The sequence below is a fragment of the Ixodes scapularis genome, unplaced genomic scaffold (genome assembly GCF_016920785.2).
Source record: "Ixodes scapularis isolate PalLabHiFi unplaced genomic scaffold, ASM1692078v2 PGA_scaffold2__306_contigs__length_199485367, whole genome shotgun sequence".
NCBI classification, from domain to species: Eukaryota; Metazoa; Arthropoda; class Arachnida; order Ixodida; family Ixodidae; genus Ixodes; species Ixodes scapularis.
Window position 1 is genome coordinate 85,365,072 of NW_024609857.1, and position 72,089 is coordinate 85,437,160.

Consider the following 72,089-nt stretch of genomic DNA (forward strand, 5'->3'; position numbering starts at 1 on the left):
CAAGTTGGTACGCCGCTGATCGTGCCCTTGTTTCGTGGTTTTTTTCCGTAGCAAAACTGATTTTCACTTGTCCTCCATTTATTTTCTTTCCCCTCTATTCTTTCTATTCCCTCTTTCAACATATTTGTGCCAAACTTACATCGACGAGCGTTTTAAAAATGATGTCGCTATTTTAAAGAAGTACACCTGCCATCGCGTCGGTACTGTTTGTTCGTTCTTTCTTCGTAGCTTGCAACAAAACGAAACTTGAGCCCGGGTTGGGTGAAAAACTGCGACCCGTGAAGCGCGCGTTTAACAAAAAATCGTAAAAAAAAAAAGAGGTTTGCTCGCAAACGCCATCTGCGCAAGGCTAGAGAGCATGACGTGTCGCTGCTCGTTCGTTTCCTCTGCGCACGTCTGGATTCCTAGATAAACACCGCGTTGCTCCTCGTCAGTCGTTGGACGCACAGAATCCAGTGCCCGGCATTCAGCACCACTGAAACGTAAGTAAATATACACAATGTCCCGCAAAAAAAAAAAAAACAACTTCTTACACTTTTTTTTTTTGGCAAGAATATACTACGGATGCCCGAATGCACAACCTTCACCAGAAATGTAGCGCCAGCGGTCAGGACCAGATGCCAAAATTTCAAAAATGACCGTTATTAATATATATATATATATATATATATATATATATATAAGGCAAAGAAGCGTACTGTCGGAGTAACTAATACGAAGTCTATCACGACGTATCGGGCAGGGTCCTCTTTTCATCAAACGAGCTGATATATATATACATATATCAGTTATTTTCTGAAATCTGCGATGGAAAAATGGCGGCCGACGGAGCTTCCAAATATTTGGAGCTAAAGGGCGCCAATTATCGAAAGCGGACGACAACGGGCCTCATTTCTCCGTTGATATTTCCAGAAAATTACTTATACATTTTAAATGAGGTAACGGTTGGTTCTGAAATATATAAGTAAAAGTTAAGTTGCTTTCGGAGCATCTTTTGTTTGTTTTGTTTGCAAGATTTGAAAGGCGCTTTTTTTTTTTTGTTCTGGAATTTACCTTTTTTGTGTGTCGAAAATTAAAGGTTAATTGGTGTTTATTTGTATCATACTCTACAGTTTCAAATATTCGGAGTTGAATTATCTAGTTTGTCAAACTTTTAAAATTTTAAAGTAAAAACAAATATTATGCGGTCACAAACGCACGCGAAATTCCCAAAAAACTCACCTCTGTCAAATGATATTTCTTCAGCTCGATTTGGTTTTCGCGTCCTTCTCACTGACAATAATAACTGTCCCACGACAGAGCTTCCAAATAAGCGTTGCTTAAATGAACGCCGATAATTTTAAATCACCAAAATCTTGGGCGAATTCGTTAAAACGCTTGTTTTCCTCCCATGTCATACTACCGTTCCACCCCGCGGCTGCGCGAGGTAGGATGGTGAAGGGAGTAATATGTAATATAGAAGGTTCATCTGTCTTTCCCTTAAGAAATACGGGTTCATAGCTTCCACTGATATCGAAACACAACCCCTTCTACCTTCGGGAAGTACGCACAGTATGCTTCAATCTGAAGAGCCGAATAGGGGCTTTTGTTGTGAGCCAGAAGTACAGGGACCCGTTGTCCTGACTCTGGAACAAATCTTGACTAGAGAAACAGTAAATCCCCTTTTGTCTAGAGTTCTAGATTTGAAAGGAAACTAGAATGGACTGCCATTAGGACTGCTAAACCTGTGCTGTAATATACCGTTTTCTTTTCCTTGTTATCCTGATTTCGCAGTTCGGGGGTTTTTGAGATAAAATCAAATTGAGGAAATTTTATCCGCGGATGTTCTTCATATTTATCAGAAAACGCGTGACCATAGTTTAAGCGATTTTTGTAAATTGTTTCTGAGAAAATGGCGACCAACGAAGACCATGATTGCATGAAGATGAATTGCGTCGACTACTAAAAAGGGGCATTATTTTCTCATTATATATATATCGATGTATATATACATTGTGTAGGGATTGAGCGTCCTTTTTATTATGTTGACTCGTGATGTACAGAAAATAAGAGCACGACGCTGCAAACGTCGACGTAGTTGTATAGTTATCAAGTGACATCCTTCCAACGGCACATGCTAACCATGCAACAAAAAGGCGAGTAGGTTGGATTCAGTGCCTTTAAACCTCAGTGTTTTTCATGATGACTCCCCAGGTGCACTGGAGGCCACACACACACACACACACACACACACACACACACACACACACACACACACACACACACACACACACACACACACACACACACGCACACACACGCACACACACGCGCACACGCGCACGCACACACGCGCACGCACACACGCGCACGCACACACACGCACACACGCGCACACGCGCACACACACACACACACACACGCACACAAACACAAACACACACACACAAACACAAACACACACACACACACGCGCACACGCGCACGCACACACACACACACACACAAACACAAACACACACACACACGCACACACACACACACACACAATGTAAACCTGGTTTTTACGCCTAGGTGAAGAGGTGTACCGTTCGGCAATTCTTCTCTCATAAATAGTGTTTGATCAATGATTCGTGATAAGTCTCAGTATGGTGCATGGAAAGCATTTTGAACTTATGTATTTAGCGTCACATATCCCGCCCTTGTATCGAAAACAGGTCCTGAAGTGGCAACAAATTGCGTCACAGGAGCCGGTGTGTCACGCTGTCGGATGTCACTACTCGAAAAAGGCGAGCGGCCGCAAGGGTCGCTGTCGTCGCGGCGTCCAAAAAGAAAGCCTAGATTTGAGAGTGTTACCAACTGCTAGGTCGAGGTCACGTGGTTTATGGGCCGCGTTTGCAATACGAGTTGCGAGGAGGTCAACGTTACTAGATTAGCTATGTTGTGGAACTCCCGCGAAGGGGAGCACCCATCCTCGATCCCTCCAGTACCCCTCCCGTCGTCTAAAGCGCCACCTAGAGCTTCGTTTGAAAACTGTGTATTCCATAGAGCACGACGAAGCGCCATCTAGATGCTGTGCTTCAATCATATGCATTCCACAGAATACGCTGCAGTTACCAAAGCAGCCCTCGTCGAAACGGTCCCGCGTCGAACGACGAAAGGCAGGCCGTGGGGTGAGACAGAGGGGGGGGGGGGGGGGGGGGGGGGCGCTCGTGGAAGAATTAAGCGTCTATGGGCCGTTCCGTAAATGAGTTAAGAATGTTGAAGGATGTTACGAAAACGTTGATCGTCTGCAAGCGTGTCCGCCTTTTCGCTCACCGCCCTTCTCGCTAGGCGACAACGCAGCGCATGCGCACTTGCAACCAACCCTCGCAGAAAGTGTTCACAAAGAAATTTCAAACGCTCCCCACGGTTCGAGTTCATTCCTCTCGTAAATCTAGGCTCTCTAGTCCCGAGTCGTGTCTGCCTTATTTTCCTCGACTGTTTTGGCTGGAGAGCGTCGTGCGGCGGAACCAGCGTCTCGCGCATGCGCCTCTGCTGTTGTTCCACCGCCAGGATCGTGGCTGGCAACAAGATGACAACGAGAATCTAAATTTAAAAGAGGGAACAACTTAAACATTGGAGAGCGTTTGGAATTTAATGGCGGACGCCTCGTGCGCCGGTTGATTGCAGGCGAGTACGTGCTGCGATGTCGGCTGGCCAGGAGAAAAGCGGAAGGAAAGGGAAGGAAGGAAGGAAGCGTTGGCAGACAATAAACGCTTTCGTCACCTCCCCGCAACTCGTATTGCAAACGTCGCTCATAAGCCAGGAGACTCCGATCAAACAGTTGGAAACTCTCTGAAATATAGACTCTCTGGCATGACACTTTTGTGACGTAATCAGGCGGAAATAGAGAGACCAATTCTGAGGACACGTTATACACACCGGTCGTAGACGTGCTCCAGGCACCCTATGTCTTCCGTTTGCTTACTGCGTCTATCTGGAGATGGTGCCACAAGTTACATTAATTGCTGACTCGGCCGTCTGCGAACACGTACGTCCACGTTAACTTCGGAAAGTTTCTTGGCCTTTATGTTTACAGGTAAAACTGCGCTTCGAAATTTCACGAGGTAAACTCTACCGCTCAATGCACATGCGTTGAAAGTTCTAGCTTTCTTTTGTGCTGGCGCTGACTTTTCTGATTCGTTTTCCAGCGTAGGAAACACTGTGGCCACCCTGTATACTCGCGTCTCTTTCCTCCCTAGTCTATCTGGTCCTGTGTTTTCAGTGAGTGTTTGGCACCCGTTCGTCCTTTTTCCATGTGCCCTAGCCTGTTCCCGGAACCATGCCACTATTTCGATATTTCTGATTAATCTTCATCATTGGCTGCACTGCTGCTCTCCCGACAATTGGTCTGGTTTAACACAAATGCCTCTTTTTTCATCTTCTGAAAATTCCATAATTTTAATGCCACAACGCTGGCGTGGCCCCGACTCCCTTCGTTTGCTAATTTTAATTTCATAGATGACTTTTAGCCGATCGCTATGTCTACCATGGCTTTCTGAATTATGTGACCAGCTGTTTGTTTTGTGTTTCCTATTCCAAGCTCGATTCGGAATCTTTGCGACTCCCCCGTGTGAAACGCAGGGTGAACAACAGCTTTCATATCTTCAAGGAACCTTGTCTTGGCTGTACGCACCTCGCCCGGCTGCTGGGTACTATTCGGAACGTTCGTGTGCAAACTGTCCGCGCCGCAAACGAAGCCTGACGGATCAAAAACATGGGTACGTAGACAACATGGTCACACTCTTATATGCAATAGTAATAATAATAGTAATAAGCTTTATTACCATTCGTTACGATGGGGCGTCTGAGAAAAGAAGGCTGCAGTGTGCGGCTCGCCTGGTCCTCGAATTCCTACAATGGTAAGCTGGAAGAGTGCAGGAAATGCAGAAAACACATTCATATAGATAGAAAACGATCGAGAGGAGTCTCTTGTTTCGATCGCTCTTCAGTTCACTCCTCTACGCCATGTGAAACAAAATAAAAATGCTCAAAATCACTAAATCACTGGCCATTTTTGGTACAAAAAAGAGAAGCAACAATAGATAAATTAAGCACAATATTGTAATCGCAAATCTGCAGACGGTAGACTGTAAAATTTACCGTCATTAAGGAAAATGTGATTTAACAAACGTGAGGGAGCGCCATTGCACCTCCACCGTCCCCAGCCGCCGATATATCGAGAGATCGTTCGACTCAATTTTGAAATATTTTCTGGAGAGTTTGCCAGAAACGCCATTGCAGTAATAGGGCAGTAGCAACACCTTTTTATTGAATAGAAGAAAATAAATCACATAGCCGTTGAAGATGTCTTGAGTTCCGCAATAAAATCCTTTTTGGATCATGGAAGCGATAATTTGGTCACTGAGTGAGCATCTTTCACGTCTAGATGCGCGACTGACGCGTGCAGTCCGGTAAATGTCTCTTCAGCAACGCTACGTTTTCCAGAAAGCATTATTTCTTATTTCTTCCCCCTTAAAACCAGTGCTCAGTCGACATCAGTATAATCGTTATTCATTACCTACCTGCAATTTTTTTTGTTTTATTTTATGAACAACTTTGTGTTTTGCTTATTTCGTGTACACAACATGCGTTTTCTTTGGAACGCTTCTTGTACTTGCACTACTTATTTTTGTCTGGTTTTTGTGACGAGGGTGCTACTCAGTGAAGTGTGCACGAGCACACTGTTTACCAGGAAGCGGCGCCACTGTGGGGTCTGAGTATACGCGGTAGCATCGCCGGTTCAGATATCAATCACTGCGCGCGCACATACGCGACATTACGTGGTCTGCAAATGTTGTTTGTCTACCTGCACGGATTTAGGTCTAGTAATTTTACAAGCATTAACTGTTAATGTAAAGAAAGCAACGGGTTTGTAATAGCAATATAAAAAGACCTACGGCACATGCAGGCCACGTATTACTTGGGGTTCGATTCAGCCCTGAATTTGTTTGGGCCTTTTACGAGCATCGAAAATGTTTTAAATGCAGACTCGCCGATGAAAGAACAAACGAAGGACGCCCTTGTACATTCACCCTACCCAGTCGGCGATATATCGAAGAGATCGTTCGACTCAATATCGAAAGATTTTCTGGAGAATTTGCCAGAAACGTCATTGCAGGTAAGTAATAGTGCAGTAGCAACACCTTTTTTTAATAGAAGGATATAAAATACATGGTCGTTTAAGATGTCTTCAATGCCGCAATAAAATGCCCTGTCTGAATCAAAGGGTGACCGAATTGGGAAATAGAACATCCCTGTGATAACATTTACGTACGTTTTATACCGACCCCATCGACTGAATAAAGTGGGAACCGGTTCAAAGTGTTACATGGGCCGGAGGGCCACTTTTAAGATATCTTTTTTTAAATTTATTCATGACTGCGGTGCGGTAGCGCATGGAAGGGCTAAGTCAAAAGACGTAGGTGCCTGACGAGACCTTAGCTTCCTATTGGCTTAATACTGCCAACAAGCAGGCGAACATTAAAAAAATATAAAAACATTCTTATTATCTAATAATATTGAATTGAATTGAGGAACGATACGTTTATACACTTGGACTCCATATTTTCTAGTACCATAGACTTCAAGAGTCAACCTATCCATCACTCTGCACTAGACCCGGCCACCATTATAATACTCGTACTAAAAAAAGTATGCACTTCCAAAAATTAGGACTAACATGGGCTCACAAACGCCTGCATATCAAGTTCCAAACTTTCTTAACACATAAAGTCATCTACCTACACTCATTGTATCTCGTATCTCGCCGATGGCGAATCCAATTTGACGTGGGTTGATCGTTTTGTTTAGACACCCGGCACTGTTTCGGTTGAGAGGTTGTCTTCTGTAGTTCTTGTCCCGGTTATTCCAATTTTTAGTTGCTTCAGGTACCTTCACCCAGGCTCGGCTGTTTTGACGAAATAACAATTAATATAGAACGTTCTACAACAAATTACAAGTCACGGCATAGTTTAGTACATGCATGAATTGTTAATAAAGCGATGTATGCCGTCGTAAGATAGCCTTTCTGCCTACCAAGCTCGGTGGAACAAATATAAAACTTTGTGCTTGAACAAAGAGCTACCTTTAAATTAATATTATTGGACAATGAAAGATGAAAAGAAGTGTTCAGTCTACGACTGGCTTGTTTAGTTAGTTTGTAGGTAAAAGAGGGGGGGGCAGAGTTATTGTCATTATTGAATAAATCGAAGTGCGTGTAATTTAAGCGGTGCTTCACGGTAACAAAAATTTTTCCGCAAGGAAATGGAGATCGCATATCCACCTGCTGCATCTTTATTACAGTCGCTGAGAACTTGATAAACGCAGGGCATGACTTCCCAAGCTTCCTGCGTCGTGATTTGTTCTTGGGTGTTTTTTTTCCGCCAATCCCACAATCACATACGCGTGGAGCGATGAGAAGATGTTCGTCGGGTCTCGCCCCGCCCTGCACCTTCTCAAGCTATCAGTGACTCTATGGTGACGACGTGTACACTTTTGTCTTGTTCCCGTGCAGTATCTCACCGGATTCGGGAATGAGTTTGCCTCCGAAGATCCGCGCTGCCCAGGATCTCTTCCCGAAGGACAGGTACGCTCTTTCTTCTTCAGCGCGGAAAAATGAAAGCAACCGAGAAGATCTGCTCGTGTTTCGAGCGACTTCCTCTCTTAACTGCACTTGGAACCACTAAATCGGCTGCGCTTAGAGTATCGACACTGCATCCTCCGATTTTCATAAGGGCAGCGCCATTTTGGTCATTAGTGTAGTGCGGGCGCTCAATCATTGGTGATCCTTGCAATTCGAAAGTGCGACTTCCTCAGCTTTAGATATGGCGTCACGATCGCTCAGGCGATATCGTTGTGCTCTCTCCCGAACTGTTTGAAATTTTCTGGAAGACGGGAAAAGCATTTCCTGCGATTTCTGATAAAGGTTCGGGTAACTGACAAGCACGATTGCCGGCACCTAGATGGCTGGAGGGTCATAACTTTCTGGAGCTTGGCTTCTTTAGTGGCTCTATAGTTACACTATACTTCCCAATATGCGTCACTGGGACCAGCCGTTGGCCCGCACTATGATCTCGTGTTTGTGCGCGCTCGAGAAAGGAAGGAAAGAAGAAAACTTTGTTTTTAGTCCAACGGCAACCGTAGTGCAGGTTGCTTGAAAAGGCTGCTAGGGCAGCCTCTGCGTGGTCGGCTAGGTTGAGTTGGTCTTCGGCTTTGGGGCTAGACAGGCAGTTGCTTCATGATATGGGAGGAGGTGTGGGGAAGGTGGGGAGTGCGGGCAGGGCCAGACTATGCGCTGTATGTTGGGATAATCTCTGCAGTGTGTGCATCGGGTTGAGCCTGGTGCATTGCGAAATTTGTGTGTGAGGTATGGGTTTGGAAGTGGTTTTGTTTGGATTTCTATTATGATTGAGCTCTGGTGTCCGTTGAGGTTGTTATGGGGTTTACGGTGCGTGTACCTACCCTCTTACTAGCTCGTGCAAGGAGTGTTTCCGGTAGTGGAGGGTGTGTGTGTTTCGGTGTCGTTTCCAGGGTTGCGCACGGGTTGCTAGGTGCTCGAAAGTTGTTAGCTCGGGCGAGCGGATTTGCGAACTTATTGCCTGACAGACCCTCGTGTTCAGGGGCGTAAATTATATAAAATATTAGTGTGTGTGTTGTTGTTAAGAGATTCGGTTATGCTATGGACTGCTATATCAGGTAGCCTGTTAAGACGGAGTGCTCTGCAGGCTGCTCGCTAGTCCGTTAGGATGATAGTTGATTGTATTGAATTATCTGGAATTGGGGCATTTGTTGAAATAGCCCGAGCGATTCCAGTTATTTGTGTCTGTGTCGGGATGTGTGAGTCAGGTATTGGGGTGTATAGCTCTTTGTCTACAACTGCCAGTTGCGCTGAAAGGGAATCTGGAGTGAGACTGGCGTCGGCGAAAAGTACCCGTTGGTCCTCGGCTGTCTTATCGATGATCTTATGAATCACTTTGACATGTATCTGGCTTTTTTTGCGGTGCCTGTCAGGGTCCATACTAATTAGTACTAGTAATACATTGATTCTTTCCCTCTGTTGGGGGCTGAGAGTGGCCTTGTAGGTTTATTGAGTTTCGTCATCCTCTCGAAAGCCCAGAGTGCGCAAGATGGTGCGTCCCTGGATTTCGTAGGCGTCTTAGTTGTCCAATCCTGTGGGCCACCAAACGTGTTTCTTCTGTATTTGTTGTGCCCGTGTTTTTTGGAGCTTGTCGTTTGGCGTAGGGACGCCCAACGCAAATAGGCGGACTTTCCTTGAGCTGCGCTTTTACTTTGTTCAATTCTGTTTTTGTAAGGTTTAAGTATGTAATACGATACATTAAGCGGGAGATGACAAGGGCCTCATTCAACATTTTAGTAAAAAACCCGAGACTGATGTATTGACAAACGACGACAAGGAAGAGAATGTCTGCTTCTCCTTTTTCTTTGGGCCTATCAGAGAAGCGTTTGACTATCTGGATTGTTTGGTTGCTCTGAGCTCGAGAACGTCACTCGATGAGAGTCAGTTTGCGCTTCGGGCAGGCGTCTTCCAACCCCAGCAGTGGAAGTAGGTGCAAGCGTCATAAAAAATAACTTTCAAATTGATCGGTCTTAGATGGTCAAACAAATTAAGTAGGAGTGCAATAATCACATTTTTCGCTTTAAAGGAAAGCTGCAATATAAAACAACGCAACGTTAATGTCGGGTTCAACGAAACGTTACGTTCCTTTTAATGCTATGAGGATAAAAAAAAAAACTACAAAAGCGGCATGCCTTTTAGTAACCTTTTGTTTCGACTTCTATTAACAGTCCTAATGTGGAGTCCGCATCAGTTAAAGTATTCAAACTTATTTTGGGTTATTCTGCACGATTCACGTATGTATCGAGGCCAAATTTATGAGTGGTCATTGACTACATCGGACAAGGAAAGAATGGTATTTTATTGACACATGCGTTCGTGAAATTGTATGTTCAAGAATATGTCGAATGTTTTCACAAAAAGCGTTTGATCCTTAAGTTTTTTTTATCTATCTGCATATGATTCATATCACGTTTCTTTTCCCTGAAGCTATTCCATTAAATGCTGCCACCATGAAAATTCATCGTTGCCAAATTATTAGCGCTATAAAAAAATCTTATCACGTTCATTATTTTGCTTACTTTAGATTTCATTGTTCAAATAAATTGGTGCAATGGGGTGCATTTCCTACAAATATTTTAGCCAGAATGAAGAGAAAAATGGACATGCTTTAAATATGTTAAATTGTAAAATAATAAACAAATTAGTTATTAAAATGTGTGTGCAACGGGTGTATATAAGCAACGATAACTGTGTTATTCTAACCGCAATGTAAACCAACACACACACACACACAAACACAAAAAAACACCTGTACATTGCCGAATGGTTAGTTTTAGTTCAAACGTAGCGTTAGCGATCGGCACCAGATGCCAATGTTTCAGAACAAATCATTATAAAATTTAAATGTTGCAAACAAATTTCCAAAATATTAATTAAGCTTAAGTTATGGTACGGTGTTCCCGGTAGCAGGCGCCGTTTAGCTCCAGGTATTCGGGGCTTCCTGAATCAATTTTGTTCTATTAAACAATTGTTTTTAACGTTTCGAACAAATAACGGTTAGTTTTGAATCTTTGGCATCTAGACCCGGTTGCCAGCGCTACATTTGAACGAAGACTGAGTATTCAGCAAGACGTAGTTTGTGTTTACGGTAAAAAGAAAAGAGGGCTCGCTTTTCTTCCCTACGCGCGAAATCTATAAACTAGCAAGCATTCATGCACACGCGGGTGACTACTGAACCATGTGACTATGTGACAACTTTCTAATTTCAATCACTAATTTACTGCCCGGGTCTTTGAATACTTGGACAGCGAAATGTTCGTGTTTGCGACAAGTATTAAAAATTCGCTTCCTCTGAGCCCCTAAAACATTGAAAAGTATACACTGATAACGGTAAAACTGTTGTATTTACGCCGATGAAGTATATTTCACAACATTTTACTTGAAAGCCAGCCTAGAATACATTTAGAGGCTTCCAAGTATCACGTGAAAAATTTCTCCGCTAAATGTAGCGGAAAAATAATGCACGGTGCGTCCTTGACGTTTCATTCACCATTATCGTGAAATCTACCAGTGTAGTTACATCTTATTCGTAACGTTACATCTCTCAATATCAACATAAAAAATCAGTCTAAGAATTTCTTTAATGAGCGAGACAAACATTCATGCCATTATCGGGAAGTGTCTGAGGCAATAACTCACGATCTCGAACACGGGTCTTACTATACGCCGGACATTCTGGCAGGAGAAAGCAGTTAATATGAATACTCGATTTAACCTAAACGTACTCGGTAGTTGTTAAATACAAGGTGTGAGTCGTCATCCGTGCCCCATTAGCTAGATACAAAGTGCTTGATCTTGAACTCTACTAGAGAGGCAGTGTCCGTATTTATCTTGCAGAATAACCCCCAAGACTGCCCCTACGGTCTGTACGCCGAGCAACTCTCGGGGACTGCGTTCATGACGCCAAGACAAACAAACAGGAGGAGGTACGTGATGCTTCGCTTAACACCATGACAGTTTCTAGCTGTTACTGAAACAACGGTGGTAAATCTAGAGTGAGTTTTGTTCTCCCCTGACGTTCCTGGAGGTTACAGCGATCGATCGTACCGTTCATGGTGATTTTAATAGCGTCACACTGAGTAATAATATGGTTTAATACGAAGCACACATGAAAAAGAAAGCCAAGCGCAAGCCTCGAATAATAAGCATACACTTTCGTGTGGACGACCTTCGAGTCCGCCATCACGCGAGGGTGCGGATAATATAGCGAATATGAGCAAACAGAAGCACCGTGCACTTCGGGTAGCGTTGCGTGTTACATGCTGCGCAAGTGGGTCGTTGACAAGCGCCAATCCAAGAGGCAGTTTGGTTTCCCGAGAGCACGCTGTGCGGAACACGCAACGCTAACGCAAACGCAGTTGTTTGCGTTGGCTCGTTTACAGAAGACAAAAGGTCACTGGTAAGAGAGCAGAAAATTTAAGACCGAGAGCGTAATAACAACTAAATACTGATATAAGCGTTTTGATAGAACACGAACGTGACGAATTGGAATCTAAGCGTTTTATGAAGGCGCTTTATTTCTTGATCTATTTTGCTTTCTTGTTTCTTGGTTGACCAGTTCCTCTCCCTAGAATTTTGCAACGTGCTCGAAACAAAAATTAAACTCCCGCCGACTGAAAAAGGGCTGGCCGACAGGAGCAGCCCCTTCGGTTGTGGCAGTACGGCAGAGAAGATTTTTAAATAAATTATTTTAAGGAGTATTCAACAATTAACCACGGTATGCTTTATTTATAACAAAATCATTATGCAGTTCACAACATATAAAAAGTACAGCAAACAAACGGATTTCTTAAAACGACAATATCTTTAGTCATTTCCTGCGTATATCACAATGTTATCTCCTGGCCTACCCGCCAACGTTCTTGAAACACCAATGTAATAAAGTGCTAGTGTCTTTTGTTTACGTTTTATTTTTTTATTTTTTTCCTACGTGAGTGAACCTCGACCATTTCAAAGAGCCCACTGAGGGCCCCCTTCTCGGATCGACTTCCTGTGTTATTAAGTAGTTTTTAGTATATCGTGTTTACAATACAGACAACAATACTCGATAATTTTTCGCCGGATTTGCGTGTTTACATCGCATATAGTTACCGGGTAGTCTTATCAGAGCCTAAAAATGATCCACGACATTTTTGGGTATTGTCCCGTGCTTTCCGTACTTGATCTAATCGGAGAAAAGTGTCAAAGAAGTTTATGCAACCTTCGCACATTCTAAAAACTTCATCGCTTTGCCCACTCCAAGAAATAAAATACACAACTAATTCACAAATATATTTTGCTATACTACGATTCACCTTAATTCGGAGTGCAGCCAACGCAACGAGCTGATGGAAGAAACCAGACAGCGTCATAAGCGCCCCATCCTGGCGTTCGTTATCCTTCTCTGGATTTTCAATCATGTTCTAACAAAATCGAGCGCAGTGAATGCCCGCTGACTTGCGATGCTCTAGTATGTTTGTCGGTGTTCGCGTGTGTACACATGCGAACACCGACAAACATACTAGAATATCGCAACAGCGAGCCTTCGACCACGCTCAGACTTGTAATGAAACATAACATTTGTGATTTTCATCGCGTGTTTTCGAAGCCACTTTCAAGGTCTCGCCTTTTGACTGCCAGGCTCTGTCAACTTCTAATTCGCTCGAGGAGGCCGGTGATCGAACCTGCCTGCGCAACTTTTTGCTCTAGCCGCAAGGTGCCGTCGATATCGCTAGAGTCACCGATAGTGACTGCCGGCGATTCACGTAGATGTGTGCCTTTCTTTTGCAGCTGGCTTTACAGAATTTGCCCGTCCGTGCAGCATCCTCCGTATTCGCAGTACCCGACTAAAACCACCATTGACTGGAGCGCCAATAAGCCGAATCCCAGCCAGGTATGTTGGCCACAGCCCGATAGTCGATGCCATTGCTTCCGCTGGACCGCCTGCTAAATGCCGATGTTGAAAAGCAAATTCCCGTCCCAAAGTGGAACTACATCTGGACCTTTATCGTGGAAGACGGAAAGGAATTCGTTCTTAGGCACTGTAAGCTACTCGATATAACAAGTGTACATTGCCGCTTTTTGCTAAGATATGCTGGAGGGATTATATCTGCAGATGTCACAGCATGTTTTACGCCTTTTTATTTCTAAATTAAGAACAGTACATTAAAGATACGGTAATCACACCTCCAATATGTCACGGATGCATCTCCTCGCGCTTATGCCATTATTGGGTATTAAGTTTTGTTTATTATAATACGAGTAACTCTACGCATGCATTTTTTTTATATAAGATGGATCTAATAAACTAGTGAAAGTTACACATACTGTTACGCATTCAAATATTGAGGAGCGTAGTATTACAAAGAAAAACAATTGATAATAATGATACCGATTTATTCTATCGCAGATGCTGTTTAAGCCTTTCGACATTCCGGATCCAACGAAGAGTGCCGTCGACTTCGTGGACGTGAGTATTTCAGACGCTCTTAATCACGTTTTACATAAATTTATGGCAATAAAAACACAAATATGATAATACTTTTATACAACACTTAGTACGAATATCGATGCTTGCAATGTGAACCCTATATTTCAAGAAGGTATTGGCGTTTTAGAGCGAAGCAATAATCAGAAAAAAACAACAACAACACACAAATGATTGTTCTCAATAATATGTTTATTTGCCCCCAGGGATTGAACACATTCTCCGGCGCCGGAGACCCCAAAACGCGCCACGGAATGGCCATTCACATCTACTGCTGCAACACGTCCATGAAAGACAAGTGGGTTCTTCCACCGCAGCCTTGCACATCTCATATTTCGTGCCTCGCAAATACTAAAAGTATAATTATACATATGTTCTTTCTTATTACAGGGCAATGTCTAATGCGGACGGAGATTTTATGATCAGTAAGTTGAAAATATTCCGTAGACCATTCCCATATTCGTCTTCTGCGCGCTGCCATTTTTGTTTTCTACTGGGCTCTGGAACGCGTTCTGAACATGCGCAGTAGCTCTTTTTGATGTAAAAGAACGTCTTTCTCCGTGTTTGAAAGGAAGGTGCGAAGTTCGGAGATCGATGCCACAAAAACTTGGTCACGGAACTGACGTCACACAGATAACACCGGAGTGCCGACCGATTTGCATCGCCGCGCTCAGACGGCGCGCAGTGTATGCTATCGAGAACCGTGCAGTGCGCACGCGCGTCCTTTTATTACGATAGCATTTTATGCGGGGAGCAACTCGTCTGGTTCTTGCGCAGGAGTTGCGGTGACGTCAGAAAGACGCGGAGCTCTGATTGGCACCGATGGAAGGATAGAGGGTAGACCTCCAAACGTCTACCTCCTATTTTTCATTCAGTCAGGGCTCGGCGTCTTTCTGACATCACCGTAACTCCTCCGCAAGAACCAGACGAATTTGCACTCCGCATAGCAATCTCGTTAGTTGCGGAGTAATCAGTAGATGCTATAGACTGAGAACGCCCAGCGTTTCTGTCACTGACTAGAGCTGACCAAATTATACATCTTGCGGGATAGGCAGTACTGAATATGATTATCGTTTTTCCAGTGCCACAGCAAGGCGCTTTGTTCATCTTGACTGAATTTGGGAAGCTCCGCGTGGAGCCTAACGAGATCTGCGTCATTCAGGTAGGTCGTAAAGGGAGTCACGAATGAACGCTGCTCGCTTCTGCAACTGGAGTCACCGCACTCCCAATGGCTGGTGTAAGCGATCATGTGACCCTCGAAGCAACCGAATGGCCTTCTCGTTTTCGGTTACGGTATAAGTCTGAGTATATAAAGTAGTAAACCGAGATTTGCCGAAAACGTGTTCTACGCATGAGAAGTCTATCAGTGGTAATCCAAGTGAATTAAAATTAACTGTTGGGCTAGTTGGTTAAACATCTTAATTACAAAAGCGCAAAGGACAAGGACAGGACTAAGAATGAACAGGACAAGCGCTTACTAACAACTGATTGTTTAATGCATAATAAGAGAAAGACGAAAATGAGAGGAGATTTGATAAATTAAGACTCCAATTGTTTTCCAACTTAAAATGATTAAAAATTATTTGAGAAAAACTAGAACTGATAGAAAAATAAATATAAAGAAAAGCATCCAGATTAAGAAAAAAGGTTGAGGTACCCTATCTCTTTCTCAGACAGTGAAATTGATGGTGTGCTAATGCACGTGTCTCCTTTTTCAATTATAGTTTTTGCCTCGAAAATCTCTCTGGCTCTCTTGCTCCGAAAGCGTTTGAGTATTTGCGTTTGATTGAAAAGGGGAGTGCACTTATGGTCTCTGGCATGTATGGCCAAGTGTCCAGACGGTGACGCATGCAGGGAAAGCTCATGCTCTCGTAGTCGCACATTTACGCAGAGCCCAGATTGACCGACGTACACTCTCCCACATGTGCACGGAATTTCGTAAACGATGTTGACGTTGCAGTTGATATATTTATGTGTGTGCTGGACTGAGCAGTGTTCTTGTCTTTCGTTCTGGGAGTTGATTTTTGGACACAGTTTTTTAAGTTTGTCAGGAGCTGATGTTACAACCTGTACGTCATATTTTGACGCTATTCGTTTCAAGTTGTGTGATACTTTGTGTTGGTAGGGTATCACTGCCGGGCGCCGTGTCTTATCTCTTCTTCTTCTTTCATTGTGAGTGGTCAGGCTCTCTGCTACATCGAACATTAAAAAACTGGTATACCCAGATTCCTGTAGTTTTTGAACTTGTGCCTCAAAACTCTGCTTGGCTGTGTGCTCGCATGATTTTTGCAAGGCTGCTATGAAGCAGCTTTTTACAATTCCTCTCTTGATTATTTTAGAATGGGCCGAATCAAATGGTAGAAGTGATTTTTTGGACCGTGGTTTGTAAGTCCAGCAAGTATGGTTGTCTTCAAAGGACAGTTGAAGATCTAGGAATTGAAGCTTGCTTTCATCTGGTAGCTCGTGGGTAAAGCTTAGTCCCTGAGATTGAGTAAGGAACGTGGTGCAGATATTGTTTACAGTTGAGTCATTTTGTTCAGGTCGTTCATGCAGTAGGACCAGATAATCATCAACATATCTGAACACCCGTGATACCAGGTTTGCTGGGAGCTTCTGGGCTATGTTCTTGTCACATTGGGCTAAGAAGATGTTACACAGAACTGGTGCCACGCATGAGCCAATGCATATTCCTTTTTTCTGGATATATGTGTTGTTGTTGAACGTCACTACAGTGGAGGTGAGGTAGAACTTCAGAAGCTCCATGAATGACTCCACGGAGATACCGCACTGATTTTGGAAGGACACAGTTCTATGGTTCTCGATGCACGCACTAGTTGCCGCAAACATTTCCTTGTGTGGGACAGAGCAAAATAAGTCTTCCACGTCTAGCGAAAACCCATACCTCACTGTCGTGCCATCTTGTTTAAGGTGTTCTATCAATGTCTGCGAGTTCGGAATCAAAAAAGGATCGTTGATTTTAAGATTTTTAAGGTGGTCTAGAAGGAATCTAGACATAGCTCCCTGCCATGATCCTTTTTCTGTTACCACTACTCGAAATGGGCAACTTTCCTTATGAGTTTTTGCCGTAAAAAACTTTTCCAATTGGACACCTTTTGCCGCGGTAATCTGTTTTTTGAGTTGAGTTAAGTCCAATCTATTGCAAAGTTGGAGAGCTTTTGCTTTTATCACTTTGGGTTTAAGCCCTTCCAAGTAGTTAAAATTCTTGTCAATCGCCAACCGAGCTTTATTAAGGTAGACTTCTCTAGGTGCCACAACGAAGCCTCCTTCCTTGTCGGAGACCAGCAGGTTTAAGTTGTTCTCTCGGAAATGGTCAACAACCCGAGATACGTTCATTTTTCTTTCACATGGTGGGCCTGCTCTCAATACTACGTCCACGCAGTCTGCTACGCATCTCGTTCTATCATTTTCTTGGGCTTTTGAAGCGATGTCGTGGATGTTAGACACCATACACACTCCTTGCTGTTTCGGCTCTGTGCAAAATTTAGGGCCTTTTTCAAGCACCTTGCGTATATTTTCTGGAAGAGGTTCTCCGCCCAACAAGGTGACAGACTCACCCTTTGGCTGCGTCTTAGGTGAACGTAGGCTTTTCAGATGAGGGACGTAAGATCCCCACAGGAATTCAGTCATCTGTCTGGCCGTGTTCAAGAAGGTCCTGTATCTGAATCCGCCACCTTTGTCATTGGGGTTTCCACACCCAGCAAGAACGCTGAGGCAATACCTGTAAAACCGCACTTGTCGCCACATTTCAGACCTTAGGATCTTGCACATCCTTTTGTTATGTTGCATGGATGGTCTTGCATATCCGAAAAGGGCACTTACTTCATGCGGTAGCACATTATGTCTGATGGCAAAAGAGTAGAACCTCGCTTTGCATGTAGAGATGGCGATGAATCCAAGTGCCGCCACAAGTGTTTTATTAGTAAAAGTAGTCTCATACGGCTTAATGCGCCTAGCATACAAAATTAAAAAAATTAAATATTTGATTATTTAATTGCAAAAATTAACTACGCATTGCAGAACGTTCATTTTCTGTCCAAGTGTATGCGGAGCGCAAGTTCGTCTGCTTCTTCTGCAGGGGTCGTGGTGACGTCAGAACGCCGAGCTCTGATTGGTTCTGAATGAAGGATAGTGGTTAGATCTCAAGGCAGCTTGCTTTGAGGTCTACCCACTATCCTTCAATCAGAGCCAACCAAAGCTCGGCGTCGTTCTGACGTGACCACAACCCCTGCAGAAGAAGCAGACGACTTTCTGCATAGCAAGTGGTCAGGAACGGACGTCAAATGTTCGGAACAAACCGTATTCATATTTAAGTTATTTTAGAAAAACTTCTCAACGAGAAGCTGGTACCCGACAAAGCCCATGCATACATGTGGTTGATTGATAGAGGCTACCAGGAACGGGCCCCATTTTTTTAACTCAAAGTTGCAGAAAATCATAACTTTTTAATAACATAACGCTGAGTTCTGAAACTGGCATCTGGTTCGGATCACTAGCGCTTCATTTTGGCGGAGTCTAAGCGTTTGGTGACGCTAGGTTTACTTTTGCGGCTAAAGAAACAACAAAAAACAACCTAAATATTTTTCTGGGACACGACGTATTTCGAAAAACGGGGCGTAATCGTACGTGAATCATTTGAAAATGTATGTTTTTCTTGATTTTTGGGCTTTGTGTTCATGCAAACATCCAGACAGGCATAAATGCCAAGTCTGAAGCTTGTCAAGGCCATGCCATTCGTTCGAGGCAGTTGACGCGGAGGAGTTTGCTGATGCCGTGCATCTAGCGTGATCATACTCGAGACTGCATGGCTAAACAACAAAAGTGATTTTTCGTTGCTTTTGCCGCGCTTTAGATTTCTGCGGTGCTTTTTGAAATTTGTGAACATTCGTTTTGTGTGCGTATTTTAGCAAGGCATGCACTTTCAAGTGCACGTGAGTGGACCGAGTCGTGGATACGTGTTGGAAGTGTACGACAACCATTTCATCCTGCCAGACTTGGGACCTATAGGTGAGTTTGAAAGCAGCACACCTTCACGTATTTAATCACCACGGGTGAATAAGAAAGTGCTTAGCACTTGCGTGAGTTCACCTATTTGCAGGCCACGCGCCACAACTAGAAACGATAATATACGCTCTAAAATTGCCTGCGTTTTTACTTACCCGCAAAACACTCAGAGAGCCAATCTTTGCGATCTAGAAAATCAGCCCAGCGTATGATGAGGCGGAACTTCCGTTTAGACCTAAAAATGAAGTCTGCGCTGTGGCACTGAGCAATGAAAAAAGTCATGCTTGCATTGCGTAATGCCACAGCGCAGACTCAATTTTGAGGTTTAAACAGATGTTCCGCCTCATCTTTTGCTGAGCTGATTCCGTAGATCGTAGAAATTGGCTCTTCGAGTGTTTTGCGTTAAGCAGATGCGCAGTCATTTTTAAGAGAGTGGCTCACGAATCGTGGATTTCCAATCTGGCTCCCAAAAATATAACCGCCCCCTAAAATTAGCGTGGCAAACAGCACCTCCATAAAAACGTCGCTCTGTGACAGCCAGATAAAACACCTAAAGAATTAGGAATGTAAACAACGTGAGCCCGGCGTATGTTTCGTAGGTCGTATGGGAGTGATGGAGTATTTTAATCGAATATTGATCTCGGGAAAAAGTCCTTAAAAATTCGTAAGTGAGAAATGAATAATGATGGTGATGGTGGTGAATATATCTGAAGACATGCGGGTATATTTTAATTTGTCGTCATGGCTTTTTGAATCGCGAGATGTTGATTTTTGTTGTATTTTTCGGGGATATAGAAAATTGAAGAACTGGAGCCAATACAGGTGTATTGAAAGCACAAGAAATGCAATTAACTGCTCTTTCAAATAACATGATGACCGATGTAGTTCTGCTGAACATTTTAAACCAGCCCACGATCGCAAACAGGCATTGATGATTGTTGTTTTGAAGAAAGCCAAGCCTACTATTTGTTGACATTAAAGGCGGACATACACACTAATCTCGAAACTGTTTTCTAGACGCACACACCACTTTTCTTTTGTCAACCTTACTTAGACTCGACGAGGACTTCTTTAAGTCTTGGTAAAAATCACGGTTGGAGAAGATACGAGCCCCACCCCTGCCCGTTTCGATCTGGATGAGCATCGTACCGGCGTGCGGTCATGTATCGCTACTGCGTGAGCACATTAAAGACCCCAGGTTAGCAGTCATACTGCACTGGCTAAATTGCTCATCTACAGTGTAAACCAGTGTCGCCCCTACTGGCAGACCGACCTTACGCTGTATAAATCACTAAAACGTCCAATTTGACTTTTGACTTTGAGAAGATACAGCATAGCAGTGCTCGGCACAATACTTTATAAAATGTCTTCGATAACGATACCCGATACCCTCAAAAGTTGTATTTCCGATGCCGATAGAAGGATTGCCAGAAGGAAAAGAGTGCAGGCGAGCTAATTAAATGACATATTTGAAAACCCTGAGAAAATGAAAAAAAACAAAAACAAAAACGGACAAGACAACAAAAGTTCTTAACCGCAGCTAGAGTTTATTGACACGGGAGCATCAATAAATACACTTTGAGACGAAAAAAAAGGTAACTAGATACCTTAATGGACAGACCAAAACTTAAAGGGGTAACGCAACGATTTTAGTGTTGAAATAATTGGTAGTTTTTATTTCTTATATCGTTTATCCAAGCACAAGTGACCAAAAACGCGTCACCTTGCCCCGAAAAACTGCTAGCCCGGCGCGTAATCGCGAAGAAGACAACGAAATATTTGCCGATCTGCAGCCCCGTATGGTGGCTAACGCAACCGACAGTCGGACCACCGGCTAAGCCTCTTCTAAATCCCCCATGCACTTGGTGCGGAAACACACGTACCCAACGAACTGAAAAACAAGCCCGAGGTCACCTTTCAAGCGACCCACAAAAGCCTCGGGTGACCTCGGGCTTGTTTTTCAGTTCGTTGGGTATGTGTGTTTCCGTACCAGGTGCATGGAGTTTTTTGGAGAGGCTTAGCCGGTCCGACTGTCGGTCGTTTTAAGTCGTGGTCTGTCCATTAAGGTACCTATTTCCCTTTTTTTTTCGTCTCAAAGGGTATTTATTAGTGCTTCCATGTCAAAAAAACTCAGCTGCGTTTGAGAACTTGTGTTGTCTCGTTCGTTTTCTTAATTGCCTTTTTCTGGTGGTTTTCAACTATACCGATATAAGACACACAACTGAAATTGATCTCGGATATAGATACTCAATACTTTATCGTCAACACTTCGACACATCACTGAAATCGCCAATATTAATAAAACTCGTGATATGATTAGCTAAGTTACGAAATTTATCCGTGGTTTCTGTAATATTTAGAGTAACCGATGTAGCAGACTTTTTTTTAAAGAGCTGAAAGGTGTATTGAGGAGGTTTTTGAGATGGCCTAAATCTGTCGATAACACACTCTGCTGGCTCTAAGCATCCTTGAAACCCTTACATCATGACGGCACGCGGATGATTCCCCAATTAGGAAAGCAATCAAAGATCGCAACCCACCGAGGTCACCTCCGGCGATGGGAAGAGCATGTTTACGCAATTAAAAAGAGCACAGTGATAGACTAGGACAAAGTAGAAGGTAACCGAAACGACAGAGCGAGCTTGTTCCGAAACCAGGACCCCTGTCAGTCAATAGAAAGCGAAGGATCCTCGCGCCTTCAACCGGGGGAACCGCGGAGTCATATCTGGAATACGCGCGGCTCGTTGCACAGCCTAAACTACGATTCATTCCAGCGAGCGCGCGCTCGAGACGTGACGACCGAACAGATCACTCCCGCGGAGAAAAACGAAACAAAAACATAGTGCGCAGCTTTTAAAATGATTATTGCAGTATTATGTTCCCTCTCCGCGACAAATAATGTTTTTCGACTATACTCCGTTTCACCTTCCGTCCGAGCACAGTGGACGCTAGGAGCCATCCCAGCCAATGTGGCGTTGAGGGAGTGTCATGCGACCTTGAGCTCCCTGTGTCGCCCCGCCCCACGGGCAGGTCACGCGACTTTCTCCCGGCGCTGGATCGGCTGGGATGGCTCGTGGCGTCCACTGCGCTCGGACTGACGGTGAAACGGAGTATAGTCTTATATGCTTTTATCATCAACAAAGGCTTACACATTTTGTAATAACAGTTTGAAGTCTCAACGACATGTCACATTTTCATTGGTCACATGTCGTCTTGGCTGTCGGAACAATACTTCACCCATCGTCAGAGAATACCTCTGTGTGTTTAATCTTTGATTACTTTTTTAATAGGGAATTCGGCCACGCATCGTTTTAATTTATAGATTTTTAGGATGCTTAGAACCAGCAGAGTGAGGGATTGCCATGTTTAGGCGATCTCAGAAATCTCATCAGGGCACCTTAGAGGGAACACTGACACTCCTCAAGAAATTGTTTTTATTTTTTGCCAGGCGATTTATTTTGGTGTCAGAGGACTACCCAATAAATATCTTGCTACTGCGTCACGTATATTTCTAATAATGCAAAAAGACGGAATTGCTCGAAACCGAAACCGAAACTGGACTAGTTGTAGGAAGAAATGTAGTGGAGAAGAAAGAGTTGCCGAAAATCACGTAACTACACCCAACTGCGTTTGTTTTGGTTATGCGGAGCGGACGCAAAACGCGCACCGTCATACTTTGCACGAAAAACTCAAACACGGTTTCTTGTTTTTCAAGAATTTACCAATTTTTGTTCATAATGCGAGCGATGTCTAGAGCCAGGAGAAAGGGCAACGACTCGGCGACGTCTTCGTGCGAATCAGCTTGGTGGTCAAGCGTGCCGTACAGAATAAATCCTAATTGTTTTGATCGGTAAAATAATTTTTTTTTGAAGCTAGGCAGATTCGCCGGTACCTTGAACAACAGTTCTCAAGTAGGGGTTTTACGCCTGTCGTCCGCGGCCATTGCCTAGTCCGCTTCGTTCAGCCGTCCAGTCCGCGACTCCCGCGATCCGACACCATGTTGAGATTTAGGCGGAGAATGCTCAGAATTCTTACAGTTCCCTCTGCAACCTTTTTCTTCTGCAATCACCGTATTTTTAACTTTCTAGAAGCTCCAAACTATGGGTATCATATTTTTGTTATTTTTAATATTGAGTGTGTGCCTTCCACGACCCACGACTTTTATTATATTTGGTGTGTGTGTCTAAAGCGTAGACAACGGCACGTGACCACGGAGAAGACAGTGAGTGCGACTCAAACCGGCCAGTTCTCGATGGGCGCTTTTCGGACAGAAAGAAAACGAATTTTGAGCCGCAATTTGTGTTCTGGTAGTTGGGCTCTCGTATGTCACGTACAAATGAAAACCTTGGCGAGCATAAATACCCTGTCAGTGTCCCTTTAAACAAATACGGCCACACAGATTTCTTTAGGCTCGAGTGTCGGCGCAGCTGGTTTCGTTAGAACTTTAGCATTGGTCTGAACCCAGGGTGACATTTAAACAATCACTTCCATAAGCAGCGCAGCGAATTTTTTAAACTAGTGTTCTTCGTGTAATCCGGTCTCTGAACACTTAACCATTGAGAAAAAAAATGTCGAGACAACCATCAGACTCGTCAAGTAAATGACCATTGTGAATTACGAGCTGGGGCACGGGTCACAACACTCGGGGTAAAGGGGCCACTCTTCTTTCGGCATGACGGACGTGGACTCCACGCACGACTCTCCCTGGCAACGTTCTGGGACGCTCAATTACTGTGAATACTGGCAAAAAATCAGGGCTGTCGACATCACGCCACCAAGTGTTAATATTCGATTACTTTCTCAATGGAAAAAGACAATAAAAATGAAAGCCGTTTACAAATCCCTGTAACGCCGAATCGGAGCGCAGCTCTTGAGGAGGAGTACGGAAGGGTACTGAGGGGGGTCACGTCACCTGCGGGTAGCCACGTGACGCCGGGGGGGTCACGTGATCTCGGGGGGGGGGGGGGGGGGGGTCACGTGACCCCCCCCCCCCCCCGGTTACGCCGACGCCGACGCCGACGCCACTCAGGCTGGAAACGGGCCCCTAAGAGCTGCGCTCTAAAAACAAATATCATGTCACTTAGTTTTGCAAGCCCCAAGCGACGGCGAGATTCCTATGCCACACCAGCCAGTCTTTTGCTTTCCCCTCTTTCTACGCGAAAAAAGATGAGCCATAGATACAGCCGCGAAAATAATAATAATAATAAAAAAATGACGCGTTAGCTTTCGCAAGCATGCGCGGCGGCAGATGTTACAACAGGGAGAGAGTGTTGCCCCGTTCCCCCCTTTCTCCGTTCCTTTATCTCCCCCCAATCTGCGATTTGCATGCTACTGTGTTTTTTTTTGTGTGTATGTGTGTGTGTTTTACAACAGAGCAACAGAGGGAGAGCTAGTCGGTGCATGCGGCATAACCAGGACCCGCCTGAAAATACCCCCCCCCCCCCCCCCTTTCCTTTGAAGTGCTATAACCCCTTCCAATCCGGTTTTTCAGTATGCGTCCGCCTTAGCCTGCGCCTCTAGCCTAACGTTTGACTCACAGCAACTTCAAAATCTGCAACACATATCTTTTTTTTTAGTATTGAGTATTGTGAAAGTACACGATGCACTAAAAATGTATTTTCGATACCGATACACCGACACTTTCATTCCTGGCAAGCGACACTTAATACCGATGCACAAAATGTATCAAAAGATAGTATCGAAGATACTTGTATCTTCGACATTGCACCTGCCTGTAGCATAGATAATATAGAGTTTGACCAGTTTCACCAGCCGTAGGTTTTATTCGTGTTTTGACCGAAATTGAAAGACAAAGAGAAAGCAGTTCGGTTAGAAAACGGCTGTACTCTAAGTCAAGCGGATATTCATCTTCATGTCTTTATCTGGATCGCCACACGGGGCTTCAAATTTCCGCTGGAATACCCACAAACCGAGAGACAAGCTTAGCTCATGGCGCGGAAAAAGGCCGGTCGGACGATTGCTGGTGTCAATGTTCCCTTTGATCATTGCGAGGTCTGTTTCTGCGGCATTGCCAGACCCGTTCGCTCAGCTGTATAGGCAGAACGACTGGACAAATCTTACTTAGAACGGTCTTTGCTTGTGCTAGGACTCAGCGTGCGTGTGGATTAACTTTTTACAGCGGAGCTCTTAAGGGTTTCCCCAGGATTGTGTCCGTCCTCAAATGATCAGATGACGAAGAACTCTGGACAGCTACCGCCATCTATGAGCGACGGCGAAAAACAGACAACCGGCTTGCCGGTTGTCTGGTTGCCACTGTCGCTCATAGGTAGCGGCGACCTTTTGAGCCTTTCCACTCTGGCTTGCCGACTTGCGGCAGGCCATTAGTTCATTCCCACCATAGTACAGCTTCGCTGGTCTTCGTTCTTTGCCAGAGTGGAAAGGATGAAAGTTTTTTTTTGTTTTTTTTTGTGTACGTGAGGGTGAGAACCGTTCCAGTTTACGCACCGACCCGTTCGCAGATGTGTGTGTGTGTGTGTGTGCAAGTGTGTGTAGATATCACCTGTTGGTGTGCGCACTGCGTGGGTTTGTGCCAACGTTAGAGTGTACTGGTACGAGTGTGACGAGCTATAGGAGGTATTCACTGGACGCCATATTTGAGGGCGATATTTAGAGCGCATGCTCAGAACGAGCTCACATCAATAGGCTGCTAAGACCGGCACTCTCGATGGTGCGGCATGCACGTCGCAAAAGAACTGTGGAAGCTCGCCATCAGCACGCACCCAGAATTCGCGCCCACAAATATGGCCGCCAGTGAATACTCCCTATAGGCTCCGCTCATGCTTTTAGTTGCACCTTAAAATGTAGAAAGCGATCAGGTGGAACCAAGCCACTTTGATCGCAGCGCCACCTTCACTGCGATAGAAGCGAGCGACGACACAGGTCAAGGTTATATGGGCAATATAGCCCTTTAGGTGTTACATTGTGCTTTTTTATAATTTTGATGTCAGAGGTAAAGTCAAAGCACCACGACACGACGACGCCACGACGTCATTGTCGACGATGTTACGCGACGCCAAGATGTTGTCGTAAGGCCGTCGTGACATCGCGTCACGTCGAGGACGACGTCGTTTGGCGACATCAAGTCGCCGTTGTGACGCGGTCGTGACGTCGCGTTGAGGACGACGCCGTTACGCGACATCAAGTTGCCATTGTGACGCGGTCCTGACATCGCGTCACGTTGAGGACGACGCCAGCACGCGACATCAAGTCGCCGTTGTAACGTGGTCATGACGTCGCGCACCACATTGAGGACGACGTGGACGTGGTCGTCGATGCCGACGTTGACGTCGACTCCCCGCGCAACGCCAAACATTGGTATGACGCCACGTTAACGTCATCCTGACGTCATCGTGAACGTCGATGCCACGACGAAGCCTTGACGGCGTGTAACATCGTCGCCTTCGCCAGCATCAATGTCGACGAGCAGTCACGACGAAGTCTTGACGTCGTGTAACGTCTTCGACGATGACGTCGACGTCGTGAAGCTGTCGGACGTCTTCGTGACGTCGAGTTGCGTCATGTCGACAATGACGTCAACAAACTGACACCAAGCGTCCTTATGACGTTGCATTGACAAGGATGCCGTCATCTTGACGTCCCGTGACGTTGTCGTCGTCGTCATCAACGTCAACGTTGACATCGTCGTAGTTGTCAACGCGATATGATATCAGAACGCAGTCATGATGTTGCGTAACGCACGCTGTCAACGTCGATAACGACGTTAACGTCAAGGCGACGTCCTGATGTCGCATGGCGTCGTGACGACAAGTCGAGTGGCGGTGACTTTATGTACTTGACGCCTGACGTCTAGGTTTTATAAAAAAAAAATGAAAGCCATTTACAACTCCCTGTAACGCCGAATTAGAGCGCAGCTCTTGAGGAGAGGAGGGAAGGGTACTGAAGGTCACGTGTTCTGGGGGGGGTCACGTGACCGGGGGGTGTGGTGGTCAGGTTACCTTGGGGGTCCCGTGACCCCCCCCTCCTCCCGAAGTCACTTGACCCCCAAGGTCACGTGACCCTCTCCCCAAGGTCACGTGGGGGGTCACGCGGCCTCGGCTGGGGGTCACGTGACCCCCCACGTCACGACTCCCAGAGCTAGATTTAGCGGGAAAATTTTTCCGCTAGATTTAGCGGGGAAATTTTTCCGCTAGGTTTAGCGTGAACAGTTTTCCGCTCAATTTAGCGGGGAAATTTTCCCGCTAGATTTAGGGAAAAATTTTTCCGCTAAATTTAGCGAGGAAATTTTTCCGCTAGATTTAGCGGGGGATTTAGCGGAGAAATTTTTCCGCTAATTTTAGCGGAGAAATTTTTCCGCTAAATTTAGCGGGGAAATTTTTCCGCTAGATGTAGTGGGAAAATTTACCGATAGTGCACCGCGCGGTTACGCCGACGCCGACGGCGACTGCGACGCCGCTCAAGCCGGAAACGGGCGCCTAAGAGCTGCACTCTAAAAATATAGTCCGGCGTTCTATCGTTTCCATGACATTGACCAGTGTGCCGGTCGAGCTTGGCGTTGGAGTGAAACGCGTTTTTCATAAAAAGCGGCTAATCCGAACCACTACGCTCATAGCGCCCTCTCGGGCGCTACGAGCGAAGTGGATTGGATTAGCCGTTTTCTTCCACACGCGGAGGGACCAAAAGAGCACTCCGGTGGCCCCACTCGCAATTTCTAGTACATTCTACGAACGTCCCGCTTATGCGTGTTGCGCGTGTCTTAGGGCAGGCTAGTGTGTTCGCGTCTGCGTGCGGTTAGGTCCACTTATTTCTGGTGTATGTTTTTGTTCTTTTGAGGTTGTAAAGGAAATATAGCTACCATTCAGAGTTCGGGTCTACCTTCTTCCCATTACTCGCGAAAGCAACCGCATTTCGATTAGATTTTAAGAAACCACAAAAGAAAATTTCAAACGTTTCTAAAAGTGGCCTGACGAGCTTCGTCAGAAGAATCTCAAAAAGCTAATTTATTGTTCAAATATTTACTGGCTGGGGTTCGCAAACCGGAGGGGAAAACGGGGCATTAAAAGTGGACTTTCCTTGCAAAGGACGTAGCTTCAGGAGCTTTTCTCTAGTGCCGACGGTGCTTTTGTCCTTGACGCGTGTAGTCTCGGCGATTACCTAGCGAAACTGGTAATTTTGTTGCAGCTAAATTTTTATAAAACGGGCTTTTTGTGTTCGACCAAGTGTACGTTGTTGTTTCTTTTTCTTTGCATTTTTTTTTGCCTTTTTGGCACGTGTCGTTTCACGGACAATATACCGGTGTTGCAGGAGCCAACGGACTGGCCAACCCGAGAGATTTCAAGACACCGACAGCCTGGTTCGAAGATCGGGAAGTGAGCAATTTCACCCTCGTCAACAAATACCAGGGCCTGTTCTTCCAGACCATCCTGGTAAGCTGCTAGTGATGCGATAGACGAGTGCACCTTGAACGAGTTTTTCTTGAAGGGTGCTCGCGCGTATGGGGAATTTGACTTATGAAGGCATTGCATACACAGCGAATTCGTGCAGTCATAGAGGAATGGCTACCGCAGTAACAGTTACTCTTGATGTCTCTCATCAATAACTATCGCAGTGTTATTCTTCGAATGCACTTTTTATATAAAAAATACTTAGTAAGTAATACAGTTTGATTTGACACATGCTGTACAGCCGATTTTCGTAGTCTTCCTATGGTGAGGGTGCCCATGGACAACGCTCACTTTATCTTTATCACGATTGTTGTTTATAATACCAGCAACCTGCCACCGCTTTGTGGAACTCCTACGGTGCCACGCGGGCGGTCACGTAATGCCGCCGTCCCACCGCCGCGGCATCCGGAGATCGGATGACTCGAGCCGCCCGTGACGTGAGAAGGCTTGACCGTACGCAGATATCGCGAAAAGAAGAAAAAACCGTTCGTACTTTGCTACCGACTGGAGTAGTCTCTCTCTAAATACGAGTTGAGACGCCCAATATAAAAATGATGATCATCAACATCGTCCTTAATTATTTTATATTCATTTCTACTTCTTACCCGCTGGAGCGTTCGCGTCTGTCCTTGGATTTTCCCAAGAGCAATCGCTGAATAAGTCCGACCCGGGCCTGCACGTTTTGTCCTCAAAATAAATTAATTTATTTTAATTTATCGTTCCCTTTAGCGCCCGATGGATTTACAGAGGGTAGCAATAGTCCCGGAAAGGTGGTTTCAGTTTTGGGATGTACGGTACTACGGGGGACCAAAGATGAATGAAAGGTTGTCGTTATCGGACTTGGGACGCCGACCTTGTCCTAATGATCGAGGCGTGAGGAAACATAAACAGGGGGGAGAGCGGATCAATTGGTCGCGCGGAATGAAGTTATACAAATAAATTTTATAAAGTAAAGAACGGCGAGCAACCTTCCGGCGGAAGGACGAAAGTGAAGATAAAACGAGCAGACCTCTTTTCGATGGCCTCCGATGCAAAATTGAGATTCCGGGATCCCAGACAGAGCATGCATATTCTAAGATTGGACGAAATTAAGGTTTTATAAATGATTAACTTGAGTGAAACAGGTCTCAAGTAAATAATTTGTTTGATGTAACCCAACAAACAATTAGCATTAGCGGTTATGCACTGTATATAGGTGTTTCATTCAAGGTTAGACGTTTTGTGCATTTCGAGATATTTGTACGAAGCCACCAACTCTAGATCGGCTTCGCAGAGGAATAATGGCTGTCGTGAGACTGGCGAAACACTCGTATGTCCTAGCATTTGTTAATAGTGAGATTCATAGACCGCAGGTCGCACCACCGGGATACATCCTTGAGCCTTGATGTCGGACTGGAGCATATCTATATTATGATGATCTTGCGTCTCACGATGAATAACACAATCGTCAGCGAACAGACATATAGATGAGAATATATTTGTTAACAGGTCTTTAATATAGATAAAAAAATGGCCCCCGGCATAATATTTTGGGAAGCAAGAGAGAGAAAAGTTACAAAATTGACAGAACAAATTGGGACCGATGGGATAAAAAATATGAACATGATGCAAGAGCGTAAGCGTCTATGTTAAGCCGTGAACGTTTGTGAAGGAGAAGTTTGTGAAATAATTTATCAAATCAAATGCTTTAACAAAAAAAAAGAAAAGAAAAGGAAAAGACAGTTTTTATGGGATCGATGGTATAGAATGCGGTGAAGATCATGGATGAATGATACGAGCTGTGTTTCACGTAAAAAATGTTTTTAAAAACCATTTTGAACTGGATAAAATGTTTAAAAGAACTGTCATGGTGAGAGGCAATAACATGCTCGAGAAGCTTGCAGGAGACGCTGGGCATTAAGATCAGGCGATGATTATAAGGAGAAAATTTATCACCTGCCTTGGAAATAGGTATTAACTTTCCTACCTTCCAGTTTGAAAGCAGATCAATATTTTGGAAAGACTATTCGAACGATTTATTTAAATCAAGAAAAAAGTCAACTTTAATATTTAAGAAACATAGAATTAACACCTTCCAATTCCTCTGAAGATGACAATCTTCGCTTTCCTATGATTTGAGCGACACCGACATAATAAAAAAATGGGATTCATGGGAAAATAATCAACACTGTTCATCGACGTAGGTGTTATCCTTGAACACCCTCACAATATGGGGAATTTGTACCATATGTATGGAGGTTTTGTACGTCCTGAAATGTCTGGTCTACTTGTATTCGGAGCGCACGAAGAAATTGAAACGAGCAAAATAAGGAGAACCAGGATTAAGCAATATTTTGTTTTCGAAATGTCAGTTCTGTGCTCAAATAGCTGAGAATGCGGAATATCGCGCTTGGTGTCTAAAAGCCGGTCAGCTTTTTTTTTTTCTTTTTTTTTTTTTACAAAGTGCGTCATTTTGGTAATAATAATTATGGGAATGCCAATAGGTCTCGGTAGACGTACATGTACTGAATGATGTTTCACTGAAATCAAATTGTCAAGAGAAATGCATCGGTACGGTTGGGTTTGTCGAAAATAACTCCGTAGCAAGGTTGATTGAAATACACGCTGTACCTTGCTTGCACGCTAAACAAATTTTCGATTGCCACAGGACCATTCTCCTTTTGATGTGGTGGCCTGGCACGGAAACTACGTGCCTTACAAATACGACCTGGCCAACTTTGTGGCCGTCAGCTCGGTGTCCTTTGATCACAGTGTAAGTAGACGTCGAGCTTTTCATAGTTGTCTACTTGGAAATAATAATTATCATTTTATAATGACTATAATTACATTCCTTTAACTACCGTTGCCCTCATATATAGTGACGAGCGCGAGGGCGACTTGTATCATAACTACTCTAATACTAGGCTGACAACGATGAAGGTTTTTCTAAAGACGCGGCACATCGATCATCAGCAAGTTCGCAAATAACTAGGCTCATACGGTTATATTTTTTAGATTGTTGTCTTGGTTATTAAAAACATGTGGCTTCAAGCCTGATTTATCGTACGTTAGAAGCACCGTGTTCGCGATGTAAAAGTTTGTTGAGAAGTGTCGGATATATTTACTAATCGTCCATCTAACCCGGAATTTCCTATACATTTTTTTTAAAGAGTGCAATTACCTTTGAAAGATCGAGCATGCAGATTTGTGCGAAATATAGTAAGCGCTTGAGCATTGAGCGAGCTCTAGTTGAACAATTGGACACGGAAACAGAACGAGCACTGGGCCATGATTGAGCAGGACGACACATGCTGTCACTGTTCTAGATAACTACGGCTCTTGTGGTTCAGATCATAAATGCCAAGCAGTTTTGTCTGCTAATCGTATTTGCCTGAGCAAAACGTCTCTGGATATGCGATCACACTCATCTTTTCACGCTTCTTCTCTTTGTGTGCGGAGATAGTGCACGTGCTCACGGTTTCGAGGCTCTACCCTCGTGGACGAGAGTCGCGTGTTGTTTGTCTTGATCGCCGTAGATAAGCTTAGAAAAAATGGTCCAGCTGTGTGAAAGGGAACAGATTTATGCATATTTTTGTTCCGCACCAACGAATGTTAAGTCGAGAAAAATGTTCATGTGGGCAAAAAACGGCGCATTTTTACAGTTTGAAAAGGGCTAAATTTAGATTTGTGTAGTCTAAATAGAAAGCGTTACTTCGAGACAAATTAAGACTCTGCTGTAGCAAAATTCGTTGAGTGCATTGTTGCCCGGTCTTGTCGACGGTGGGATAGTTTCACTTGTGCTAACTTTGCTCTTATGAGTTATCTTGAGCCATTCCACCAGCGTTTTTTGAAGGACGACCCGTGCAGGTCTTATAAATTCACAGATTGATCGAGAACCCCAAGAAGGCGAATGATAGACACGCGTGTCCCTAAGTATAGCTCTGCGAAAGTGGTTATCATGTGAAGCTTACCATATACTTAAAAAAAAAGATGTATGAGACTGGTTGTGCTTTGAATGTATGACGGGATACGTATACGTTCGAAGTCTGACTCTGCATGTACTTTCGTGCAAAATTATGAAGGAAAACCGTCATTGTAACCTACGACAGAAGAGTAAGTCACGAGGAAGATATATTTTTGGAAGAATAGTATATGAATTGAAAAATGTGGGCCAGTGAAATGCCCTCGAACGTTAATTCGAAAAATAAATGACCTTAAGTCAATATTGTATTAAACTGCGTTTAGATAAATCATAGTAATAGTGTCACCACTTCATGTGCTACCCGAATAAGTGTACGCAATGACGCCTAAGGCAAAACAGCGTCATGGTTTGCATAATACGTTGTCGTTAATCTATATTTAGAAATAATGGAAACAGCGCGCAAACGACAAGGACGGGAGGAAAAGGAGTACACAGGACGAGCGCTCGTCCTGTGTACTCCTTTTCCTCCCGTCCTTGTCGTTTGCGCGCTGTTTCCATTATTTCTAAGCATGAACCAACTCGCCCACATCGCTACTTTGATTCAGTTAATCTATACTTTAAATCGTTTTCAGGATTCTTCCATCTTCACCCTTCTGACCTGTTCGTCCGCAAACCTCGGAAAGGCGCTCGTCAATGTAACCATCTTTCGACCACGTTGGTCTGTGGCAGATCACACCTTCAGGCCTCCTTTTTACCACAGTAAGAAAGACAGCGTGTCCTCTACTAGGTGGAATATGGGGACGGTGCACAGGACAGGGCATACTCGTACAGAAAGGACATACATGGTCATATCAATAATTGGGAAATAGGACCATATATATATATATATATATATATATATATATATATCATTGCTATATATCGGGGGGGGGGGGGGACCTTACTTGACCAAGTCTTGATATGGCCCTCTATGACACATCTGTACAAGTGGTTAAGAAGACAATGATAACTAAGCAAAAAACGGAGACGGATACGTAATCCGATCCAAGCAAATTTTTTTTAACGAATATAATTACACAACAGTTGCTTCTATGGTGACCGACAGCTGAAGGAACGCAGGAAATGGACTATTATGTTCAAGCTTCACGCTTCCCGATTGGTTCTTTGGCGTTCTCATCAGCTAACGCCTATATTTCATTGGCTGCGAAGCGATGATTAAATGCTCGGGGATCACCAGGTCCTGCGTTGTCAACTTAGGAATGTGCACTCGCCTGGAAACGAAACGTAATTCCTTTCAAACGTTTCTTTTTAAAATGGTAATCTCAATTTTATTTGTGGCATTTCGCGATGTGCCCCGAGGGCACGAGAATCGATTTATAGAAAAGCAATTATATCAATAATTCATCACAGATGTAGTACAAGTGACGTAATTATTGTAGGTATATGTATATTTAATCACGAATAAAGCTGTACTTTCTTTAAGAAAAAAATTTCATTTTCACATTTTCGGCCAGTTAGCAACTTGCATCAAAAATCTATAATTGGTCACCTTTTAAAATGCTTTGGTCAGCAGCACCTACGAGCAAGAGGCCCTAAATGTTTGTTGTTCGCGCAGCTCTATTCCATTCAATTTTAACAGTAATTTCTGTTAAGAAATATCGAGTAACAAAGTGCTGTGTGGCATGCATCCTGAGTGAAACCGTACACGTGTCCGATAATTCTCTTTAGATAAATAATAGACTGCTGTTGATACCTTTTCTACGAAAAAACGACATATAACGAGCGGAATTTGTGACGTCTGAAACCCCAATATTTATTTTAGCTCTGCGCGAAGCATTAGAATGTGGCTTAAATGCACATATCAATTTGTGCTTTAGTAGAGCCGAGTATTTGCCAAGAAAAGCAAGGTCCAATTAAAACCAGAAATCTAGCGGAGCAGAACGAGATGTTTGAGAGTCACTAAATCACGTGGGTTGCTTCACTCCACGCAATTACTCGTTAATGCTAGATTTTTCTTAGTCTAAATTAAACGTACGTTTAATGCTTAGGTGCTCATTAAAACTTTTTTATGCATTATCGCATTTTTGAGTAATTGGAAGGCCCTGCCTCTGATGAATTGTCAAATATTTTTAATTATCTCTCGTCATCGAATGTGATTAAAGAAATAAATAGGTAAGCCCTGACCAGTCGTCTCGACCGGCTGGTTTTGTCCCTGAGTGGCGGTATTTTAAAGCATATATATTAGTTTCTTCTCACATGGTTCTGTACAAGTTGTGCTTTTGTGAAACTGTAGGCTTGGCGTAAAAAAGGTTATAAAACGCTCTTAGGAACCTTTTTTTTCTTTTAAAGCTTGTCGTACTTCTGATGGCGAGATGAGCCAAACTGGACTATTGTAAGTGACTCCTGACTTTGCATATTTATCTCTTCCACAGGAAACAGCATGAGTGAGTTCATGGGACTGATCTCCACTGAATACAAACTCGGTGTAAGTAAGCTAATAAAACAATTAAACGAAGACACTTAATGCTGCTTACCCGTAGGAATGCTGTCGCATTCCTACACGCAGCGCGTTCCTACAAGCAGCGCTAAACATCTTCCTTTTTCACACGGCGGTCCGGGGGTGTCATCACGCTCCTCCACTGCGCGGGTGCGGCACCCCCGCCGGCTCCACGGCTTCCTTGACGATGCATCCGCGTTGCTGTGCTTTTCTTTGCGTTTTATTTCTGAAGCGCGTCCGCTTTGACCTTGAGCGCCCTGCCGGCTTCCTTGACGAGGCATCTGCGTTGCTGGACTTTTCTTTGTGCTTTATTTCTGAGGCGCGTCCGCTTTGACCTTGAGCGCCCTGCCGGCTTCCTTGACGATGCATCCGCGTTGCTGTGCTTTTCTTTGTGTTTTATTTCTGAGGCGCGTCCGCTTTGACCCTGAGCGCCCTGCCGGCTTCCTTGACGAGGCATCTGCGTTGCTGGGCTTTTCTTTGTGCTTTATTTCTGAGGCGCGTCCGCTTTGACCTTGAGCGCCCTGCCGGCTTCCTTGACGATGCATCCGCGTTGCTGTGCTTTTCTTTGTGTTTTATTTCTGAGGCGCGTCCGCTTTGACCCTGAGCGCCCTGCCGGCTTCCTTGACGAGGCATCTGCGTTGCTGGGCTTTTCTTTGTGCTTTATTTCTGAGGCGCGTCCGCTTTGACCTTGAGCGCCCTGCCGGCTTCCTTGACGATGCATCCGCGTTGCTGGGCTTTTCTTTGTGCTTTATTTCTGAGGCGCGTCCGCTTTGACCTTGAGCGCCCTGCCGGCTTCCTTGACGAGGCATCTGCGTTGCTGGGCTTTTCTTTGTGCTTTATTTCTGAGGCGCGTCCGCTTTGACCTTGAGCGCCCTGCCGGCTTCCTTGACGAGGCATCTGCGTTGCTGGGCTTTTCTTTGTGCTTTATTTCTGAGGCGCGTCCGCTTTGACCTTGAGCGCCCTGCCGGCTTCCTTGACGATGCATCCGCGTTGCTGTGCTTTTCTTTGTGTTTTATTTCTGAGGCGCGTCCGCTTTGACCCTGAGCGCCCTGCCGGCTTCCTTGACGAGGCATCTGCGTTGCTGGGCTTTTCTTTGTGCTTTATTTCTGAGGCGCGTCCGCTTTGACCTTGAGCGCCCTGCCGGCTTCCTTGACGATGCATCCGCGTTGCTGTGCTTTTCTTTGTGTTTTATTTCTGAGGCGCGTCCGCTTTGACCCTGAGCGCCCTGCCGGCTTCTTTGACGAGGCATCTGCGTTGCTGGGCTTTTCTTTGTGCTTTATTTCTGAGGCGCGTCCGCTTTGACCTTGAGCGCCCTGCCGGCTTCCTTGACGAGGCATCTGCGTTGCTGGGCTTTTCTTTGTGCTTTATTTCTGAGGCGCGTCCGCTTTGACCTTGAGCGCCCTGCCGGCTTCCTTGACGAGGCATCTGCGTTGCTGGACTTTTCTTTGTGCTTTATTTCTGAGGCGCGTCCGCTTTGACCTTGAGCGCCCTGCCGGCTTCCTTGACGATGCATCCGCGTTGCTGTGCTTTTCTTTGTGTTTTATTTCTGAGGCGCGTCCGCTTTGACCCTGAGCGCCCTGCCGGCTTCCTTGACGAGGCATCTGCGTTGCTGGGCTTTTCTTTGTGCTTTATTTCTGAGGCGCGTCCGCTTTGACCTTGAGCGCCCTGCCGGCTTCCTTGACGATGCATCCGCGTTGCTGTGCTTTTCTTTGTGTTTTATTTCTGAGGCGCGTCCGCTTTGACCCTGAGCGCCCTGCCGGCTTCCTTGACGAGGCATCTGCGTTGCTGGGCTTTTCTTTGTGCTTTATTTCTGAGGCGCGTCCGCTTTGACCTTGAGCGCCCTGCCGGCTTCCTTGACGAGGCATCTGCGTTGCTGGGCTTTTCTTTGTGCTTTATTTCTGAGGCGCGTCCGCTTTGACCTTGAGCGCCCTGCCGGCTTCCTTGACGAGGCATCTGCGTTGCTGGACTTTTCTTTGTGCTTTATTTCTGAGGCGCGTCCGCTTTGACCTTGAGCGCCCTGCCGGCTTCCTTGACGATGCATCCGCGTTGCTGTGCTTTTCTTTGTGTTTTATTTCTGAGGCGCGTCCGCTTTGACCCTGAGCGCCCTGCCGGCTTCCTTGACGAGGCATCTGCGTTGCTGGGCTTTTCTTTGTGCTTTATTTCTGAGGCGCGTCCGCTTTGACCTTGAGCGCCCTGCCGGCTTCCTTGACGATGCATCCGCGTTGCTGTGCTTTTCTTTGTGTTTTATTTCTGAGGCGCGTCCGCTTTGACCCTGAGCGCCCTGCCGGCTTCCTTGACGAGGCATCTGCGTTGCTGGGCTTTTCTTTGTGCTTTATTTCTGAGGCGCGTCCGCTTTGACCTTGAGCGCCCTGCCGGCTTCCTTGACGAGGCATCTGCGTTGCTGGGCTTTTCTTTGTGCTTTATTTCTGAGGCACGTCCGCTTTGACCTTGAGCGCCCTGCCGGCTTCCTTGACGAGGTATCCGCGTTGCTGGGCTTTTCTTTGTGCTTTATTTCTGAGGCGCGTCCGCTTTGACCTTGAGCGCCCTGCCGGCTTCCTTGACGAGGCATCTGCGTTGCTGGGCTTTTCTTTGTGCTTTATTTCTGAGGCGCGTCCGCTTTGACCTTGAGCGCCCTGCCGGCTTCCTTGACGATGCATCCGCGTTGCTGTGCTATTCTTTGTGTTTTATTTCTGAGGCGCGTCCGCTTTGACCCTGAGCGCCCTGCCGGCTTCCTTGACGAGGCATCCGCGTTGCTGGGCTTTTCTTTGTGCTTTATTTCTGAGGCGCGTCCGCTTTGACCTTGAGCGCCCTGCCGGCTTCCTTGACGAGGCATCTCGTTGCTGGGCTTTTCTTTGTGCTTTATTTCTGAGGCGCGTCCGCTTTGACCTTGAGCGCCCTGCCGGCTTCCTTGACGAGGCATCTGCGTTGCTGGGCTTTTCTTTGTGCTTTATTTCTGAGGCGCGTCCGCTTTGACCTTGAGCGCCCTGCCGGCTTCCTTGACGAGGCATCCGCGTTGCTGTGCTTTTCTTTGTGTTTTATTTCTGAGGCACGTCCGCTTTGACCTTGAGCGCCCTGCCGGCTTCCTTGACGAGGCATCTGCGTTGCTGGGCTTTTCTTTGTGCTTTATTTCTGAGGCGCGTCCGCTTTGACCTTGAGCGCCCTGCCGGCTTCCTTGACGAGGCATCCGCGTTGCTGTGCTTTTCTTTGTGTTTTATTTCTGAGGCACGTCCGCTTTGACCTTGAGCGCCCTGCCGGCTTCCTTGACGATGCATCCGCGTTGCTGGGCTTTTCTTTGTGCTTTATTTCTGAGGCGCGTCCGCTTTGACCTTGAGCGCCCTGCCGGCTTCCTTGACGAGGCATCTGCGTTGCTGGGCTTTTCTTTGTGCTTTATTTCTGAGGCGCGTCCGCTTTGACCTTGAGCGCCCTGCCGGCTTCCTTGACGATGCATCCGCGTTGCTGTGCTATTCTTTGTGTTTTATTTCTGAGGCGCGTCCGCTTTGACCCTGAGCGCCCTGCCGGCTTCCTTGACGAGGCATCCGCGTTGCTGGGCTTTTCTTTGTGCTTTATTTCTGAGGCGCGTCCGCTTTGACCTTGAGCGCCCTGCCGGCTTCCTTGACGAGGCATCTGCGTTGCTGGGCTTTTCTTTGTGCTTTATTTCTGAGGCGCGTCCGCTTTGACCTTGAGCGCCCTGCCGGCTTCCTTGACGAGGCATCTGCGTTGCTGGGCTTTTCTTTGTGCTTTATTTCTGAGGCGCGTCCGCTTTGACCTTGAGCGCCCTGCCGGCTTCCTTGACGAGGCATCCGCGTTGCTGTGCTTTTCTTTGTGTTTTATTTCTGAGGCGCGTCCGCTTTGACCTTGAGCGCCCTGCCGGCTTCCTTGACGAGGCATCTGCGTTGCTGTGCGTTTATTTGTGTTTAATATTTTTTCTGAGGCGCATTGGCTTTGGAGCCAATGGGAATTCATGTGTCGTCTTGCTAAGCCAATGTGATTTTACGTGCAGTTTTTCTCAGCCAAAACGGGAATTTAGATGCCGTTTCACTCAGCCAATGGGTATTTAGGTGCCGTTTTTCGCTCCATGGGACAGTTAATGCTTTCGCATTAATAAAAACAACAATTGCGGATGCTTTTTATTTGTCGATTAGATGGTTATGGGCAGCGTTTAATTTTACGAGAAACACAACCAACGCTGAGGCTCACTATTCACTATCGTGGCAAGGGCAGTCGTGTCCTTTTAAAACGTCGCCTGGTCGCTCTTTCTTTTCTTTTCCTTGCGAGGACACGCGACGAGTGCGAGCGAGTGCAGTTGGTTCGCGGAGCAGGTGTTTAATGGCTGGCCAACTCCATAGAGTTACTACAATAAACGCTAAATGCTCAGCTGGCGCTAGTGTCTACGGGACTTCCGGTTGCAAATTAAAGCAGACAGCAAACAGTCTACTTTTCCAGTTTTCCTCTGTATTCTTATGGGAAAACGTACGTGATATTCTTTCTCTTTGCCAGGGAATAATAGAAATCAGCGTAGTTTCTTTATTTGTGACGGGTACTATGTAGCTTTGTTTACATTATAAAAGTGTAATTTGTTTAGTTAATGTTTTTTTTTATTACTGAGCGATGTTTGAGTTAGCGAAAATTGAGGCCCAGGTCTATATTGTACAGCGTGATGTCAGTACAAGCTATCAATTCTAGCAAAAAAATGAAAGCCGTTTACAACTCCCTGTAACGCCGATTTAGAGCGCAGCCCTTGAGGAGGAGGAGGGGAAGGTACGGAGAGGAGGCTGTGCCCCTCCTCCTCTCCTGCTCGCCTCCCATTTAGGGGAAAATTTCCCTGCTAAATTTAGCGGGAAAAATTTCCCGCTAGACGTAGCGGGGAAAATTTTCTTCGCTAGATATAGACCGTTTCATTAGGGTCATAGCAGAGAGGGTAAAAAGAGAAAAAAAAATGCCTTCCCCCTCTCACCCGCATGTCGTCTGCTCCGCCGAGTGGGCAGTACCTAGCCACCGGCTGGCATACAAACTCTGTTTAAAATCACGTCATTATAGAAATTTCAAGCGCATATGCGCAGATTTTGGTATGCCAGTTATCGTGTATTACTATGCTAGATAAAAATACTAACAGAATCCAATTGCGCTGTTATCTGCGTGCAAATAAAAAACAATAGGGAAAACTGTGTTAGACTGGCCGGTCTCTCCAGCGAAAAGTGAATCCGGTGGCTGTACCTTTTTTACTATACAGAGTTCGTACTGGTGTAGGCCTTAAGCGACCATGAGTGGGTGTCTAAAATAATAAATAAAAACGTGCTCTCCTGCCGCAATACACGCAGTAGTTGAGGGTAGTACTGTCGGCTGACTCAACTGCTATTTAAGTAACGGAAAAAAAATATGTCAGTTGATCATTTACCGAAGCAGAACAACAGAGAGCTCTAGGCTGATTTTGGAGTAGCCATAACTATTCTAAGAACGCGAACCACTCCACAACGGCAGCCACGAGCGAGAGTTCGATGTTCAGTACAGCCCGCCGATACAGCCCAAAGATGGAGAATGGCAAACTCCCGTTTTGTCGTCTGCTAGCGGAGTCAGGCGCGTGCCCTCTCTCCCGTTTTACCCCGCCGAACCCGCTGAATTTCCCTGATGTATAGAGAGGGCGCTGCTGTCGAACAAAATGGTGCCGCCCAGAGAGAGCTAAATGGAATGGTCTATAGCGGAGAAATATTCCCCGCTAAATTTAGCGAGGAAAAGTTTCCGCTAAGTATAGCGAGAAAAATTTTTCGATAAATTTAGTGGGGGAAAATTTTCCGCTAGATTTAGCGGGAAAAATTTTCTGCTAAATTTAGCGGGGAAACTTTTCCGCTAGATTTAGCGGGGAGAACTTCCCGCTGGATTTAGTGGGAAAAATTTTCCTCTAGATTTAGCGGCGAAAATTTTCCGCTAGATTTAGCGGGGAAAATTTCCCGCTAGAATTAGCGGGGAAAACTTTCCGCTAAATTTAGCGGGAAAAATTTTCCGCTCAATTTAGAGGAGAAATTTACCCATCATTCACCGCGCGGTTACGCCGACGGCGACGGCGACGCCACTCAAGCCGGAAACGGGCGCCTAAGAGCTGCGCTCTAAAACATGAAAGACGTTTACAATTCTCCGCAACGCCAAATTGGAGCGCAGCTCTTGAGGAGGAGGAGGGGAAGGTATGCGTCTCCTCCTTCCCTGCTAAATTTAGCGGGAATATTGACAATGTTAAATGCGGGGACGTCACGTGACGTCAAGTGTGACGTCACACGTTACGTGTTTCTCATATTGACGTCACACACGGCGTCACGAGGGTAACGTTTTGCCGCTACCCTCGTGAACACTCCCGGGAATAACGAGGGCAACCCTCACGGGGATTATCCTTACGAGGGTAGCCCCCGTGGAGGTGACCTTCATGAGGGTTACCCTCACGGGGGTGAGGGTAACCTTCATGTGGGTTACCCTCATAAAGGCAACCCCCTTGAGGGTTACTCTCATGGGGTCACCCTCATCCCCATGAGCGTTATGTAACCCCGTGAGTGTAACGTAACCTCCGTGAGGGTAGCCCTCGTGAGGGTAATGATCACGGGGATCACGTCACCCTCACGGGAGTTACCCTCACGAGAGTAAACCTCGTGAGGATAACCCTGGTTAGGGTTACCCTCACGAGGGTAATCCTCGTAACGTCACGTGTGACGTCACACGTCCCATAAAGTAGCGCGCGGTTACGCCGACGCCGCTCAGCCCGCAAACGGGCGCCTCAAGGCTCGTTCACACTCTTGCAACCGAGTAAGACCGAGAGAGACAGAACCGGTTTTTAAGCCTTTTGCGACGTCTTAGGACCGGGTGCGCTGCTGCGGAGCTGGTCCTAAGACGTCGTAAGAGGATTAAAAACCGCTCTTGTCTCTCTCGGTCGTACTCGGTTGCAAGAGTGTGAACGAGCCTTTAGAGCTGCGCTCTTAAAGGAGCTGTGCAACGATATTCAATTGGAATGTATCTCTCTATACACGAGCTTACTGGCACACCTGGGACTCAAGGATACTCACACGCAACGCCATTGGCCAAGAAACTCCTTTGTTGCGGTGTAATTTCAAGGACAAAAGCGATCCTTTTCATTCAATCTCTCCTTTGCAAAATTTGATGACGTAACTCGGGGGTCCCAGTACACCCAAGTGACGATATTTGAATGCGGTTCATAGATTGGACCCGAGCATTGCGTGGGCACTCGACTTGGGCTCGTGACAATTGCTAGCTCGAGAAGCATTCGGGTTTTGACCCGTGTCCAATCGCTGCAACGACGACAACAGCCGAGCCATAACAATGCCTGGAACTCAGCGCGTGTCCTGCGCTTTGCCAACCCCAGCGCGTGGCTATGATCAACACTGGCGGCATATAATCGGCTCCAGATCACGTGGCCGCTTGTTCTGGCTGCGAGTTGAGGGGGTGAACGCTGCTCGTTTTTCTTAAATTGTTTTCTGGAACTTCTATTGCGTGGGGTTAAAAACGAACGCGTGTTTCATAGGTCATTAACGTTAGGGATCCGTTTTAAGCGGTATTTGCGCAAAGTACAAATATTGTTGCATTGGTCCTTTAAAGAGTCAATACAAAGTGCGTAGGGTTTATTCAAGCTGTTGTACCATTCAGATGACGGAAACGCAGTTCGTTATTAATGCACAGTTTGTTACTAACTCAGTAAGTATTCTTAGTTTCATAACTCCATGCTGTGTTCTTGTCGTCTGTTTTGATTGTTTGATTTGGCATATATTAGCACCCTTTTGGTATTTTGTCAATTTGATTCACTAAGTGCGTGCCCTATAATAGCAGTCCGCAACGTTAACACGTCTTATACACGTGCATTGGGCTATTTTAGCGCAGTGTTCAAGGCCACGAATTCCAAAAAAAAAAAACACTCTAAGTGACACATATTTTTGTAGATCCGATTGTAAAACGTTCCAAACTTTTTATTCTCTGGTAGCACTAAGCAAAGTTTGCTCTTAGAATCGAGCGCGAAGAGAAAACGCATGCGCGTTTTCCAATAGGAATGGATTACCGGAAGTCAGATTTAGATTGTTTGTAGTCGGCTTCAGAATGCAACAGCACACGAGCGACACCTGAACCTCCAGCGTTTATTGCAATAACTCTATAGCCAACTCTCAACAAGTCGCAGGATGAGAGCGGCACGGCGTCGTTTTCAGCTTCCCGAGTTAACTGCTGTGGTGTGTGCTCGAGGCGAACGAGATGTCGAAGCCATATTTAATGTAGAAATACAGAGCTCAAGGCAAAACACCTAAAGGACCGCCCTGCCGTTGCCATGCTCTCAGTGACTAAATAGCGTCAGTTAAATAACGTATGACTGCCATGTTTCTTGCTGTTTATTGGAGTTGGGCAGCGATCTAAGCACGCAATCAAACGCCGTTCAACGGCTGTAGGGCGGCTGCAAGCCTGCTTCCTCGGTAGACAAAGCTGACTCCAATGACCACATCTTTGTCGACGTTCCAAGTCAGAGGAGAGTTAGGGGCCAAAGGCTTCAACGAAATCTGCACTGTTGATCTGACGTGTATTGCATGTCTGGAAGCGTATTAGGCTAAAAAAGGCAATGAAATGCTCCATCTATACTTCATTAACCCCTAAGGTGACAGTGACGTGGAAGCTTCGTGCTCCTTGGACCAGTCAAACGTCTATCTTTAACGTGACCTCGTTCTCGGCTATATCCACGCGCAGAGAGCTTGACTGCAGAAAGAAGAGTCTGTCGATTGATCTGGCAAGCAAGTATAGCTTCCACACACTCTCATATTAGGGGGAGAACTGAGTACAAGATTTTCCAGGTTGGATTTTAGTTGGCAATAGGGAGCTGAGTAGTTTCCCCACGTTCATTCGTAAATTCCGCTCTAGGGAAGTTTTAGAAACGTGGTTTCACTTTCGGTTATTCGCGTTAGGCCATGTGGATGAGCAGCATTCGCTACTTTTCATAATGGTTTGCATACAGAGGATTAGTTATAAGCGTTGTTGCTGAAACTCTCAAGCACAGAGAGTGACTCCGTCGACGACAGAGCTCAGTAAGTATCACCGGGGACGTATTTCAGCCGCCAAATCCAGGCTTCCTTAGAATTTTTTTTTTTTTTTTTTGAGTGGCCCCCGCGGCATCCCCTGCGGCCATTTTGACCTCCGACAGGTCGACTTCTCGGTCGCCTGCTTGTCTTAGGTCCGAATAAATACCTGCATCTATAAAAATCGGGCACCAGCGTTGCCCTTTTATACGTTCCCGACTATTCTGCCTGGCGTAGTCGATCAGGACACGAAAGAACTAGAGCGAAAAACATCGCCTCTGCGCACAGAGATACTTAGCGCGAAAGTTCATCAACATGGCGTCGGGTGAGACTTAGAGCCGAAAGGATCTCTCTATGGAATCACTCAAGTGAAAATTGTGGTGGGACTTTCACGTTCTTTGTTTCAGGAGAAAAGGTTCCAGCCCGGAGGTGCCACATTTCACGGCATGATGGCTTCTCATGGTGTGGACGCCGAGTGGTACGAGTACAACAGGACAGTCGAACTGGTCCCAAAGCGCGTCGGTGAAGGATCTATGGTCAGTTATGTCGAACCTTATTTCTGCTCCTGTCATATGTGTGCTTAATAATCTTCATGATGTCGAGACGGCTAGGCACATTCCCATTTGCCGCTTCCTTTAAGTCTTGGTGAGTGTTTTAAAGCCAGCCCATACATAATACAAAAGGCACGGTGTCTGCTTCAGTCATGATGAGAGAAATGCACGCGGACGCGCCTCAATGATGTCGGTCGCATGTTTGCTTCATACACATGCATGCTCCGAGCATTTCTGCAGACAGATTTGCACGACATGTGACAGGACAGTTATACAAGGAAGAAAAAACATGCCTGAGACAATGTTTGCAGGTTGTTTGTTATATAATGTATAACAAGTGTGGTAGCGCCTTAAGGGCTTGTGAAACGTTTGCGGACAGGTTGTTGTTCAGCGCAGTGTACCATATTCTTTAGCCTGAGCTAGAGAGTCATAAACATTTCTCGCTTCCTGCAGATTGAATTTGAACGAAAAAATGAAACAAAACCACGAGAAAGTTTTCTGTTCAGCCATGGTAGAAGATGAGAAAGGTGTGTGAACAAGGCTAGTAAAGGTGGCAAAAGTTTTCGGGTTTTGCTTATCTCCCTTCAGGGGCATTGTCGGTTTAGCCGACTTAGCTCAGGAGCGGTACCGCGAGCCGTGTGGCCGTGATAATAGGGAGTTTTCGTAGATCGTTTCCGCTGTCCCGCAACGCTCTCCGCACCCAGATACGCTAGCCAGAACTCTACAGCCAAAGCCATCGGCTCGCAGGTGCAGTAGCGGCTGCTTCGTTGCGGAAGGCTTAGCGGAGGGGGCAACGCGGTCTACGAAAACTCCCTAATAGGGAGTTTTCGTAGACCGCGTTTCTCCTCCGCTAAGCCCTCTGCAACGAAGAAGCTGCTAGGGCGCCTGCGCGCCGATGGCCTTGGCTGTAGAGTTCCGGTTACCGTAGTGGGTTGCGGAGAGCGTTGCGGGACAGCGAAAACGATCTACGGAAACTTCCTAATATGCTTGCGAATAACGACGGTTTCTCGAGCTCGAGTTACTCTTGTAGGTCTCCTACTATTCTAGACGTGCTGCGCCATTTCACGGCGCTTGTGAGAATTGCGAGCGAACCTTCGACACGCTTGTTTGGCGAGGTGACGCTGTTCAGACATCAATTTCTTCCATAATCTGCTCGGCTTAGACAGAAAGTATGCGTTCACATAATTTTTGTTGCGTCACACAACGCCAAGATGTCACTGAAACTATCACAGTTAAAAACAAACAAATTAGGGCGAACTGTTGTGAGTGACTTTTTGTGAGCTGTACATATTTTCTGAATCTTATACGGTGACGTACATATGTGACAACCCTCCATGTCAAAGTCTGTTTATAAAAAGTTTTCCCAGACACAGCCTTTTTTTAACGTAATTCTTGAAAATATTAGATAATGTACATAGAGGACGAGAAAAAGGGGCTTCCAGACACGAACTATGTCTATAAACCTAGGGATTGGGACTAATTTTCATTTATTGTACAAAAATATCCACCGCTTAACTTTTAAGGGACAGAAGCTGCAAAAAAAAAAAAAAAAAGATCCGTGTGCTTCTCAAAACATATATTATGTTTATCTTAGAAAAAAAAAACAAAAAAACTACGCATTTGAAACACTCAGCTTCAGCCCAATGTAGCCTAGCGGTTGGGACAACCTGTTGTCAGCTCCCTTAGTTACAGTTATCTGAGTCAAGAGCAAGCTATTATTGGCGAGATGTTTCGGTGGCGCCCTCGTTCGGTTGCCTTTCGTGACGTCATTACCTCGCGAACAACAAGTTCGATGGTGTTCGTAGTGGGCATGGTGGAAGTCTGGAATCATAGCGCTCTCAAAGCAACACTGCCAACGCCGTCAAAATTGAAGTTCTTACATTCCTCTTATTTCCGTCGATGAGACATCCTTTGCTGACGTCAGAGTCAGCATTCCGCCAATTGTGGTGGGCCGACCGCAGCGACGCTTTCGATCGCTCACGTCGCCAATATACAATATACAGGTATCTTTCATGATAGCGGACAACAAAGCCCGCTAAAAGACGTTGATTTATGGCATCTGATACCGAGGAACAAATCTCAATGTCCAAAAAAAAAAAAAAGGATATATCGCTTATAAGTTAGAACGTATTAATTATTAGCGCTAAGTTCGGAAGCTTCGATATCTTGTCCAAGCCACAACCGCTATAATTTGGAGGAGAGAAATTGTTCGTCAGTGCGTAATTTTTTTTTAATTAAAACATAATATTTTCCTTCGAACATTCTTTACGATGTAGTTGCAGCTAATAGTAGTAACAGCAGGAGCCGTAAGCGTTACAAAACCAAAGCTTACAGCTGTCAACGACGCAGTTTCTTGACTTAAAAGAGACACAGATGCGCTTAACTTCACCTCTGCTATACACCTTTCCAAAAAACGCTCCTAGGCCGCCGCCATGTTGCTGATGCTGATGAGACTGGTGCGATTCTCGTGCCCTCTATGAGCTAGAAAATTTCTGCCACTCTCTTGGACTGTAAAGACCCGCTCAGCGCGGTTCTCTACCTACGTTTTTGCGGTTTTGCATTCGACGTTTTCATGCCCCTCTTGGAAGTTTCCACTTAATTTTTTTATGCGTGCTGCGTACCCTTTTTGTGTTATCTTCCACTGTGAGAAATAAGGCTGATAAGTTCCTGCCATTCAAGCATATCTGCTTGAGGTGAAGGACGTCGAATGGCCTTTGACGCGATTTTGCGAAGATTGTTCTCCCCCCTCAAAGGGATGATCCGCTTAGAGTCCTCAGTCAACTCCAAAGATAGTTGTCCGCGGGGTTGTGGTGGGAAACGGGTCAGTCGCGTTCGTTCCTTTGCCTTGGTGCTGTTATGAAAAAAGGAAGCTCTTTCCGAAACGTGCCCCAAAACCAAGTCATCTTGGTTCCGTCCGATCGTCAAGATGTGACTCTCGTCGACTGTGACTGTTTTATTTGAGATCTTTCTCAAATAAATTCCTTTTTAGATAACGCTGCATAGTGTGGTACGTAAACATATTGTTCGAATGTTAACACTTGCTAAATTGCATGGCCGTGTCCTGTCCATCGGCAAACACGTTATTTGTGCGAGTGAAATATGCGTGTCTTTCGGCTATCTTCTGTTGCAAATTATTTTCGACAGCTGAGCGCTTTGTCGTTTGACATACGGCAAATCGGGCGGCGCCGGCAAACTTATCGTAATAAAAACAACAAAAAACTAGAACGATACATACCAGTCGCATTCGTTCTGTCGCACGCGTACCTAAAGACAGTCTATAGGTTTTTTTATTTTTTTTTTTTTTCAAATGTGATACAATGCTTTCTCAATGAACTCGGGAAAATACTAGCACCATGAAACACAAAATGCAGCGGTAAAAGACGAAATTTTAGCCGCCAGCAGTGTTTGAAACTACGCAAGCTGCGCCTATCGAAATCACAGCTCACTCGGTTATGGTTAGCAGTAAGCCGGTGAGAGTCCAGCCTCAAACCCAGTGACTGGGCTCGAAAACGGTTTGCTGTCCCTGGGGTCGAGTGTTTCTTGGAAAGGTGTATAGAAACTATCTCGCTTATACTTGTCACTTCTGACTCGTGTAGGTTCATCCTTCAGACATTCACCCCCCTCCCCCCTTCCCCTATATAAACACTGCCTATTATTTTCCTCCTGCTTCTTGACCTTCTGAAAATCGCGAAACCGTTTTTTCTCCCTATTAGTTTGAAGTGTGTTCGAAGTTATGGCCGATGACAGAACGAGAACGGCAAGCAGGACCTTCAGTTGTCCCGCTCCCGGTTCTGTACCTTCGATAACGGTTCGTTGTCTTGTGAGCCTTGAGTGCGCACGCGCTTCCAAAGCACGACGAAAGACAACGAGCGCGTTCTCGAGGCCAGACATTCAAGAGGGGCACACTTCTGTTCTCATTCAACCAATGAGTATAGATCAGACGTATAGTATCTTGACATCCGCAGGCGTTCATGATCGAGAGTTCGTTGAACATGACGGTGACCAAGTGGGCCGAACACGACTGCGGAAAGCTTGACCCGGACTACTACAAGGAATGGCAGCGCATGGCCAAAAATTTCAACCTCAACTGGAAGCCTCCCAAGAAACAGTAGACGGAGGAACACCGTCTTTTTCCCTAGAGACGGAAGACAAAACTTCGCGCTTGTGATTTTGATTAAATAAATAATATGTGATGCAAGGTTGTTGTAGGATGTCGCAAAATTAGTCTTTAAGATGGTTCTTGGGATTAGGAAGCCTTCTTTTAGCACATTAGTTTTCATAGAAGCACTTCCCGAGTATGGAAAAGCTTGTGGCCTACGTCGAAAGGGCCAATTCTGGCACTCAAATTGACGCGTCTTCATGCACGTCACAGCCCCACCGCTCCCCAACAAGACGCCATATCACGCTTGTCGCTTGGATGAAATAAATAAAATGCGGTGCACGCATAGCCATGATACCAACCGTAGAAGCAATGATGCTATATTCGGAGCATATATATTGAACCGAGTTTGAAAGGGTATGAAGAAAGTCCTGAACTAGTTTTTGTGATTAGGGCAGAGAAAGTATAAATAAAAAAGGGGCGTTTTGTAATGGTGCTTGTGCACGTGCTCTTGATGCCCTAGATGAAAAATGTAGCAAATGCAGTACGAATGGCAAACCGGGTCCTTAACTTCCCACGCAGTATGCGACCGGAGACCGATATGATGCTCCACCAGATGAAACGGAGGGATCGGTGGCCGAGTGGGCTAGCGCACACCAGCTCGGAGCACATGAAGCAAACGCTCGCGCAGCAGAACATTTATGTTATGACTCTCTGTCCGACGCGGCGACCACAATATGTTCGGCGCACCGAGCGCTTCACTCGCATGGAGATAGATGGCGCCTCAGTATCGGGTCCTTCCCAAACCGACCGCTCCGGTTGTTTCTCCCAGCGATTGTCCCGGATTCCCTCGCTCACCGCTTCTTGTTGTACATACGGTGGAAGAAACACAACTAGGTGATTACTCTTTGACCGACGCAGTGGCCACATTATGTTGGACGCACCAAGCGCGCTTCACTCGCACGAGGATAGATGGTGCCGAAGTATTGAATCCCTCCCGAACCGACCATTCCGATTGTTTTTCCCAGCGGTTGTCCCGCAGTCCATCGCTCACCACTTCTTAGTGCACCTCCCAGAGCCCGTAAATCTGTGTTCTCTTCCTTCTTCTTCTTCGTGTTAAGGCTCACATTCGTGCACGATGGTGGCACCTGTGATCGGTACAGCACCAAAGCAAACGCGAGGTCAGCCACTGGCCGCACACCAACACCACATCACCACACCGCGAAAAAGGCGAGCACGCTACGCCGCCGACACCGTGGCCGCCGGGGAGTGACCTCACACCTCAGCGCCCTCCACGGCGGCGCGGAAAAGTACTCTTGGTTCGAGGCTAGTTTCGAACATGATCTGGTCGCTCGCTTCCCGCGGGAAGAGTGGTCAGAGTCATCACCTAAATGTGCTTCTTCCACCGTGTGCAGATCACAGAGGTCCTGAGTTCAATTCCCACCCCTGCCCGTTTCGATCAGGATGAGCATCGTGCCGGCATACGATCGTGTATCACTACTGCGTGGTGTGCACGTTAAAGACCCCAGGCTAGCGGTTGTACCACACTGGCTTATACCCCTGTTACACGGGCACACTTAACCGCGGTTAACTCAGCTTTAACTGCGGTTACGTGGCAGCACAGATGCCGCACTATACCCTCGGACAGCTATTTCAAAAGAAGTGAAGAGAGCGCGTGCACTGCTTCGATGGGTGCTCAAGATGCTCAAGCGCACGTTCGCCCATAGCTCTGACTGCATCGCCGCAGAATGTTGTCGGCAAGTATTGTGCGCTAATTGTGGTTTAGCGTAACTGCAGTTAAGTCTGCCCGTGTAACAAGGGTATTAATTGCTCATTTACAGCTGAGAAACAAGTCGCCCGTTGAGGCAGACTATGCTTTGTTCACCATTAAGCTGAGACTAGGAGCTCCGCCTTCAGCGCTAGCTCGCTGGCTTCCGCGGTGCTTCGGTTGAGCGTGCCTGCGCGTTCACAATTGTGTTAGCTAGGGCAGAAAGCTCGCGACAAAGTCGGAGCTTCTAGTCTCAGCGGGGGAAATAGGAGATTATGACGATTTGTACTTCACAAAACCGTCACTTCGAGAAGCGTCATATGGCCAGCGCTTGCGACGCACTTGGTGGCACTTTCGGTTTCGGAATCGGAGGACAGAAGGCGGAGAAATTGTCGAGGAAAATCTCCGAACCAGTTGCTTTTTTTTTTTTTTTTAAATTTGTGTAAGTTAATCTAGCCTTCCAGGGCGGCTGTTTAATATTATAATTGCAAGAAGTTCCGTGAAACCAATGATTAAAATGTTAAATGACGAATTTTAGTTAGTTACTCACAAGACTCTGACGATTGTTCGCCCCTCGAATATCCGCCGAGCTGAAGAAACACCAAGACGGCCTTCACGTAGCAGTAACGATGCCATTTTTGAAAGTTGTTTCGAATAAAAAATATCACCCGGTGTATAAGCATCGCCGGAATGATGGCGAACCTTGGACACCTACATTCCTTTTGATTATGATTTCGCTTAGATTCGTCGCTCGTTTTTACACACCTTTTGTGGAACACAGTTTCGGGTCTGAAATATAGCAAAGTCTAACATCAATCAGTGATGAAGAAAAATGCTGTAACTAACGCAATCACACTTTTACAATAATAATAAAGGTAACAAGACTTTTCATTGGGCTAGTTGGTTTGCATTAGTCATGATTAAAATAGCTCGAACTTGACAAGGACAAAAAAGGCGCACATGTTCGCGCTATTTTATTCATGTTCAATAAAGGCACATACTATTCGGTACGTCCGAAATGACAAAAGTGATTTATGTTATTTTCTGGCGAATAGACAAAATGCACACGCGTTTTCCCATGGGAACGCACACAAGCACCGCAAATGTAGGCTGGTTGCTGTCTGCTTCAATTTGCACCCCGGAAGTCGCACGAACACTTGCGCCAGTTCGCTGCGTTGTCCGTCACAGAACTCTTCATCTTGCATTTTCTCTCATGTTCAGTTTTTGCTGCCCTTGTTGCGAGGTCACTGAGGTAATATTAAGTATGAGAATGTCGTGTGGTGTCAATATAGTGTCAACCAGAAACGTCTGTCCAGTTTCATTCGTTACTGTGACGCAGATCACTGGTTCATTGTTCACGTTTGACCATCCGTCCATGCTCATAGTGACGGCCTTGTTGTGCAGCTGGAGACATGCTTTTGCTTTTTCTTCACGCTAAACTTCGTCCAGCAATGCATTTCCGACTAAGTGTCAGGAAGGCGGCTTGTACCCGGGACGCAGCATGTTCATGAGTGTAGCAAACTCCGGGTGTTCAACCGCACGAAACGCTGTGTCTGTGGCGAACGCAAGTCAGGCTGTCTAAATCACGCTTAACGTTTGCAATCGTTTCAACAATGAAATACTATACAAGTTTTTGCGACGCTTTCGTGTCCTTGGCTCCAGGCCACCGTGCGCTTGGCGGACCCCTTGCACCCCCCTCCCCCCCCCCCCCCCCTTTCTTGTGAAGACTGGCCACGGCTGTTTTTGCTGCTTTCTGAACCTATAGGAAAGTAAACATAAAAGTAAATATTAAAAAAAAGTATTCTTGGCTTTCGCTGTCAATTTTCGAGTAACAAATTGCTGCAGATCTATCCTGATGTCGTGACGTCGTTTTCAATGGCGAACAAAGAATCTTTCATTGTTCGCCATTCACCAGCAGCCTGTGTCATAATCTATGCTCACAAAGCCTGGCAGTTCGACGACGGAGCCATAGAGTGCCCGGTCGCAGATTTGGAGCGCGAGGATCTGGTAGCACAGAGCATCAAAGAGCCACTTCTCGGGGAACTTACGAATTTTTGTATAGGTTCCCTACGGGAGCCAGAGTTGCGCGTAAGTTTTCCACGTTCCGCCGCGCCGTTACTCGCCGAGATCCGATCACATAAGGAGCAGACTGAAATGCCATGCAGGAAAGTAGACGTTGCACGCGCTCCGCCGTACGTTCCCCTGCTTTTCAGCGCCCCGCGAGCCTCGAACGCGCGGCGCCGCTATTCGCCGAATTCAGTCACGTGGGCAGCAGACTCCGATTGCCATGCAGGGAAACCGGCGCCACGGGGATGAACGCGTGACTCTGGCTCCCGTAAGACGCCTATACAGGAACTCAAGGGGAACACAAAGCCTTTTATACTGGGAAATTTCGGCGGTCTGTTGATCCAGCCGCCAGCCTGGCAACTAGGCGCGTCGCGCTCCGATCTTCTGTTCCGCCATGATGTGCCTTCCAGTCTCGCGCCTACTCGCGGCCCGTAGCAGACACGTAGCGTAGAACCCTAGATAGAGCCAGCCTAGAGCAAAAAAACAAGGATGGAAATGATTCTTAAGCACGTTAGACGATACGTCTCAAGGAAATGGGATGCTGCAGTGCCGTAAACTGTTCGAACAGCGCAAAAAAAAAAAAAATGTTCTGAAATGTATTATTTCCCGCAAGAGAAAGAAAACCGCCCGTCAAGCAAAATTCGGGAGGCCAAAATGAAGAGGGCTAACTGGAAGCCGACCTCAAGTTCTCGCCTCTGTGTGAGAGAGAGAGAGAAAACATGTTTATTGGAAAGATGAAGAGGTTATAGTCTGTGTGATGTACGTTTATTCTGCTTATAAGCTATACTTCACTTTATTTGTGAGTGTAGCCGAAGCCACAAGCGCGAGCATACAGCGTGAAGTAGCCTGAAGCAACGCCCGCACTGCACGAGACCGCGTGCGAGTAAGGAACGTGCAAATCGTCGGGTTCGCGCTCCTACCTTTGACTTCGCTCGCACCTAAAATGCTCTCAACAAGCGTAGTAAATATGTGACATGCCCATTTTCTAGATGCACTTTGAAGATAGTGAATTGGAGAGCGGTTGTCACGACCGCAAGAAGATCAGGTACAACGCGATCCCGTTGGTGTTTCCGCACAGCAAGCCGAGCAATGCCAGAAAGCCACGTAAACATCGGCAGGTGTGAAGTTGTAAAAATTTACACCGCAAAAAACCTTATGTGTCTTAAAGTGAACCATACTGAACAGTGGTTTTGCTGGCGCACACGGCATAAGTATTAAACATGAGGAATAGCTTCTTTAGATGTGGCTCAGAAACACAGTCGAATCACCGGTTTCGCTGTTCATTCAACGGTGAACGTTCTTACTGAAACGGTGATATGTTTCCGTCTTCCTGCTTTAGAAGTTGGAGTCCGAGTCAGTTTTTTAAGTCGGGCAATGTCAGCTCGTTCTTAGTCGTCACGTGAAACGTTTCCCTTCAGCCTCCGGGCACAATCTAATTCTATTCTCCCAAGAGCCTATTCTCGGTCATTGCTTTCAAGGCGCATTTTTCCTAAACCCCCGAAGAGCCCAAGTTTTTGTGCATTATCGCACAAAGAGCCTGGATAATTGCTAAGCAAAAGCGTCGCCAGTTGAGGAATGGCTCGATTTTTCTAAATTCTGTACTTTCCCAACGAACGGGGGGCGATGTTTGTCTGTAGGCTTAATCCCGAATAAATTTCCAAAGGGAAGGTAGCGAGGCATACCGCGAGCGGCACCTGCTTCGCTCGAAGATGCACGAAACGTTCTGGGGCTTTGACAAGGCATTTGGTATTACCTATTTTTTCCGGTCGTTTGTAGTTCATAACGGTAAAGCTTACGGTAAGTAATTTCAAAAGTAATGAGTAATTTTCCCGAAATCACTGCCTGAAAGTAATTCATTACATTACTAAATTACTAGCCTAGGGAAGTAATTCATTACATTACTCATTACTCCAAAAAGTTGTTTAATCACGGTAATTCCATTGCAGTAATGTCATTGCAGTAATGTCATTATTGCCATCTCTGTATATCAGTAGTTCAACAGGGCACAAAGAACTCCAACACACCACATCCGCGACTCTCTACGCTAGCTACCCTACCGACCCGATTCGTATATATACCCTAACATTCTCTGACAATGATTACGTAAGCGACTGCCGCTGTTTGCTAGATGAATACAAAGAGTATTTGCAAGTATTATTGGTATAGAAGTCCCCTATGTATTTGAATGGGCAGGCTAGACATATCTCTTAACCTAGCACTTCGAAAGGGGACATGATATGAGCCTAATCGGCTAAAGTAACACCGCACGGCATGCTCCCGATCAGTTTCGGTTTCAGATTCACGAAGTGATAGGCATACTCAAGCCATGTTGCCCCATGTTCGTTCCGCGCCTGTAATAGCAGCAAAAGTTACAATAATATCTGCATTCCTAATCAGTAACCGGCCATTGGAAACATAATTTTTAGTCTTGTGTTGTTCAATTATACTGCGGCAGGAGACAATGATATCAAAGCTGTCGCAGATTTATTGTGTTCCCCTTTACGACATATATGCAATAATGCTTTGGCTACAGGAACTTTTCCGGATGGCATGAAGATCGCAAGAGTAGCTATTTTACACAAAGGAGGCATTCTTGATAACATTAACAATTACAGGCCCATATCTGTCCTTCCACTCTTTTCAAAGGTACTTGAACATGTGATAAAAACTCGAATGAGTAAATTTCTTGATGAACAATGTGTATTTGTAAAATAACAATACGGATTTCAGAGGGACAAATTTACGGAAATGGCGCTAGTAAATATTAAAGAACAGTTGTTAAATAATTTTGAAATAAAAAAAAATTCACTGTTGGAATATTTCTTGACCTTAAAAAGGCATTCGATTCAATAAAACACAATATCCTGTTTCACAAACTTCGTTTTTATGGAATCCGAGGTGTGGCGCTATAACTGATCCGTAGCTATCAATCGAATAAAATGCAGTATACTTGTCTAAATGGCTACCGATCAATGCCCGAACTAATCACGTATGGGGTTCCGCAAGGGTCTATTCTGGGACAATTGTTCTTTATTATCTATATAAATGACATTGTAAACATCTCACAAACTCCGGATATAATTTTATATGCGGACGATACGAGCTTGTTCTTTTCTGGTAATCATTCGCGGGACCTTGAAACTGCGGCTAACATGTGGCTAAGGGAGCTGTGTTCCTGGCTGGGATCAAATCAGCTACAATTAAACGTGAGCAAAACCAAATATGCAATTTTCAAGCCACGAAGTAAACTTGACTAGAATATTTTTTTCAAGTTCCAAAACAGTGTAATTGAACAAGTCTCCATTTATAAATTTTTAGGTGTTCTTTTTGAAGAAAACTTATCATGGACCCCCCATATAAATAGAATTCTTAAGAACATCTGTCGAAGTTAGATCTTTGATTCCAAATTGGTTAAAACTGCAATTGTATCACTCTTTAGTGCATTCTAATCTTAATCACTGCTTATTAGTCTGGGGATCGACAACTAGGACAAACCTCGAAAGGCTTTTTATCAAGCAAAAAAAGGCAATACGCTGCATAGATAATCTGAATTTTATGGACCATACAGCCCCGTACTTTTTAAAGCACAATTTGCTTAACGTTAACAAAATGTTTCATCTAAAATTTTCAATTCACATACGGAAAGGCATAATTAACGACCAAACAACTTTTTGTTTGAGAGATTCCTTCGGAATAATACTCAATATGATCTAAGGCATGAATCCTATAGGATACCTCGGTTAAGAACAACCTGTGGAAACCAGAAACTAGCACCTCAATTCCTAAACAAACATCCAGATGTTATGGGAATAATACGAAATAGTGCTTCACGTTGCAGCTTCAAATACGATTTGAAAAGGTATCTTCTGTTATGTTCGGAATAACTTAGAACGTCAATTTGTCTTTACATACACTGTGTATAGTATTATAAACAGGTCTAATTTAGCTACTGTATAAAATATGACGTGTAATTTTCATCCTTGTGGAGGTAATGGTATCAATGATATTGCAATGCTGTTTCTTGCCGATGTTGATTTTTTCCGATGTTTTGTATTTGTTTTTTCCATTGACTGCTGATGCAGTGTACTGAGGGGACTGGGCCTCTTCAGGCAGAGCTTATCTGCCTTCTGTCCTTTCTCCTTGTGAACTTGTGTCCGAAATAAAATAAGCAAACAATTCGTTCTTTTTTTCCTTAAATTCAGTGCTTGAGAATAGGTGACTTAATTGTAGCGAGCAAACGCTGGCAGCACGCTGTCCAGTGCTGGTCGAGCGATCGATGAGTCGCTCTACTCGCTCCACTTAAAAAAAAAAACCTAAATTAAACTTGCGTTAAAAAAGTATTGTGGTACAATATATGTATATATATATATATATATATATAAACTAGCATATCCGTTTTGTTTTCTATGTGCTGTTTTCGGAGAAAATATATACTCCTATTAAATTATTTTAAATCTCAGTTTTCTGTTTACAACAAAAAAGGTTGGCACTTTCCAAGCATAGGGACACTTCATAGAAACAGTGTATTAAGCTCAAAACGTTAGGGCATTGCAATTAAAACTATACTGTATATGTATATCTATAATAATTATAGTAATGATACTTTCTGAAGCCAGAAACAACCTTACAGCTTTCTTATTGGCACCTTTGAATATGAAACGAATCAATAAACTTACTTCAACACAGGTAACATTTAGCAAGAAAAAACTATGTTATGTATGCGTTACAAACATATTAAAACATGCAACACTGCAGTCATTTCACCATTCTAAAAAAATATATCTGAAAATATGTATAACCATAGCCTCCTCTATACGGAGAAAGCCTGGCGCGTCGCGAGAAAAGACGGCCGCCGTAAATGGGAAAGGAGGGGCGGAGAAACGGGAGCGGAGAGAACCTTGCCTGCTAGCGCCACAAAAGAGCAAGCGGCCAAACGCAGGGCTCTCTTTTCTCGTCGCTATCGTGGAGAGGAGAAACTCAACGTCCACCCATTCCCGTTTCTCCCTGCGCCCTTTCGAATCGCCGCGCCCGTTTCTCCCGGAGCACGAAAACGACGGTGACGAAAACACAAAAACATGCGTGGTTCGGGGAGCGGCCGCTCATGACTCAAGCGCTCGCTGTCTAGGTCTGCCCTTTCTGCTCTGCGCTACCATATTGGTCACCGTTCGGCGCGCTCCTCCTCTCCTTTTTCCTGCTACCGCGCGCCCTATGGCTCAGTCGTCAATGTGCCAGGCTTTCTGCGTATAGAGGAGGCTATGGTATAACACAAAAAAGGAATATGAATTACACCAAGCAAGATACTGGGATGAATTTCAGGGGGAATTCATCCCAGCCACGAACACCGCACCCCGTTCATAGTAACAGCATCCACCTCTTGCAGCTCTAAGCAGCACCCTTCCTGAGTCAGTTTGCCCACCGGCGTCGTCTGCTAAGGATCTAGCCGCATTTTTCCCCAAGCACTTCAAAATCATTCCTCATTTTTTTGCAGTGTCTAACTTGAAGGACCTTCCACATTCACGAAACTAGTTCCTTTCAAGACTTTTCATACGGGCGAAGAGAAGAAAAGTGACACGGGCCGAGGTCCTAAGAATAGGGTAAATGGAGAATCGGCGTCGTGCCATTTTTGCTAAAATAATTGTTGCACTGACGGGGCAGTGCGTGCTGGGGCATTTTTGTGATGGAACAATCATTTCCCCTTTCCTTCACATCGGAGCATATCTCCCTTACCGAGTTTCGCAAGCGTTGCAAACTTCCCAGGTAAGACATTTGATTAACAGTTTCACAAAGAGGAACAAACTCGAAGTGAACAATGCCCACATTTTTCTATATTTTTATCAGCTGAGGATCGCCCTGAACGAAGTTGGTCGGCGATCAACAGTAATTCCCCGGTCTTAAAGTGAGAAAACCACTCGTAGACGTGCAATTTCTCATTAGCATCTTCTTTGTAAGCTCTCTGAAGCATTACAAGAGTTTCCGGCACCGTTTTCCCTAATAGAAAACAAAATTTCACGGCCGCATGCTGTTCCTTCATATCGGACATTGCAAAAAAAAAAAAAAAAAAATGACAAATGATTTTTAACCGCTTGGAAAAAAAATGTATAGCAGACAATGCCGGTCGCAAACTCACTCGGAAAGGGGCTGCTAAGCGCTGCTAGCTGCGGAAGCTGGTACTACAAACGGCCCGCCCTTCAGAAATTCATTCCGGTTACTTTTGCGGCCACCCATCTTTAAAAAAAAGAAAAAAAAATGGCAACCAGTAAATTAGGCTCAATATACCTTATGCCAAATTGCTTGGCGGTCTGACAACACTAAGAGTTTTGCCATTTTAATGCTGCAAGCATCGTCGTTACCGAAAAGCGGTGGAGTCATCGAAGAGAGCCGTATGGGCAGTGTGCGATGGCACAGCTGCTGTGTTTCCATGGTGGAACACATTCCATGCTGTTCCACCATGGAATGTGGAGGAACAGTGTTAACAACATAACGCAACTTTCTGACAAAACTCCCGGATACCTGTGTACGGTTGTCCCCGATGTACCGACAACGCTTCCTAACATTAAAGTAGCGATGCTCTCAGTGTTGTCAGACCACCAAGCAATTTTGCATAAGGTTTATTGAGCTGAGGCAATTTTCTCTGTAATAGACCCTTTCATGATCCCATCAAGCAACATTGGCGGTCACCATCTCTTGGGCACGAAGCCTGTAATGGCATTAAAGTCCTTGCCAAACTCTGACACAACATTCATTCTCGATCCAAGCCAAGCCGAGTTCACGCCAAGTGCTTGCACAGCCCTCGTGTCCACTACATGCCCAGAGTAGCAAAATAATTTGATGGCCTAGTTGGTTGAACATAGTACACACAATTAGCTCGACTGGGGACGAACACAGGAAAGAAAGAGAAGACAGGACAGAGCGCTCTGTCCTGTCTTCTCTTTCTTTCCTGTGTTCGTCCCCAGACGCGCTAATTGTGTGTCCCATGCTCAGAGTGTGTGCCTAAACGATGGCGGACTTTGATAATTGGTGCTGCAGCTACCATACTCTGTTCACCTCTAAGCTGAGACTGCGGTGAAAGCTACGTCCTCGTTAGACCAGTCATACGTCTCTCTTTTGCCTCGTCATCATGCTCCCGGCCACACCCATGCGCGGAGAGCTGGGTCAGGTGATAAGAAGGTAAAGCTGATTGGTCCTGCACCCCCCAGAGGTTGTAGAAGCCTGAAATGGCCTTGGCAAAAATGGAAATTATTTCCAGTCGATGCCGCAAGGCTTTCATGCTTCCGGCAACAGTGTGAACAGACGCTGACTCCCGCGCACATTTTCAGCGTCATTGTTGATCCTCTACGTGTGGATCGGGTCCAGTTAACGAAGAACGAGAGAAACCAGGCACTTACGTTTGCAAAGGAGGCTTAATCCGGGAAAGGTTTCTTGCCCACCCTTGTCAGGTTTCAAGCCCAGTCTTCGCCGTTTACCACAACCCTGTTCAATGCAAATCTGCAGAGAAGTGTGAAGCCTGGGGGGCTATGTTGCGCTTTTTGCACTCCCAGGAGACTAGGGAGAGGGAAGTGACGTCAACAACGCAGCAAATGCAGATTGGATGTTGATTTTGTTTTCTTCTGTCAACATCCAATCTGCATTTGCTCTAGTCGTTGACGTCACTTCCCTCTTCCAAGTCTCCTGGGAGTGCAAAAAGCGCAACATAGCACCCCTGTAGCGTGGCCTGTAGGGACCCCTTTGCACGGTGCGCATAGAAGACAAGAAGGACAAGCGCGTGCCGCGGGACAAGAACGAGCTCGAGAGACGGAACGACCGGCGTGACATAATAAGCTCTCTGTGATCGCAGCTACCGTTCATGGATTCCGCACATCTAATGTAAATATTGTAAAATATTGTAAATAGAGTATTAAAGAGTCAAGTACCGCGTACCTACAATTGGTGACCCGGACGTGATTGCCCAAGATGGCCTTCCAATCGACATCTTCTGTTGCACCGCCAGTCACAACGTCTCCGCCAACCGTCACCACTACGGTTATCTCTGCTGCCGTCCCAATTACAAGTTGCCTTCCTATCTCTGGGTACCCTAATCTACCAGAGATCGCGACAGCAACACTGAAGCTTCCTGATTTCTGGATGACGGACATTGAGCTTTGGTTCCTGCACATCGAAGCTACCTTTCGGCGGAAAAGAATAACATCCCAGAGTACCATGTTTGACTATGTAGTCGCTGCACTCCCACTAGCGGCAACAGCACTAGTACGTGACATCCTGCGTACACCCCCCGCCGACCTTCCCTATGACCGACTGAAAACGGAGGTCATCCGGCGAACGACCGCATCAGAGCAGCAGAGGCTGCAGCAGCTGCTAACATCAGAAGAGCTTGGGGACAGAAAGCCATCTGAACTCCTTCTACGAATGCACCAACTACTAGGAAACAAGGCACAAAACCTAGATCGTTCCATCTTCCGAGAGCTATTCCTACAACGACTTCCTCAAGATGTCCGAATGGTCCTGACTACTGCAGACTCCTGCTCACTTGAATCTCTAGCTCGCATTGCTGACAAGATGATGGAAGTTCGATCACCTGGCATTTCTGCCGTATATCCCAACTCTACCCAGACTCGACCACAACCCAGACCGCAGAGTGAAGACGACCGTATTTCTCAACTTTGCTTAAAAGTTGATCAACTCGCCGACGAGCTAGCAAGCTTGCGTTCAGCACAGCAGCAAACTCTTTGAGGACGAAGCCCGCAACGCGGTTTCACACGATTAAGTCGCCCACGCTCCTCCTCAGCACCGAGGACATGCTGGTACCACACCAAGTTCAGCATGCAAGCACAAAAGTGTCACCCTCCATGCTCATTCACGAAAAAGGAGTTAATCACCCGCCCGCGGCGGCAAGCGTGGTAGACTCGGAGACAAGCCGCCTCTTCTTCGTTACGGATCGCACCACAAAAGTACGGTTCCTCCTCGATACAGGCGCAGGAGTTTGCGTGGTCCCACCAACACCAGAAGATCGCCGACGACGTGGTGAGTTTCCTTCACTCCAAGCAGTGAACGGATCAGCGATAAAGACGTGTGGGGAAAGATTTCTGACACTTGACTTCGGCTTGCGTAGACTGTGTCGTTGGGTTTTTCTTGTGGCCGATGTCCACCATTCTAATATCGGAGCTGACTTCCTACGTCGTTTTGGGATTGTCGTCGACTTAAGTCACAATCGACTCCTGGACCCTGAAACTCACATCAGTGTTCAAGGCATCGCATCTAACGTCGACTCACTTAGCCCCGTGTTACTACAACCTAATCCAACAACGACGTGGTTTAAGATACTGCACCAGTTTCCATCTCTCACAAGCACTTGCAGTGCACACAGCCCAGTCAAACACTCCATAACAAACTGCATAAAGACAACTGGCCCTCCTGTTTTCGCCCGTCCTCGCCGTCTCGCACCGGAACGCTTGAAAATAGCAAAACAGGAATTTGACCACATGCTCGAACTTGGATTTATCCTGCCGTCTTCAAGCACGTGGACGTCAGCTCTACACATGGTTCCAAAAAAATCTGGTGATTGGAGACCCTGTGGGAATTGCCGTGCTTTAAACAACATCACAGTACCCGATAGATACCCTATCCCACACATACAAGACTTCACCTCCGCTCTTCATGGAGCTAGTGTTTTTAAAGATTGATTTGGTTAGGGCCTATCATCAGATCCCGATAGAACCAGCAGACATTCCCAAGACGGCCATCGTCACGCCTTTCGGGATGTTCGAATTCCTCCGCATGTCGTTTGATCTCCGCAATGCGGCACAAACTTTCCAACGCTTCATGGATCAAGTTCTACACGGATTGACATTTTGTTTTGCCTATCTCGATGATATGCTTGTCTTCAGTGCCACTCGTCAAGAACATGAACAGCCCCTCAAACAGCTGTTCACCCGTCTCGACCAGTTCGGCATTATCCTCAACGTACAAAAGTGCGAGTTTGGCGTCACCGAGCTCGACTTCTTAGGACACCGTATCTCCCCTCAAGGCGTTCTTCCGCTACCTAATCGGGTGCAAGCTATCTTGAATTTCCCCACACCTACAACACTGAAGCAGTTGCGGGAATTTCTCGGATTTGTTAACTTCTACCGACGCTTTCTCCCACACTGTGCTGATATTTTACTTCCTCTCAACCGTTTGCTGGCTGGTGGAAAAACAAAGTCGACGGAAATAACATGAACCGACGTTTGCGACAGAAGCTTTCACACGCATCAAGAACGAAATCGCCAATGTTACTCTCCTGACACACCCCAAGCTCGACTCCCCTATGTCTCTCATGGTCGACGCTTCAGACTTCGCTATTGGAGCAGTACTCCAACAGTTTGTGAACAGACATCGGCGACCAGTCGCAATCTTTTCACAACAGCTCTCCCAGTCTGAGAAAAAGTATAGCACCTTTGGGCGGGAACTTTTGGCGGTTTATTTAGCAATCAAACATTTCCGTCATATTCTTGAGGGTCGAAAATTCTTTGTTCTAACGGACCACAAGCCGCTGATATACGCGTTAACGTCAAACAACTCAGCACACACTCCCAGAGAAGTTCGACACATGGCCCTTATTCGAGAATTCACCAATGACATTCGTTTCATCAATGGAAAAGACAATACCGTGGCGGACGCACTTTCGCGGATCCCAACTCGTGTAAACGCCACCGACAGACCGATTATTGATTTTTCTAAGCTTTCTGCTGCCCAGCAAGATGACGAAGAACTTAGAACACTACGGTCGGGATCCTCACCTCCCCTCCTACAGGATGTAGTAAGCGGAACAACGTCAATTGTCTGCAATGTTTCCACTGGTTCTCCTCGTCCTTACATACCTCCTAGACTACGTAGAGACGTTTTTGATGCATTGCATTCTTTATCCCATCCGGGAATACGCGCTACGCAGAAACTCCTCACTTCAAGGTTTATCTGGCCGGGCATCAACACCGACGTGCGCAAATGGGCTAAAAAATGTCTGTCTTGCCAAAAAGTCAAGATACAACGCCATACCGTGACACCATTAGGAACATTAATCTACCTGCCGCCCGTTTCGAGAAAGTTCACTTGGACATAGTCATAATCATAATCATCTTTATTTGCTCAGGAGAGCCGCGTTAGGTCCCGTACCGCTATGCCACGGTCAGCGGTACCTTTTGACCTGCATATATCGTTTTACTCGATGGCCAGAGGCCATACCAATAGGGTGATTACCCGTCCCGCGACTCGCGGGACTGTCCCGCATTGAGGGCTCGTGTCCCGCGTCCCGCGAAAAATTCCGAAATCTTCAAAATGACCCGCATTTCACACTGTCGTAAAATTTACTTTGCAACCTATGGTACTGCCCATCAACGGGGCACGGGGAAGCTCCGAGGTCACTGGTAATCACGTGAATCGCAGTGGTGTGCCATTTTCTATCCAAGCATTGCGGAAGTGATCGTGGTTCTTGCAGGAGAACCGACGCGCATGCACCGTTGTGCCTATCCCCTTGGTGGAAAAATATCGTAAGAAACATTTCTGGCCAAAAGTTTAAATACAAAATATTATAGTTATTTTCAAATTGCTATGTCAATGCGAAAGGGTTGCTGTGGATTTTTTTTTAGTAAAAACAGCCACACTCGCATCGATCGAAAAAGAACATAATGTTAAAAAAAAATTGTGTAGCTTCATGTTGGTAAAAGTAAGCGTTGACAGGAAACAATGACCCGAAAAAGATTTACTGTTTATTATTTTCATTTGATGCATTGAGTTTGATACAGTCATTTTTTATGTCCAAAACTTCGACACATTTATAACATGTTTGGGATTAAAAAGATCACTGGTAGTGGAAATTATTTGAGCTTAATTGCTGAAATACAATTAGCAGGTGTATAAGCAGTACAGGATAATAAACGGGTTAACAGAGCCTCGGTTCGGTGTGTACATGTTCATAAATTTCCTCCAACCCCCCCCCCCCCTCCCCACCCCACGCGTGTCCCGCATTTCGCTAACAGGAGGGTGGTCACCCTACATACCAATCGAAAACATCTCTGCAGAAACTGTCTCGCATGCATTTGTACACATGTGGATCAGCCGGTTTGGGGTACCAGCAACGGTGACGACAGAACGAGGACTACAATTTCAGTCAGTTCTCTTCAGAAAGTTGTCTCAGCTTCTGGGCGTCACTCACATCAGTACCACTGCCTATCATCCTACATCCAACGAATTAGTCGAGAGATTTCATCGCCAGCTCAAAGCACCTCTAAAGGCTAGTGGGTCAGCTTCAAGATGGACTGAAATTTTGCCTCTTGTCCTACTGGGCATTAGAGCCGCTTTCAGAGCCGATATCGGATGTAGCGCTGCTGAGCTGGTATACGGCATGCCTCTTCGACTGCCAGGCGAGTTCATTCACCCTTCCGAACAGCTCGAAATACCGGACATTATGGATTACGAATCTCGCCTTCGTACAACAATGCAACAACTCAGACCTTCGGTAGAACCCAAGCAAGCCACCGCTAAAGTGTTTATAAGCCCAGACTCCCATACCTGTTCGCACGTCCTCGTACGACATGACGCGGTGCGAAAACCGTTACAACCACCTTATGACGGCCCCTTCAAGGTACTCCGACTACATCCTAAGTACTTCACGCTGCAAATTAATAATCGAGAAGAAAATGTCTCATTGGCTCGTCTCAAACCCGCCTATCTCGATACCAGCGCGGCCGATGAACAATGCGCACCATAACCAGTCATCACGTCATCGACCAGTCCAGAAATCATCCGATTGTCAAACTCTCCCGCCGCCCAACCCGCACACCATCTCGAAGCTTGTCCGCACTACGCTTCTCTTCTAGAGGGGGAGCTAGTGTAGGGACCCCTTTGCACGGTGCGCATAGAAGACAAGAAGGACAAGCGCGTGCCGCGGGACAAGAACGAGCTCGAGAGACGGAACGACCGGCGTGACATAATAAGCTCTCTGTGATCGCAGCTACCGTTCATGGATTCCGCACATCTAATGTAAATATCGTAAAATATTGTAAATAGAGTATTAAAGAGTCAAGTACCGCGTACCTACAAGCCTATAGGCTGGTGAAGATGTCAGAGCAGTGCTCTCAGAGAGTCACTAAGATAAAACAACGCATTATGCAGGCTTTTTTTATCTTAGTGATGTACTAACTGGCTCAAATTACCACTTTACTACATCTCAGAAAGTCGACAGCAGTTTTAGAGGTCAGAACTCAGCTTGTCACGTGCATCGCATTGACGGCTGGAACTGAAAAAATGTTCTCATAGTTCGGGTTAGTGCACTCCAAGCTCCAAAATAACTTGGGCGTTGAAAAAGTTTGGAAGCTTGTTTTTCTTTACGAACTATTGATTCGAAACCGCACCGAAGTATAAATTAGTCATCAGCCAGTGAAATGGCTTCTTTCGCTTTATATATCTACTTTCTTGTTTGTGGTAGTTTTTTTGTTCTTGATTTTTCATGTGCTAAAAATTGCTATACGAATATCTTTCCATAATAAGAACTCAAGAATTGGTCATATTTTGTTGATGTACTATCGAACATAAAGTTTGACTACTAAAAAACAAGCTTTGCTTCTTCCAACATGAAGTGTAATGTAGTTTTATAACGAGCTCTTCATCGAGCTTTATTTGAAGCCTGAAATAAAGTTGCAGTGAAAACACTTCCGGACTGCTTTTGGCTATTAGGGCACGTCGGAAAATGAGTCCGCGATGTTTTAATATCAATGTTAAAAGTAAGAATTTTTATTTTAAAAACAAGTTTGATTTAAATGAAAGAATTGTGATTTAAACTAAAAAAATCTTATTTAAGCTACATAAATTTGATTTCCTTTATTTTAGAAAAATATATTAGTTTTTCACCTTGGCTTAAAGCGAGTGGTCTGCGCTGACAGTCTCAACAGGCACAATAAAAAAAAAATCAACTACTAAAGAAACTTTCGCATAGTGAAGGATTTGGACATCGCATCAGCCGAGTGCAGCTGTAGCCTCCACCATGGTAAGGGAAAACTAGTGCCACGAGGCGCTAATGGCAGAAAGGCGAACATACGTACGGTCGGAGACTAAACTTGGTCTCGAAAGACTGCCAGATGGCGCCACCACTGCCGTTGGTGTGCGCCGTGCGCCCTCCGTCCTCCTCCTCTTCCTCCTCCCCACCCCCCGGTTTCTTTTTTTTTTTTTTTTCTGGTTTGTTTGCTAGACTGGTGCCGCGCCGGCCGCTGTGGGCGGCCAGCACGGCACCGGTCTAGCAGACGAGCCGCACGCGATATACTTCACAATAAATGCGCTTCACCTGATATTACCAGTGCAATCAAACAGAAACAGCACGTTCATTGAAATGTATTTTTTTATTGAACCCCATTCAAATGAGTTGCGGTATTTCAAACACGTATCTACAAACTCCGTTGGCAGTCCACCGCCCTCAAAGGGGAACCAAGAACTGTAGTAGGCAGTAAACACAGTAAAGCTGTCAAATATGTAAAACGAAATTAATTACTTTAATGTACAAACTGAGAGAAAAGCACTTATCATCGAATTATCTAAATGGCTCTTATAAACAACTCCCACAAACAAAACAATTCTGAATACCCATACAAACAAATCAACACCGAAATAAAGGAAAAGGCTTGCAGGTGAGCTGCGTAAGAATAAACGATAAATAAACCATAAACACACTCGCTAATAGGCAATGCAATTAAGAAAGAAAGAAAACAACTACTTTTTTGGTGTGACTACATCTCTAACTGTAGGTGCTTTATCGGTACTCTATCCTAACATATAAACACGAAGCTGTCAAATTAACTGAAGATTGCTCTGACAGCAACTCACCCAGAGGAGCAAGTCCTTGCAGCGACGGATTCGTAACAAGAACGGTGGGGCACGCGTTTTTCCACAAACGAGTCTTCCTACAACTTGCAAACACAGTCGCGCCGAAGTGCTCGCTGCACAAACGACGCTGGCGCAGCTTGCTCGTCGGCAAGCCGGGCAGGCTTCCAAAGTCCTGGCGATTTGCATACGCAATCCATTTCGATGCTCTAATGGAAAAATCGAGTTCCGAACGCTGACAAAAAAAAAAAAAAAAATTGATATAAAGGTTTACTTGTCGTCTGTTGGAAAGCGGAAGAATGAGCACTCCGAGTTACTTCGCCGCGCTGTAGACTCCGTAATAGGCCGTCATGAGGCACGCAAAACACTCGGCAGAATCTCTGTCAAATTAGAGACGTACATCTCTAATTATTATAAGCGCGCAGCAGCGTCGCACCGTACTGCTAGTACTGCCGTAAAATCCGCACTTTCAATTTTAGCACGCGCGGAACGGTTTGAAAGCTTGGAGTGACGAGCGAGCGCAAACAAAACAAAAAAGACAAAAACGATCGTTTCCCTTCGCTCTTACTGATTGGTCGGAAGAGTCCAGAGTGCTTCGCTTTCGGTAGCGAAGATCATATACACGTCGCCAGCGCTGAAAATCATAGCGGCGAATATGAGCATAACGGTTTGGTCGGAGTCGGCTGGGTAGACCTACGAATCTGCTCTTTGGATGGACGTACGAGAGAGAAGCCAGCGACGCGGCGCCCCTATCGGCCCAACCGGGTACTCCGGAGCTGCATTCGGCTGATCGCATTGTTAGAGAAGCATATGCCAAAAGCAACTCACTCCATCCGAGATGCCGAAGTTTTCTGTCAGAACTGCTTCAGCCGCTTCGAGCAAATCGCCGAAGAATCTCCACACATCTAAGCCCTACGAAATTTTATTCTTCAAAAGCTGTCGAGGATCTCAGCAGATTCGTTCAGTCAACGGAAATATCAATTCTTAAATCACGGACTGGGTCGAAATCGCATTGTCGGAAGCCTTCCGCAATGCGGAAGCAGAGAAAGGTCGAGAGCGTTCTCGTTAAAAATATTTTCATCTTCACTGCAGCATATGGAGCCATGAAGGAGCCTGGAGCCTCGGTGCAAAGCTGCAAGATCTGTTCGTAGTTGTTCAGCAACCTAAGGGGTGCATTCGATTTTTCTGATTCGCACCAAGGACGATGCCTTGCTCCCGCAAAATCTCTTCCAGCAACAGATTCAAAAGATTCCTCCAGCAACTCGTCAACTGATTTAAAAAGCAAAACAGATCCAAGAGACACTGTGAGTGTGGTCAATTCCTGACCCCTACACAAGAATGAGGCTGAGGCAAGAGGAAGCTCAGGTGGCACTGAATTGATGAACTCAACCGCTCCCAACAGAACCCAAACAAGAAGGGCGTTATTGGCATAATTTCAGAGGGACAAAACGAATACGTGTCAAAACGTTTTATGGCTAGGTCTATTCGTCAAACTTTCCTATTTTTTTTTAAGGCGGCTCACCCTGACACGGCCTTTTGGCCCACCAAGTTCTACTCATTCAGGCCAAAGTGGATGAATTATACATCTTGGCACGGTTTGCGTATGCACGTATGCGCCAACATCAAGCTAAGTATTTGTGCCCTATAAATCGCCACTGGAAAAATAAGAAGTCCTGAAGACTCTTGTGAACTGACTATATGCGACCCTTTATCTACGAAGTATTTCCTCGGTGAGTGCAGCTCATGCCCAAGAGCTGAAACTCTCGCTGCGCCAGGCCTGGGAGTCCCAAATGATGATGAAGTGTTGTACGCAGCCTGGGAGAAAGGAGAACTGATAAGACATGCAGTGAGTCCTGTTACGTATGTGAAACACCTCCGAGAGTGCTTGAGAAAATTCGTGCAAAATGGATATATTCGACTCGAGTAGAGCTAAACGATAAGTGAAGCATAAGAATCCCTAGAGAAAGGTACTGTCCCACTCCATTTCGCAGAAAACTGGACAGCCGCACTGCCTGAAGATGTTCAGTCACATCACTGGCAAAAGAAGCAAGTTTTGCTCTTCACATATGTGGTGAGAGCTAGAAAGGAACGCGTAGCTGCGCCGTCATCAGTGATGACACGAGCCATGGTTCGGCCCAGGCATGCTACGCCGTTAGAAAAATTCACTAGTGGCATGAGGACGTTGCTCCGCTGTACGCGTTTTGGTCAGGATATTTTCACATTATTTATTACACATGAAAGATTTGGTCATGATTTTTTCACATTAATTATTATGTTTCTCAGTTTCTCTCCGCATTTTCTAAGAAATTATTTGTTTCTATCAACAACACTTTATTGAACGTCTAGCCGTTTTTTCCCCAGTTCATCACCAGCTTTTTTTTATTTTCCTGCTTAGTTGTCCTTTTTGACCTTATAATTATTGGGATAGTCTTGTATATTCGTCTAATATTTCTGCAAATTCATCTATGTTATCTCGATATTCATTGAAGGGACCTTCCACAGGAGGTAGTTCAAGTTCTCTATCAAAATTTTGACCAAAAGTTTCATTGACTTCTTGTAACTCTATATCAAGAGTAAGATGTATTGGAGTGGATGCAGTGATGGCTGGCGTACTCGGTTTACCTAATAATATGCAACGTCAACGGTATGTTCCTTTACCTTTGTACATACTGATCTTTTGTCGCCTCAGTCTGATATTTAAGTTTTTTTGTATCAGGTTCTAAACTAATTCATATCATTTCTTAATGATTCGTTTCTTATTTCTGTATCAATCTCTCTTTAACGGCCTTCCCTTTATAATGTCCCTTAACATGTTGACACTCTTTACTAGATCGATTTATTTATATACATTTTTTCTATTGTTAAATGATTTTCAGTTGACTTAAATATTTCACTATACTAAATGAAGGACTCTTTAGAGTTTATATGAGAACCAAAACATATCAGTGGCAATGTACTCGTATGGCCATTTCGAAATGCTATATATGGTCCAAGTGGATCTGGCAAAACAAATTATGTTTTAATTTACTGTTTGACTGTGTTTATATTAGCAGGCTGTATGTGCATGCAGAAGATTTAATGAATAGAAATATAAATTTCTTCGAAATATTTATATTAAGCTGAGCGAAAGGACAGGTGAAGAAGTTGCATTCTTTAGTGATGATGAAAACCACATAATAGACATCAATGATTTAGATGAATCTAAACATAATCTTATAGTTATTGATGATTTCGGCAATACTCGAGATAAAAAAATTCAGGGGAAAAGTTTCAGATTTGTTTACATGTCAAGAAAAAAGAATTGCTCAATCATATTTATCGTTCATGATTTACATAGCATTCCACGGGTATTAAAAAGGAATTGTAAGAATATCACTTAGTTTGGATTAAAAAAAAGGATATGACAACATTTAAAAGTGAATTTGCATTAGATGAATTTCAAATGGTCTACACCTCTATAACACAACATAACAATAATTTTTGTTTCTAATTGATAAAGTGAAGATTGAGTATAAAATAATGTTTATAACAAATATTTTATTTAAATAAATGTATAGAACGAGATACTGGGTTTTACAGAGAAACATTACAGGAATTAGAGGAGATCCGGGGATTGTATTTGAATTAGATGGTCAGGGGAATTATTATATGAAAGAGAAAAAAGTTGGCAAATACTAAGAATCCCAGTGAAAACTTGATGCTTTTAACCTGATAACATTGGAGAATAAAAATAACGCAAACATGAAAAAGTACTAGAATGTAAAAGAAAGCCTTGAAAATTAAAAGGAAATTAAGAAAACCAAAAAAGGTGTTAAGCGTATACAGATAAATTTGAGCTAGCCTCTGAAAAAATACCATTTAAACCGGTTACGGGGGATCTTGTTGACAAAGATAAAAAAAATAATAAAAAATAATAATCTTTTTTTAACATTTAAGATTTAAATAACTTGGTTTGTATTTACAAAAAAAAAAGGAAAACAGATAGAACGTATTCGTATGATAAATTTGGAATTACTTTGTAGGTTACATGAAGATATATGATGCCAATCCAGCAGATTTATTGAATTATCGTTTACGAGCCTCTTCTTTAAGAGTGTTAAAATTTCCTTTAAGATAAAAAGTGACAATATCACAATGAATGATTGGTATTTTATAATAGCAAAACTTAATAATTTTAGCAAATAATGTCCAGTTGTTAATGGACTTGCTCCGTCTTTTAAGAGAACTCTTTTATTATGGTGAAAGATTAGGGCTTTCTTTGTTACTGTCTCGGTATATATTTCATGATTTTTTATCTTATCGCATTTTGGTTTATGTCTACATATTTTTTTATCTGTTAATACTTTTTTGTAATCGTAAAATTATAGATCCCTCACTATACATTTTTTTTAACTCCTTTGACCTTCGCCGATATTTCTGTACAATACACTTTATGTGAATTACATTTTGGTCTAAGCTCCACAAATTCCATTAGAATATTTCCATTCAACTCATTTTTAAACTTACCACTTGCGTTTTAATTATCCTCACAACATTGTTTATGATAGCTTGGATAATGATACGTATAAAAATACTCCTTAATTTATTTTATATATTTGTAGACGTCTTCAGTCTGAATGTCATATATTAAACTACCTGTGTCTTTATAGACAATATTTGTCCCATCACCGTATTTCTTTTTCATAACATTATACTGAAAGTCGTATATTATGGTATTTTAAAAATCTAAAACTGACATTCGAATATACAGT

At 45.1% G+C, this 72,089-nt stretch overlaps 1 protein-coding gene across 1 annotated transcript; it reads left to right on the forward strand.

The window, feature by feature from the left end:
- The first annotated feature begins 5,926 nt into the window (after nt 1-5,926).
- Nucleotides 5,927-48,722, forward strand: LOC8026619 (homogentisate 1,2-dioxygenase). Its single transcript, XM_040206944.3, has 15 exons — nt 5,927-6,142; nt 7,538-7,609; nt 11,498-11,586; nt 13,430-13,532; nt 14,049-14,108; nt 14,333-14,424; nt 14,517-14,551; nt 15,209-15,288; nt 19,052-19,151; nt 28,431-28,552; nt 31,218-31,322; nt 33,104-33,230; nt 34,904-34,956; nt 44,420-44,548; nt 48,529-48,722. The coding sequence occupies exons 1-15, from the start codon at nt 5,927-5,929 to the stop codon at nt 48,673-48,675; spliced, it is 1,530 nt and encodes a 509-aa protein (XP_040062878.3). The 3' UTR covers nt 48,676-48,722.
- Nucleotides 48,723-72,089: the final 23,367 nt, after the last annotated feature.

Bases quoted from the DNA above. Each gene is read 5' to 3' on its own strand.
- LOC8026619 (XM_040206944.3), top strand. From the start codon at position 5,927: ATGCAGGCCACGTATTACTTGGGGTTCGATTCAGCCCTGAATTTGTTT. The intron at 14,425-14,516 runs GTGGGTTCTTCC...TTCTTATTACAG, and splicing joins AACACGTCCATGAAAGACAA to GGCAATGTCTAATGCGGACG. The intron at 14,552-15,208 runs GTAAGTTGAAAA...TCGTTTTTCCAG, and splicing joins GGACGGAGATTTTATGATCA to TGCCACAGCAAGGCGCTTTG.